Genomic DNA, 72089 nt, shown 5'->3' with positions numbered 1-72089 from the left:
ACCTGTCTGATGTGTTCCTTGGCCTTCATGATGCTGTTTGTTCACTAAGGTTCTCTAACAGACCTCTGAGGGCTTCACAGAACAGCTGTATTTATACTGAGATTAAATTACACACAGGTGGACTCTATTTACTAATTAGGTGACTTCTTAAGGCAATTAGTTCCACTAGATTTTAGTTAGGGGTATCAGAGAAAAGGGGGCTGAATACAAATGCACGCCACATTTTGTAGATATTTATTTGTAAAAAAATTTGAAAACAATTTATCATTTTCCTTCCACTTCACAAATATGTGCCACTTTGTGTTGATCTATCACATGAAAATAAAATAAAAAATGGTCGCAAATTGAGAAACTATGGTTGGCCCCAATTCACCCCAACAGCCTTTTATGGAACATGCAGGTGTCTAGCTCCGGGCTACTGCAATCTAAATGTTCGGTCATGAACTCGTTTCTCTACAATCCCGAGATCCCAGTCAGCCTCACTCACCAGATGTCCTGGCCCTGGGCCTCTAGAAATCTGTTCCACTTTGGCCACTTGGTTCATCCTGTAACCCGCAGGCTACTGCCGTTCCCGGAGCTCCAGACCAAATTTGACCTACCAAGCCGAACCCTCTTTAGTTACCTCCAGATCAGACACTTTGCCCAGACTATAGCCCCTACCCTGCAATTCTCCCCTCCGACTTTGTTTGAACGGATAATACTCAAGGGACGTAACCGTAGGGGTCTCATATCTGACATATACCAACTTCTTAATGCAATCCTAATGGACACGAAGGGCAAACACGCATACATGTTGAGATGGGAGAGAGAGCTGGGGAGGTACTCCCGATGGAGGCGTGGCAGACAGTCTGGAGGCAGGCAGCCAAAAGCTCGATGTGCACTCTCTATAAAGAAAACTCTTATAAGATCCTCTATTTTTGGTATCAGACCCCGGACCTCCTCCATAAAATATACCCCTCCACCTCCGACCGGTGTTGGCGATGCCAGCACGACAGGGGCTCTCTCTTCCATATCTACTGGACGTGCCCCCTAATAGCTTCCTATTGGACTTCGGTCCGACACTTATTGACCCACCTCTTTGACGCACCTATACCCTTTACGCCACAATTTTTCCTGCTTGGCTTATCGCACCCGAAGATGGCCAAGCCGTCCAGGAAGTTACTCCGCAACATACTCACAGCTGCCTGCTGTCTGATAGCGCTAAATTGGAAAAAAAATACACCCCCATCCCAAGAGGACCTGTACGCCAGAATTAAGGATGTTGAACTGATGGAAAAGTTGATGGCTAGGGTGAGGCCCAAGCTGGACGAGCGCGGTGTGGTCTGGGAGTGCTGGCATCTTCGGAAGCCGAGATGCTAATCTACCTACCCTTCTGTTCTCTTCCCCTCCCCCTCTCCTCTTCCCCCTCCCTTTTCTTCTCTATCTTATACTTCCCCATTCTTTTCTTTTTCTTCTGTTTGTTACTAACGCCGTGAGCTACAAGTTGGTACTCGGTGTTCCCTGCCTATTGTTTCGGTAGGGCCTGATGTGCCAGTGATTGCTGATTCTTTCTCTTCAACTTTGCACAGTGGTTTCCACATTTGACAGTTCTATTTTGCGTGCCCACCCTGCCGCTGTGCCCTCGGCATGTAATGTTTCTGATTTTGTTGTTGTATATTCTAATAAAAAACGTTAATTGAAAAAAAAGAAAAAGTATACAAAGTGCCAATATCCCATTGTAAAACAGTGTGACAGAACGTCAATAAGTCTTATAAAATAAAATAAAATACATTTAAGTTTTTGGTTGTAACATGACAAAATGTGGCACATTTCTAAGAGGTATGAATACTTTTTAAGGCACTGTATATTCACTGTCAAATGATTTTACATTTTAGTATTGGTTTAGGTAGTGCTTGAAGCAATAAATCTTGGCTTTGCTGCAGAGGAAAACATCACTGATATACTGGATGCGGAGAGCAGTAATCTTTGATTGCCGCCTATTCACAAAACCCATTCTAGGCATTGCATTAAAATGCCAGCGCGCTGTCAATTTTAAAGTGACGGTGCTAGCGGCCAATTCAATACCTGGAGGTGCATGAATCTCTTAGTGTCTGCACTGAAGAAGGAGCATCCTCAATGGACACACCTTCCTCAGCCACTTTATTAGGTACACCTAGCTAGTACTGGGTTAGACCCCCTTCTGCCTTCAGAACTACCTTAATTCTTTGTGGCATAGATTTAATAAGGTGTTGGAAACATTCCTGGAGATTTTGGTCCATATTGACATGATAGCATCAAGCAGTTGCTGCATATTTGTCGGCTGCACATCCATGATGCAAATCTCCTGTTCCACCACATCCCAAAAGATCTCTATTGGATTGAGATCTGGTGACTGTGGCGGCCATTGGAGTACAGGGAACGCATTGTCATGTTCATGAAACCAGTCTGAGATGATTTGAGCTTTGTGACATGGTGCATTATCCTGCTGGAAGTAGCCATCAGAATGGGTACACTGTAGGCATAAAGGGATGGAAGTGGTCAGCATCAATACTAGGTAGGCCGTGGCATTTAAATGATGCTCAATGGGTACTAAGGGGCCCAAAGTGTGCCAAGAAGATATCCCCCACACCATTACACCACCAGCCTGAACCATTGATACAAGGCAGGATGGATCCATGCCTTTGTGTTGTTTACTCCAAATTCTGACCCTACTATCTGAACGTTGAAGCTGAAATCGAGACCAGGCAACGTTTTTTCCAATCTTCTCTTGTCCAATTTTGGTGAGCCTGTGCAAATTGTAGCCTCAGTTTCCTGTTCTTAGCTGACAGCAGTGCCACCTGGGGTGGTCTTTTGCTGCTGTAGCCCATTTGCTTCAAGGTTCGATGTGTTGTGCATTCAGAGATGGTATTCTGCATACGTTGTTTGCAGTGGCGGTTGGTGCCCAAATTTTTTTTTGGGGGGGGGGGGGACTGTAAGTAAACTGTAAGTAAACAGCCCCCCCGTGGTTGATGGACAGCATTGATCAGTGAAACCCCCCTGCAGGAGACAGACAGTGGCTATCAGTGCCCCCCACTTCCAACAGTAGGAGGGCGGCAATCAGTGGCCATACCTTAGGAGGCCGATGATGCTCCCTGCTCCAGTTTGCGAGGCAAGAGTCGGAGCCATTGCTTCTCCTCCTGACCGAACAGGAAGTGAGTCCTAAGTCTCCCTGGCTAATCGGGTCTCAGGATCTGCTTCCTAATTGGCCAGAAGGAGAAGCAGTAAGACAATAGTGAATATTAATTTGCTATTGTCACACAACTACCTGGGCTCAGCGGGCAGTGCTCTGTGATTAAAAAAACCCTGTTGGAATCCATGTGTTCAGCACCCTGCATGTAGTTTAGGGGGCCAGGAGAATGGATTAGTGGGGCGGTGCCCCTAATTGACAGGTCACCACTGGTTGTAGCGGTTATTTGAGTTACTGCTGCCTTTCTATCCTCTCAAACCTATTCTCCACTGACATCGACAAAGCATTTTTGTCTACACCACTGCCGCACAAATGGTCCTTTTTCAGACCATTCTATGTAACCCTAGAGATGGTTGTGTGTGAAAATCCCAGTAGATCAGCAGTTTTTGAAATACTCAGTTTAGCCCATCTGGCACCAACAACCATGCCACGTTCAAAGTCCCTTAAATCCCCTTTCTTCCCCATTCTGATGCTTGGTTTGAACTTCAGCACGTCTAGATGCCTAAATGCACGGAGTTGCTGCCATGTGATTGGCTGATTAGCAACTTGTGTTACCAAGCAATTGAACAGGTATACCTAATAAAGTGGCTGGCAAGTGTATATATTTAAGATTTTAAATTTGCACCTTTCAATAAAATAATACCTGGTGATCCTGCTGTTATGGTCCCGGCTCAGCCATTTACTAGTATGCGGTGACGATGCTCTATAAAATCCTCCCTATAGTGCTCCTGCTTTTTCACCTTGTCACATAGGCTTCCATCTAAAGACAACAAGTGTTCAGCACTCATAAAAAGGGCATGGTTCACTGTAGTCACCATCAGGAATCCTGCCCTGAGAAGTAACATGCAGCCATTGCTGAAGTGCATACAGATGGGAGTGGCTGAAAAGAGACTGCAGGAGATTAGCAGCCTTAAAATGCGACAAAAATTAGGAGATTGCCAGCATTGAAATGCAACAAAGGTTGAAAAAAAAAGACAATTGTTTATAACAGGGAAAGCTTTAGCAAACAAAATGTCAATCATTTAGGCTAAGTTCAAAGTAAAAATGGGTGGTTCATCCATATTTCGACTGCCTACGTACAATGCGACATGGCAGCTTTGGCATGGCTGCAATGCTTCTCTTTAGGGTTTGACAATCTTAACTGAACATATTGAGTTTGGCAAGTGGTGCTGCTTGTTAAACATGACAATTAAATTTATTTGGACCACACTTCACGCCAAGAATTTAGTGAGCAGGTCGCTTTTCAGAGAGGCGGTAGAGCCTACCATTTGTGTGACACAGGCCTTTGGGATTACATCTTTCTCAACGTGTTTACTAGGGAATTTAGCATGTATGAGTTGTGAAAGTTCTGTCTTTTCAAAATGGCTTGAAATCTGGGTCGATGTGCCCTAATCAAAAGAGAACTGCTAGTCAAAATCTGAGGGATTAGAGGACATCTAGAACAACAGATGTGTGTCCTTTCTTTTAGCAAAGGTAAGCCTGGGCTTCCCCTAGGCATGCAGACTAATGGCATCCCAGTTTTAGGATTATTGAGATTTGGTTTCCACTGCCTGACACTTCCAAGTTACAGCTGCTAGGTTTTCCCCCTCATGGCAGTTGTTGGGGTGATGGGACACCAAATGGAAGTATAGACTCATTGTCAGGAATGGGATATCCCATTAGTGGCACTGTCGGTCTCTTGGATTGCAGTACCAGTGTCCACCAGCAGGTGTCTTCCAACACTCAGGATCTGTAGTGGAGGGATTCACCGGTTGGTGGCACTGTTTGATCCTTGGGCTGTAGTACCGGTGTCCACCAGCGGGTGTTTCCTGGGCAGTGTAGAGCAGACAGCACCTTCTGCATTCAGGTGTCACTTCAAGCTAATCACAGGCATACATATAAATACCCAGCATGCACTCACATGTTTGCCTTGGTTTCGTCCTTGCGCCCTGACCTGCTAGCCTGTGACCTGAACCTTTAACTGATCCTGTATCTGATCCCGGGCCTGTCCTGATCCTGTCCCACCTGTGTTCCAGTTCCCTTCCATCCTTGCCTTGTACCCCGATTCACATTTACCTTTTCTCATCTGCTGATTCACTGTGTATGACCCTGGCTTGGCTTACAGTGCGTTTGTGATTCTGGAACTGCCCTTGTTTATCTGCTGATCCTCTGTGTATGACCCTGGCCTGGCTCACGTTCTTGATTACGGTATTCCCCAGCTACTGTATATATATTATTTGTTGTCTGTATGTCACTGTTGGGTTGTCACTGTTTGGTATTGGAGGTGTGGTGTACTTATATATCACTCATCTTAATAAACGTTTATACTCACTTACATGCGTTATGGTTCTCTCTGTGCAGTCCACACAGTCTGGTCCTACCGATTTATGACACTCATCAATAGGCAAAGTCATAACCCAGCCAAAAGGTCAAAGGAGGTGGCAGAAAACATGAACAACGGGAACCAGAAGAGCAGAGATAAAAGCAGAAAACAGGGCCAGAAGGCAGAAGATACACTCAAGAACAGAAAATCAAAACTCAGGACAGGATTAATAAAATAAAGAACCACGGTCACTGGAAAACAAAACACAAAATGTCCTTATGTATTCTCAGATACTTATCAAATTAAATACTGGTGACGCAGGTGAAAGCACAATGGTTGAGAAGGTACACAGAAAGACACAGGTCATAATCTTAAGTTTGCAGAAATTTCTTACATATGTTTACTTATAGGAGTTTAAACCAGTCAAAAAGTAATTTGCATTGGCAATTATTTTAAAGCCTAAGTTTAGTGAACACATTTTTATTTCAAATCAGCACAAGGGACAGTATTCACTATTGATGAGCTGTGTCCCTTGTGCTACTGGTTGTGGTTTTAGTTGAAATCGTCAGTGATCTGAGCCCCCCTACCCTGCAGCAATAATATTTCAGTGCCGCAGTGGTAATACAAGGAACCTTTTATATGCACTCATCAAGAGTGCTGACTATGCCAGCCCTTCTCACCCCTCCTCCATTTCATAGAAGCAGGGCTTTCATAAATAAAAAGTGGTCTATGAATGGAGGATGGGCAAATGACTAAAACCCATCTCCACCATCAGGAGCTCTGGTGTATACCAGTTAGTACTTCGACCCCATGCCTCAGATGAGCCTGCATCATCTGCTAGCAGGATCTGCTTGTACATTTCCAGCTGACTACCTGTGAACCTCTCCATTGCTACAGCCACTGGTCTCCAAGCCTAACCCCAGATTGTGACATCAGCTCTGCCATTCACCATAAATCACACCGCTTGCAAGCGGTGTGATCTATATACAGCTGCTTGTAAATACACAGCCCTGGCCTATGGATAACATAACCCTTCATAACACAGTGATATTTTACTCTGAACAATTAGCACTGTGGGCTGTGTCATAGGAGAAACCGGCCCCAAAACACTGTTCATTCATTCATAACAGTAAAATGTCAGTGTTGCAGGGCCGTGCAATCCCATGCCTCCCAACTTTTTAATTTTGAAATGACGGACACTTTAGGAAGTAATGTGCAGTGCGCATAGCAAAATATGGGTACGTCCAAACTCTTAACGGTGAGAGGGGCTTAAGGAGTGTGGTGGACAGGAATGGCAGAGGAGAAGGGTCTGCAGGGCAGTGTACAGGGGTCAGCAGGGTAGAGAAGAGGCATCACAAAGGCAGAGGATAGGGGGTCAGTAGAGCAGTGTAAAGGAGTCAGCAGGATGGAAGACAGGGGGTCAGTAGGGCGGGGTACAGGGGTCAGCAGGATGGAAGACAGGGGGTCAGAAGACCAGGGGTGAGCAGGACAGAAGACAGGGACTCAGTAGGATGGAAGACAGGGGGAGTCAGTAGGGCAAGGTACAAGGGTCAGCAGGACAGAAGACGGGTCAGTAGAGCAGGGTACAGGGGTCAGCAGGACAGAAGGCAGGGGGTCAGTAGGGTAGCGTACAGGGGTCCACAAGACAGAAGATAGAGGGTCAGTAGGGTAGCGTACAAGGGGCAGAAGGACAGAACACAGGGGATCAGTAGGGCAGGGTACAGGGGTCAGCAGGACAGAAGACAGGATCAGTAGAGCAGGGTACATGGGTCAGCAGGATGGAGGAAAGGGGGTCAGTAAGGCAGGATACAGGGGTAAACAGAGCAGAGGAAAGGGGGTCAGTAGGGCAGGTTACAGGAGTCAGCAGGACAGAGGACCAGAGGTCAGTAGGGCAGGGTAAAGGGGTCAGCAGGACAGAAGACAGGGGGTCATTAGGGCAGGGTACAGGAGTCAGCAGGACAGAAGATGGGGTCAGTAGAGCAGGGTACAGGGGTCAGCAGGATGGAGGACCGGGGTGTCAATACAGCCGGGTACAGGGGTCAGGACTTAGGACCAGGGGTCAGTGGGGCAGAATACAGGGGTCAGGACGGAGGTCCGGGGGTCAATATAGTAGGGTACAGAGGTGAGCAGGACAGAGATTTCTCATTCAGCCTGTATGTATGGCCAACCTTAGAAGGTACAGCACGTGTAAGCCGATATGTTCATTAGACACATTACACAGATCATAGTCACAATTGCTAAAGCTACAAAAACATTGTCATGCTTTGTAAATGTTTGCTACAATCAGGTACCATGTATGGAAAATCCTGTACCACAAAATCCTGTATAACAAAATGACTGCCATGTCTATTACACATGTTGGTACACGAGTGAAATCATAAACACTCATTAGTGACAGGTCTCCTGTGTGCCTCCTGTGACTCACCTGTAGCTCAGAGAGATTACACACTCCATGTGCTCCACCCAAAGTTCACAGTCTTTTCTGGATTCTATTTTACAGTTTATAGGCAGTCGAAAGAGATTCTTTGCTTCTACGTAATTAGGGGAAGCTGTAGTGGAAAAAACTGAAACAAAATATTGTATTGTGATTTGTAAGTGTAGACCTTGTGACTAGAAGAGGAAGGGGAAGCACTTATTTTCTCACTCTTACTTAAAGCTGTACACCAGGCGAACAATTAATGCATTGTTGAAAAAGATATTTGTACACTTGTATAAAAACATATATATTATTAAAATAATAATAATGAATTATTTTCAACTGATCTTGTGATCCAGGTACAAAGTGAGAGAAAACATCCAGATCCCAGACCTCCAGTGAAGTTAATGGAACAAGGAATAGAAATAGAACCTGCCTCCTTTAGAAAAAAATAAATGGACATTTTTTTTCCCAGCAAAAACATGTGCATTTATTATTTTTTAAAGGTGAATTTTTCTTTAAAACCTAAAACGTTTGTTAACCCCAAAAAAGAAAATGGATCCTGTCTCTTTAAAGCATGTTATACAGCACAGTTCTTGTGTTTTGTTACTTGGCCCCTTGTAACACCTGTAATACCTGGCTGATCCTGCCTAGCTATACCCTCCCCTCTGTAAACTGACCACAGTGTATCATAGCTGCTGAGCCATGACACCGTGGTCAGATTCTAACACTGTTCTAACACTGTTTTATTGGTAAGTTTGCAGCTAATTGTTGTTCCTAAGTGGAACAGCTTTTCAGTATGCAATTACGTGGTGGGTGATAACACATTTATCTCTATTTTCATATTTTACTGTATCCATTGTCTTTTTTGTGGAGGATACCTAAAGTTCCAATAAACATCATTGATTCCTACCTGAATAACATCAAGGTATTTGGTTCTGTTTTTTATTTTATTTTAGTGACTCCTATTGTTAGGCAAGGGGGATTTCTGCCATCTGCTATACTGATCATTCCATGTGTTTCATACTTTCTTTAGGTTCTAATTGGATAAAGTAGCCAAATTAAATGATATTGTGAATTAGCGGTTGATCTATATCCCACTGTAGTTACTCTGGGGGTTTTATGCCCAGTAAGTAATGTATTACTATGGCTATGGTTGGAAGTTAATAAATATTATGCTTATAAAGTGGAGAGAACAAGTATTTGATACACTGCCTTATTTTTCAGGTTTTCCTACTTAAAAATCATGTAGAGGTCTGTAATTTTTATCATCGGTAATCTTCAACTGTGGGAGATGGAATCTAAAACAAAAATCCAGAAAATCACATTGTACAATTTTTAAATAATTAATTTGCATTTTATTGCATGATATAAGTATTTGGTCACCTACCAATCAGTTAGAATTCCGGCTCTCACAGACCTATGTATAAAATATTTGTTCTCCCCACTGTATATTTTTTTAGAGGCTGATTTTCCTCTTGTCCCTTTTAGAATGGGTCTATTGGCTAATTCATTTAGGGATGATATCACTAATCTAACCACTTCTGGATAGCACATGGCATGTTATATATATGAGGACTCTCTATGATTTGTGAGTTGCACTCCTAGTACATGGATCTCCATACTACATATGGGGATTATATTATTAAATGCTATGCTGCATTTCTTATGCAGTTTGGAATAATAGGATTTTTTGTACTCACCGTAAAATCCTTTTCTCTGTAGTTCACCGACTGACACAGCTCCTCTCTTAGACCATTGGGTTGTTACGCCGTCTTCAGGAGAGGACTAGGCATTACATGTCAACATGTAATAATAAAACTTGAACTTTCTAGTTCCGCCCAAGGGGCGGTCCTTTAGGTAACAACCCCACAGCCTGCATTGCAGCTTCAGTGTGTCAACAAGCAGTATAACAAAGAAAAATAGGAGGGTTGGGTGCTGTGTCAGTCGGTGAACTACAGAGAAAAGGATTTTACGGTGAGTACAAAAAAAATCCTATTTTCTCTTATGTTCACAGACTGACACAGCTCCTCTCTTAGACCATTGGGATGTCTCCAAGCAGTACCAAAACGAGGGGTGGGAAAACAGCATAAAACTTCACCCACAATGGCACGTGGGAACTAGTATAAAAACTTTACCCACAAAACAACAGTGTGTGGGAATAACCAAAACTTTTTTACCCACAAAAAAACAGGGTGCTCCTCAACTGAGAGTCACTACCTCCAAACCACACCCGAACTGCGGTAACAAATGCAACAGTGCATTACTTAAAAAGGTACTGTGTTTTTACCAAAAATCAGGAAAAATGTAAGTGCAATTGCAATTATATAGCCGCATGCAAAACTTTGCAGCCAAAACAGGCATCAGCCGATGCACTGACATCTACCTTGTAGAATTTTGTAAAAGTGTGAACAGACGACCAAGTTGCCGCTTTACACACTTGAGCGACAGACGCTTGATGTCGGAAAGCCCAAGACGTTCTGATTGCCCTGGTGGAGTGGGCCGTGACCTGAAAGGGGAGCACCTGCCCCTTCAAGGCATAGGCCTGTACTACAATTTGTCTGATCCACCTGGAAATGGTGGCTGACGAGACCGCCATGCCTTTTTTCGGACCAGCCACCGAAACAAAACAAGGAATCTGACTTCCGAAAGGGAGCCGTAGTAGACAAATACACCCTCAGAGCCCGAACCACGTCCAAGGAATGAAGGGCCACCTCCTTAGGATGTGTCGGCTTCGGACACAGAGATGGTAACACAATGTCTTCATTGATGTGGAACGCCAAAACCATCTTCGGCAGAAAAGAAGGTTGCGGACGCAACACTACCTTATCCTTGTGGATAACAAGATAGGGCGACTTGCAAGACAAGGTTGCCACTTCCAAAACCCTCCTGGCTGAAGTAATGGCCACTAGAAAGACCACTTTCTGGGAAAGGATCAACAGAGGGATCTCTCTGATATTTTCAAATGGCGTTTTTTGAAGCGCCGATAACACCAGGTTCAGATCCCATGGGGGTAACGGTGGATACACAGGAGGAGAACAACATGTCGGACCCCTTGAACAAAAGTGCTCACTAGAGAGTGAGACACCAGAGGTCGCTGAAAAAAGACAGCCAAAGCTGATATTTGTCCTTTAATGGTGCTTAAGGCCAATTTCTAGTCTACTCCTTGCTGAAGAAACAGCAGGATCCTGGAAATAGAAAAGGAGCGTGGATGCCATCCTTTCTCCTCACACATGGAGATGTAGGCCCTCCAGGTACAATAAAATATTTTCTGAGAGGAAGATTTCCGTGCTCTCTGCATAGTTGGAATCACAGAGTCCGAAAGACCCCGGTTCCCCCGCACCTGGCTCTCAATAGCCATGCCGTTAAAACCAGCGATGGTAAAGCAGGATGGAGAATCGGACCTTGAGATAGCAGGTCTTCTCGTAACGGCAGTTGCCAGGGAGCGTCTGTCACCAGGCGCACTAGGTCTACGTACCAGGGACGTTGGGGCCAATCTGGGGCAATCACAGTTACTGGAATCCCCTCGGCCTCCACTCTGCGGAGCAGATGTGGCAGCAGTTTCAGCGGAGGAAAGGCATAGATCAGCTGTTACTGATTCCACGGAGCCACCAGCGAGTCTGACGCATCTGCCCAAGGATCTCTTGTCCTGGACACAAATCTCGGTACCTTCCAATTGAGACAGGAGGCCAGAAGATCCACGTCTGGTGTGCCCCATCGCAGACACAGTAGCCCGAACACCTCCAGATGCAATGCCCATTCTCCTGGGTCCAGCATCTGGTGACTTAGGTAATCCGCCTGCCAGTTCTCCACTCCCGGGATGCAAATGGCCGACAGGGCCGGCGCATGTCTTTCTGCCCACTGAAGGATGTAAGCGGCCTCCCGTGCAGCAGCCAAGCTTCTTGTTCCTCCTTGGTGATTGGCGTACAACACCGCCGTGGCGTTGTCTGACTGGATCCTCATTGGACACCCTCAAAGTCTTATCGACCATGCGGAGAGGCATAGCCTGATCGCTCTCAGTTCGAGCAGATTGATCGGCAACTTGGATTCCTCCACCAACCAGAGGCCCTGGGTCGACTGAACTCCCATTACTCTACCCCAGCCAGGCAGGTTGGCATCCGTTGTGATCACTGTCCATTTCTGAGGTAGGAACAACTTCCCGGACCGAAGTGTCGGGGGCCTCAGCCACCAGAGCAGGGAATCCCTGACTAACTGGCTCACCTGAATCTGCCGATCCAGGGACAACGCAGATTTGTCCCATTTTGTCAAAATCTCCTTCTGCAAGTCTCTGGTGTGAAACTGGGCATACGGTATTGCCTCGAAGGAGGCCACCATGAGACCCATGACTCGCATGCAGAAGCGTAGCGATGACCACCTGCGGTTTATCAGCAGTTTTGCTGCAGCTCTGAGAGTCTGCAGCTTGTCTGAAGGGAGAAAAACTCTCACTTCCATGGAGTCCAGCAGTAAGCCTAGGTACTCCAAATGCTGAGTCAGCACAATCACAGACTTTTTTAGATTCAACAGCCACCCAAATTCCTGCAGGGTCTGCATGGTGATCGCCACATCCTCCTCTAACTCTGAGGTGGAAGATGCTCTCAGGAGGAGATCTTCTAGGTAACCCAGGATCGCAATCCCGCATTGCCTCAGCAATGCCAAAGCAGGAGCCAATACCTTGGTAAAGACTTGGGGGGCCGATGCCAAACCAAAGGGGAGAGCCACAAACTGGTAGTGGGCTTCCCCAACTGCAAATTGCAGAAACCTCTGATGCTGAAGGCATATGGGTATGTGCAGGTACGCATCCTGGATGTCCAAAGAGGCCAGGGAATCTTCTTGATGGAGTGCAGCGACTATCGAGCGAACGGATTCCATTCTGAACCTCTGTACTTTTACAAAGTAATTGAGGACTTTCAGGTCAAAGATTGGACGTACCCCTTCCTTTTTGGGGACTACACACAGGTTTCAGTAGAACCCCTGGAAACGTTCCGATTCCGAAACAGGTACTACCACCCGCGACTCAGCAGGTCCCTTACCGCCCCTAATAGGGCCTCCCGGCGAGCCGGGAGTACAGGTATGCTGGAGGGAAAGAATCTGTTTTTCGGCCAAGAGAGGAACTCTATCTTGTAGCCTGAGGAAATCAGATCGCAGACCCATTGGTCGAACAGCCGAGAGGCCCACCGGGCTGCAAACTCCCGAAGGCGACCCCCCCATTCGTGTTGCGGGCTGGGGCAAACCTTCATGAAGTAGCACTTTTGCTCGCAGGCTTGCGGTTCCAGGGATGCTTTGGTCCTTCAGAGGTCATCCTGACGGGCTGGGTACGCTTCGCCGAAGCCCCTGGCGGACGAGAAAGCAGTTTATGTGCGGAAAACGAGGGCCCTTGCCTATGGCATGGCTTGGAGTAGTGTACTCTTACCACCTATGGCATTTTTTATAATGTCATCCAATGAGGCTCCAAAGAGCCGATCGCCAAGGAAGGGAAGATCCGTCAGGGCTTTCTTAGATGCCTGGTCAGCAGACCAGCATTTTAGCCAAATCAGGCGCCTCAGCACCAAATGCTGACACTGAAGCCCTGGACAACAGAGGGAGAGTGTCCAGGGCCGTGTCACAAATGTACTTAAGGCCTTGCACTAATTGGTCTGCTAGTTCCACGCAGACAGGAGAAGCCTGTTGCTCTCCCAATTCGCGGTGCAAAAGTTTTGCCCACTCAGTGAGTGTCTGCGACACAAGTGCGGATGCCAGTACTGGTCGCATAGTTGACCCCACAACCGTAAACAAGGAACGAGCCACTGCCTCGGCTTTCCTGTCCGTGGAATCCTTAAAGGCAGGAGTCCCCTCTACCGGGATCGTGGTTACTTTGTTTAACCTGGATACTGGGAGGTTCATGACCGGAGGAGCCAACCACTTTTTGAGAAGGCTCTCCTCAAAGGGGTAACGCACTGCCATGTATTTGGGGACCGAAAAGGTCTGTTGCGGTCGACCCCATTCCTTGTAAATTAACTTATTGAAATAAGACATATACGGGAACACCTTAGGTGAACGGGCTGGCTTACGGGACCCAAAAGGGACCGCTACATCAGCAGAGGGATCTGCTGGCTCTTGAATTTTCGGGGTATCACACACAGCTGTGATAAGTGCTCCAACAAGCGCTTTGTCACGCACAGTCCCAGACGGGGACTCATCGTCACTGTCTGAACGGTCCTGGTCAGCATCATCTGAAACTACAGAACAGCGCTCACCAGCCTCAGCAGGGCCCGAGTCTGTGTCAGAGCTCTCCCTGGAGGATGGTGGCGCAGGGGCCGTTTTTTACCACATTTGCGCCCATGCACCACCTCCATCTTAGCGATGAACGAATTGAGGACCGCCGACAAAGCGCCCAGAGGCACTGCACTGTCTGCAGGAAAACCGGTTGCAATTACCCGGATTTTGGGGGAAGAAACACCAGTTTCTGAAGCCATGCTGACCCTACCCTGTCTGCCACCTGTTGGGAACTTAGGACAGCGATGGTCCCACCCTCCTAACTGCTGCTGGCTGAGGGGTTCTTTCCCGCAGGACTCACCACCCTGACTGGTTCTGCGCCATCCAGCTAATAGTGCCTGTGTCAGCTCCCAGGTGCATAGGAGACCACACCACGCTGTGCAGAGCTGCTGTGAATGGTGCTGAAACTGACCAAAAACATGTTCAGGCTTCAAGAAAATGGCCACCGAGTGTCCAGTATAAAAGACATAATCACAGGGAAAATGGCCACAGAGCAAGCTGCTCCTTGGTCACACCAAAAATGGCCGCCGAGCACTGTATACCATGAGGGACAGTGAAAAACAAGCAGAGAAATGTCGGTGAACAGTGCTACAGTGATCAACAGACACAGGCTCCAGACACCTCCAGGGAGAGACCTACACACATCCAGGGCACGGCCAGCCAGCCCAGCCCAGCCCCCCCCCCCCCCCCCCCCAGAGAGAGAGCCCCTGGCTATGGCACACACTGCTCAGCAGCCCATGCAGAATCCCCCACAGGAAAGGGGGGGATGGAAGATAGGGACAGGGAGAGAAGAGAGGGAGGTGAGGGACCCCTGAATTGACCTCCCAGGGAATGCCCAGCTGCTCAGCCCCACCGAGGCAGGGAGAACTGGGAGACATTCCATCACAGACCCAATCTCCAATCAGTACGGGGTGGCTGCTGGCCCGACACACTGTGACACAGACATCAGTAGCCCAGTCATATGTGTGCCCTGGAGCAATTACGCTCACTGTCCACCTCTGGAGCTGAGGCATGTCGTGGCCGACCCCGCACAGAGCTCTGGCCTGCACTCGCTCGCTGGCGAGGCTGGGGAGACTACAAGGATAAGAGTATCCAGCCTGTCACCCAGCTGGCTGTTGATAGCAGATCACAGGATCTTTAATCTTGCCCAAAAAGCAAAGCTTCTGCAGAAAAAAACACGGACCGATGGGCCCGCAGGGTTCCTAGGTCCTTCTCCTTCACTAGGCAGAAAAAAAATGGAAGCTGCAATGCAGGCTGTGGGGTTGTTACCTAAGGGACTGCCCACTGGGCAGAACTAGAAAGTTCTAGTTTTATTATTACATGTTAACATGTTATGCCTGGTCCTCTCCTGAAGGTGGCGTAACAACCCAATGGTCTAAGAGAGGAGCTGTGTCAGTCGGTGAATGTAAGAGAAATGATGTTCCCCCCTCTCTCTTCTATACAGAATCCCCCTGTTTACAGTCAAGAAAATAAGGTCCTGAGGAAGCATAAAGCGAAACGTCAAACTCTTTCACTGCAGTAACAGGGATCCATTATGATATATACATTATGTGGTTATATCAATGAGAGTTTCAATTTTCTTGCTTTTATCCTGTGCTAATATTTTTTAGAATCTATTTTTTGTAAAATATTTGTAATAAAATGAATTTCGTTAAATTATGTAGTGTTCCTTTTCTGGTACTGGTAAAGTCCGCTCAAAATGTCCTTAGCTTTTAAACCGTGGTCAGTTTATGTGCCTCCGTCATCCACAGCCCTCCTGTCCTCCAATGTGCTTCTCTGTCCTCCTCTCCCCCTGCCTGCTCCTGCTGCTTTCATGACTTGATGGCCAGCTCTTTCTCTCCTCCACGTGTCTTGGCTGAAGTCAGCGGGGGGAATCTCGGGCCCACCCGCTGCATCTTTACCGTTGTTTTTGCAGCGCTTTTAACCGCCAAGTGACCAAATAAAGGGTGAAAAACACCCGCAGAGCTCTGCTGCCGAGGCGATGCCCATTGATTTCAATGGGCAGGGACGCTTTAGGCAGGCGCTGGCAGGACTTTTTTTTTACATCCTGCCAGCGCAGCGCCCCAGTGTAAAAGCACTCGGCTTTCACACTGGGATTGCAAAAGAGTTTTTTTTCAGGTGCTATTTTTAGAGCTAAGGCGCCTGAAAAACGCCTCCAGTGTGAAAGGGATCTTTCACGACAAACTCCATGAAAACAAACAGGAAGTGAGGTAAGTGAACTAGTACTACATTAACTTAAAGGAAGCTAGTAAGCAAATAAAAACTCTACCTTTACAACCCCTTTAAGGTTTAAAAAAAAAAAAAAAAAATAACTTGGGGGCACTCTTTACGTCTAGAGGAAAAGAGATTTCATCTTCAAGTACGGAAAGGTTTCTTCACAGTTAGAGCTGTGAAAATGTGGAATAGACTCGCGCCAGAGGTGGTTCTGGCCAGCTCAGTAGATTGCTTTAAGAGAGGCCTGGATACTTTCCTGATGGTACATAATATAACTAGGTACTAACATAGGTAAAGTTGATCCAGGGAAAATCCGATTGCCTCTTGGGGGATCAGAAAGGAATTTTTTTTCCCCTGCTGTAGCAAATTGGAGCATGCTCTGCTGGGGTTTTTTTCGCCTTCCTCTGGATCAATTGTGGGCATAAAATTGGGTATTTGGATTGTACGATTCTTTTTTTATTTTATTTATTTGTTTTTAAGGTTGAACTGGATGGACTTGTGTCTTTTTTTCAACCTGACTAACTATGTAACTATGTGTTTAGAACTACTTTAGGAATATCACGGGAAAAGTAGGGTATTTATGGTGAACCTTTGTATACAGGCGGTCCCCTAGTTACAAACATCTGACTTACAAATGACTCCTACTTACACAAGGAGGGTGACAACAGGAAGGGAGAGGAAATCTACCCCTAGGAAGAGAAATTTACTCCTATAAGGGTCATTATGGGAAAAAGGTGTCTCCATTGATGCTTTATCACCAAGGCTTGTTTGCACAACAAGGTGAGGTGAAATCTTCTGAACAGGGGAACATACAGCAATACAAATGTTACAGGAGTGTTAACCCTTCCCTATGCTATCCAAAAAGCTTATAATTTTTTTTCCGGCTGGAGCTACACTTAAAAAATGTACCAGTTCCGACTTACAAACGGATTCAACTTAACAAACCTACAGTCCATATCTTAGGCCCCATGCACACGAGACGCTGCTGCAAACTCTGCTGAACACGTTTTTAAAAGCTGAAACCAGCGTTTAGAAATGCCTGTTTTGTCGTGATTTTACCGCGATTTAGCGGCGTTTTACCGCGTTTGTGTCTAGAAGCGTTTAGTTAAAGTGGGGTGCCCCTTTTAAAAAAAAATAAAAGTCAGCAGCTACAAATCTTCCACTTGCCACGTCACCTGCCACAAGTTGTTGATTGTCCACTTGCCACAAGTTGGGGATTGTCCACTTGTCACGTCACTTGCCACGTTACCTGACACAAGTTGTGGATTATCCACTTGGCACATCACTTGCCAGGTCACCTGCCATAAGTTGTGGATTGTCCACTTGCCACAAGATGTGGATTGTCCACTTGCCACGTCACCTGCCACAAGTTGTGGATTGTCCACTTACCACATCACTTGCCACGTCACCTGCCACAAGTTGTGGATTGTCCAATTGCCACGTCACCTGCCACAAGTTGTGGATTGCCCACTTGCCATGTCACCTGCCACAAGTTGTGGCTTGTCCACTTGCCACGTCACCTCCCACAAGTTGTGGATTGTCCACTTGTCACGTCACTTGCCACGTGACCGGCCATGTCACCTGCCACAAGTTGTGGATTGTCCACTTGCCACATCACCTACCACAAGTTGTGGACTGTCCACTTGCCACGTCACCTGCCACAAGTTGTGGATTGTCCACTTGCCACAAGTTGTGGATTGTCCACTTGTCACGTCACTTGCCACGTTACCTGCCATAAGTTGTGGAATGTCCACTTGCCACGTCACTTGCTATGTCACCTGCCACAAGATGTGGATTGTCCACTTGCCACGTCACCTGCCACAAGTTGTGGATTGTCCACTTGCCACGTCACCTGCCACAAGTTGTGGATTGCCCACTTGCCACGTCACTTGCCATGTCACCTGCCACAAGTTGTGGATTGTCCACTTGCCACGTCACCTGCCACAAGTTGTGGATTGTTCACGTGCCACGTCACCTGGCAGGTCACTTGCCATGTCACCTGCCACAAGTTGTGGATTGTCCACTTGCCACCTGCCATAAGTTGTGGATTGTAAACTTGCCACAAATTGTGGATTGTCCCGTTGCAATTGTTTAAAATATTTTTGTAATGGTTTTTCATAATTTGCCATAATTTTTTAGATTTTTAATGTAAAAAAAAATAGTTCACCTACCGGGGTTTTGCCGCGTTTGGCATCTGAAACGTGGAAACTTTTGCGTCTGAACCCATTTTTTTGCTTCTGGAAAAACTAGGTTAAACGCAACTGCATAAAAACGGCAAAAAACTAGACTGTGTACATGGACACATAGGATAACATTGAATGAGTTCAGAGGCAGTTGAAAAAAGTGTCCAACTGCATCTGAACATGTGTTTAACAGCATCTCGTGTGCATGGGGCCTAAATTGTAACCCAGGGACTGCCTGTATTGGGTTTACAGAGGCCCAGCACTATCCCAGGATTGCAGGTATAATTTAGAAGGGGAAACTATTAATGTTGGGCAGCACAGTGGTTATCAATTCTGCCATGTAGTACTGAGGTTCTCAGTTCGAATCCTGTCCAGGACACTATGGGGTTTATTTACTAAAGACAAATCCACTTGGAGGTGCAGTCACTATAGATATGAGGGGGACATGCAAGGAAAATAAAAAACAGCTTTTTTTCTTGTACATGATTGGATGATAAAATCAGCAGAGCTTCCACTCATTTCAGATCTTCCCCTTAGGTTTACAGAGACTGCACTTCGAAGTGCACTTTCAGTGCAGAGTGGATTTGCCTTTTGTAAATCAACCCCAATGTGCATGTTAAAGTTTCTCTGTGCTTGTGTGGGTTTCCTCCCACACTACAAAATGGTGGTAGGTTAATTGGCTTCTGCCTAAATTGGTCCAAGAATGTGCATGTGTGTTTGTAGAGAGATGTGTAAGTTGATAGTGCATTATAAATGCCTGTAATACTGTAAATTTCAATTCAGGTAGATGTAGTCAATCTGCTTATGTTATTATTTAACAAGTAATAACTTACACCTTGGCTATGACATTATTTAAATAGGGCTCAGTTTATTTATTCCTCATTCAGTGCAGGGGATCTGCGTACAGTCTATTTTAGGGGTAGCCTAGCCTCATAAGAATTTGGTCTTTTTGATTTAACTTTGGAGTGTCACCTCTCCTTCAACACCATCTTGTTCCTCTGAAGGATGTTGAGCACATCAAGTAAATGTATTTATTTATTTGAGGTCCTTATATAAGCGCCGTCAATATTTAGAGCACTTTACATATCTACTGTTCATTCACATCAGTCCCTGCTCTGGAGGCACTTACAATCTAAGGTCCCTAACTCCCATTTACACATACTGGGGCCAATTTAGACAGGAGCCAATTAGCCTACTAACATGTCTTTGGAGTGTGGAAGGAAACCGGCGTACCCGGAGGAAACCCACACAGGCACAGGGAGAACATGCAAACTCCAAGTAGGTAGCACAGTGGTAGGGATTGGAACTGACAACCCTGGTTGCTCAAACATATTCTTTATTCAAGATCACTCAGTCAAGGACTAGGAAAGCTGTTTCGGGTTTAAAGTGATACCTAATGCTTTCTCAAAGTATAGCATAAATCACATAAGATTTTACATGTTACTGTCTTTTGCTGACATTGATATTAGAGCATTTACTTGGTGTGCAACAATCTTTCCATTTTGGACAAGAGGCACGGTTAATGAAAAGTGTTTGCACCTGACAGTTACCTTGAAGCTAGTGTGAGGATTGGCCTGGAGTAGTGTTTGCTAGAGCTGCACGATTAATTGTTAGAGAATGAAGATCACGATTCTACCCCCTCACAATCTTACTACAGCATTTTCCTAATTCAGTGCAGAGATTTCTCTGATCACTGCTGACAGCTGTTTAAAAAAAATAAAATAAACAGGCAGTCGGCCAAGTTTATCACAACATGCTTCAGAGATAAAGAGAGACATTGTAACATTTCATTCTTTTTGATCTATTCTAAGGGATGAACTTCAGTCTGTAAACAAGGTCAGTTTAATGACTTAAAGCGGAGTTCCACCCATTTAAAAGCCAGCAGCTGCAAAAAGCGTAGCTGCTGACTTTTAATAAAATCAGACACTCACCTGTCCCATGGTCCAGCGATGCAGGAAGCCTCACTCCTCTCCCCCTCCACTTTGCGGCACCGGCATTCCAAGTGTGGGCACCCAGCTTTGAATGGCCGGCAATCTTCTGGGACCTGCGACAAGTCCCAGAAGATTGCAGGGAAGGAGAGGGGGAAGAGGTGATCTGCCTTCCACCGCCAGGGGAGGAAGTGGGAGCCTGTAGAAACAGGGTACCCGCTCCCCCCCTCCAAATGTGGCATGTCAGGGGGTCATATGCACTTAAATAGGAAGTTAAATTCTTGGGTGGAACTCTGCTTTAACCACTGCAATACAGGGCACTTTTTGCCCCCTTCCTTCCCAGCCCGATTTTCAGATTTCAGCGCTTTCGCAATTTCAATGACAATTGCGCAGTCATGCAACGCTGTACCCAAATGAAATTTGTATCATTTTGTTTGCACAAATAGAGCTTTATTTTGGTGGTATTTATTCACGACTATAAGCGAAAAAAGAGCGGAAATTTGGAAAAAAAAAATAATAATATTTTCTTCTTTCTATTTTAAAAGAAATCCAATAAAATCGAATTTTGTCATAAATTTAAGGCAAAATGTATCCTGCTACATGTTTTTGGTAAAAAAAAATTCAGTAAAGTGTATAATAATTAGTTTGTGTGATCACGGACATATGTATGCAAATGATCATGTACAGATGTGTACAGGTGATCACGGGCAGATGTGTGCAAATAATCATTGGGACATGTGATTTTAGTGGGACATATGTTTTTATTATTGGGGACGTGTTTTTTTTATTTGGGGATATGTGTGGGGACATTGTGTTTACACTGTGTGGTGACGTGTGTTTTCACTAGACTGGTGATCAGTGAGTAAAAAGCTGTAAAAAAAAAAAACAGCTCATACTCACTAATCACCAGCCGGCTGCAGCGATCCGCTCTACTCTCCTCAGCGATGACTTTCGTGTGAGGAGAGGAGAGCCGATTGCCTGTGATTGGACACGGCCGTCATGTGATCAGGAGGGCCAATTGCAGAGCCCTCCTGCTGATCCGAGATGCGCCGTGTCCAGGTGACACAAGCGAATCGGGATCACGCCGCAGCGCGGGGATGAGCGCGCGCAATCCCCCAACTTCTGGAACGTCCACCCAGAAGTAGAGAGCTCCCACCCGGCCGTATATGTACATTGGCCAGGAAGAAGTAGTTAAAAGACAAACCATTGCACAGTCTTTCAAACTTGGGATCAGAGGGTTGGAAAGGAGGTTCAGGCACTCTTATGTCAAAGTCCAAAAATGTTAAAGAACTTGCTTACTTTGACTGCATCCAGAGAATAGCCATTCGCAGCTGGATGAACATTCAGGTTGGACAGTCCCTCTCACAAGGCCTAGCATCCAACAAGGTGCTTAGTCAGGTCTTTGTCACAGACATTGTTGTAGAACACGTAGGGAAACTAAGCTGTAGAACACTTGTAGGAATCACTGGATCTTTCAGCCTGCTTGGCGATATCCACAAGACCGGATTCTCTCGGTTGCTTCAGCCCTTCCAGGCTCTTGTTAAGAAAACCAACCCGTACGTGGTCTTTTAAAGAGTTCTCCCCTGGAATGCTTGAAGTACACTGGGTCTCTCCCAAACCGGAGATGGCGCCCAACCATCTCAGAATCCTTTCGTTTCCTTGCCTCGGGCTAGCCAGCCCCGAGACATCAAAGTTGGGTGGATCCGCACCCCAGGCCATAGCCTTCCTGGGGGCTGGTCAGGAGGACCAGGACCATGTACTCACCACTTCATACTGGACCGGAACCCCAAACCATGCGACGTCGGCATCATAAATACCCTCTCCCAGAGGGCACAGCAAGAGGGCCACTCCCACTGACCTGGCTCCAAAAGAAGAGTAATTTAAGCACCTGACCAGACCATAGTTTCACACCTGCCAGAAGAGACGGTGCCCCTTGTGGCCAGGCTGAACATTTCACAGTCCAGTCAGACTGAATCACAAAAAGTGCTCGGGTCAGGAAGGGGATAAATTCTTCCAGGGCAGAAGTGGTTAACAGAGACCCTAGAGAATATAATGGCAGTTGTTACAATATTTTATGCCACACGTATTTGCGCAGTAGTCTTTCAAATACATTTTGTGGCAAAATTACACTAATAAAAAAAACAAAAAAAAAAAAAAAACAGGAAAGTTAGCCCACTTTTTTGTATAATGTGAAAGATGATGTTAAGCCAAGAGAATTGTGATATTTATTCCAAGAAAATAAATTGTGATTCTCATTTTGGGCAGAATCGTGCAGCTCTAGTGTTTGCTCATACTTTTTTTTTTGTTTGTTTTTTAATGTTCCTTGGTAACCCTTGCTCCTTCCCAACCTAGATTTGTCAAGGACAAAATGAGCACATCTAAACACAACCAAAATTTGACTTCTCCCCTCTAAGGCCAGCATGCTATCCTAAGTCACACTTAGGCTGAATTCATACTTGTGCGATTTGTCTTGCAACTTTGGACACTAAAGTCACATCCCATGTTTAACGACAACCGTAAAATTTTTGTGCAAATTATGGTTGCAGCGCCATTAAAAAGGCTACTTTGAACCGACTTTAATGCTTAGAGTGCCCTAGACTGTAATGTAAACCTTCAAAAGCTGCATGAAAGTCACACCTGAATGTTATAAATGTGACAGTTGTGCAACAGTTGTCCATTATCATTGGTCAAAAACCAAAGTAGCACCCATCCAGAATTGGGTCAAAAATACATTGATGTTGCACTCTAAAGTTGTGCAGAGTTGCAAAAAAGTGTGAATGAAGCCTAAAGCTGGGTAAACACAGACTGAAAATGGGTCAGTTCAGCAGGAACCGGACTCATTTTGGTTTGTGTGTACCCGTGTCTGTTCAGGCCGTTTTCTTGAACAATCCTGCTGGAAAACCAACATTCAGATCAGCCCCAATTTGTGTATTAATGAGAGTCTCCACTGTCAGAATAAAATAGCATGGTGGGGGAGATCCCTGCATCCACATTGCTTGCAGGGATATTTTTTTTTTCCCAGTTCAATCCGCTTACTGAACGAGAAAAACAAAAAATAAAAATACACTTGTCCGTGTATATGCTACTTAATTAAGAACTGTACCAAAAGATGGCCACCTATCACTAGTCTCAATTCTACTTGCTGATGCTTTTTGTTCAGCACCTAGGCTAGACTAATTTTTTCCCCAATAACCGAGTGCTTCCCAAATTCTACAATTGACCTATTTCAGGGAAAGGTTTTAGGTACATGTTAAAGAATGAGTACACAAAACATACTTAACAGTTATTTATTGTATTTTTTCACATAGCTTCTACAAACATGCTTTTCAAGTTAAGTGGCATCTTTGGGTGCTGATACAAAATGGTAAAAAGTAACAGAAAGGCCTTTATTTCTCACATACTGATTGACACATCATTTTGCTACTTTCCAATAATGTGTCTTTTTCTAGAAAAGTCATTTTATATTATACAGCGATAAGATGACTACTTTTAAAATGTGCAGTGCTTAATGAAGAGTATGTGGAAGGACAAAGTCTTCACAAAGGGTGCAGTGACTTACTTGCACTTTGATCTTACTTTTCAATAATATGCATCTCTGATCTTGAAATGCCAAGGGGTTCATAATTTTATTATTAAGGAAGCTCACTGCAGTTGAAAGCGATTTCTGCTTTTTGTAGCGCTTATATGCCTCCTCAAAAAAGGATTGTAACGTCAAAATTTTACTGCCTGGTTAATGAAGGTTACATAAATTTAGTGAAAGAAAAAAAAAAAAAAAAAAAAAGCCTATACAAGTCATAGAGGAATATATCCGAGAGCCAAACTATGATGCAAGAAACCTGCCACCCCGCACAGCTTGTTAATGTACAGTGACATTTTATGTCATTATAAACTCCTCAAAATGACTACTGAACCAGCTACATCAATGCCGATGTTCTTTACATTTAGAAACAAAATGCCTTCCATTAAGAAGCATCTGAACTCCTGCATTAATGGATGTTAAAAATTTGATGTTAGCTTCATCCAAGTCATAAACATTTTAGTTCACCCCCATCAAACTTTTTTTTTTTTTTATTGCCATACATTTATTGACCAAATGCTGTTAAAGCTGAACACAATTGAGAGTAAAATTGCACTCTTGCAGTAGGGCTTCCCGCTTGCATTGGACATCAGGACTAACAGGAGCAGTCCACAGGCGTCATCTGACTAACTCCTGGAGTTAGGCTTTAAAGGAGAAGTTCACCTTTTGGAACATGTTCCAGCAGCTGCAGCCTCTCTCCCCTCCCACCTGTGACAGTGGGCAGGCATCTTCTCCAGCCACCCGCTGTCACGGTTTGAAAATAACATCACCGCACGGCCATGTCATTCATTCACAGTCCTCTGAGTTGGAAACTACAGCCTTTGCAGCTGTTGACTTAGTTTTAATGAACTATCATGGCACTGTTGACTAGGTAGTTAATTGTCTTTCCTGTCAACACCTGCCTGCCCGTATGAAGTACGAGCAGACAGATACACACGAGAAGTCTGCAGCAGTCCTGTATGGCACCCATGATCTGCCGATTGCAGGAGCAATGCTCCAAGTAAAATAAATAAACGCACATGTTTTTACCTGCAAAATGTTTTTAACTTTTTTTAAAGGTGAACTTATCCTTTAATGTTTAGGGTTGCAAAGCTGACAAAGATGGTAAACCAAGTAACCTATACACAGTCAGTTCAGGTATGCGTTTGCCTGGCCCTACAGTACATTTTAAGATAGATAGATAGATAGATATCCCTCCCTATCTGCGCTTCTTAAAAGAATACTATAGGAAGAAGCATAATATGGCCCAAATAAGTGATTTTCGAGGACCTCAGAAAAAGAGCTGTTAAACCCCACAGGCCTAAATAAGTTGCAGAAGGATTCCTTCAGACTTTGTTCAGTATCTGTGGATTGTTGGAGACCAAATAAAAGAAATTCTGTATTATTACTATTTCCTGCATGTGTCAATTTGCTTCAAGCTCTACAGCTTTTCCAAGAGGTGACAAAAAACCCTTAGATGGCAGCAAGTGCTGTAGCAAAGTTCAGAAGGATTAGGAAAGATGATTATATTTTATCAATTAGATAAAGATTATATCATATTTTAGGGGCCATTATTGCAGAAGTCCATAACATTCTAAAATGGGTAAATTTCTTACAATGGATTATAAATTAGGCCTGGATAATTCTCAGGAGCAAGTTAGCCAATGTGCTAAAAAATACAACTGGTGCTACATCATATTGGAAAAAATGACAAACACCTGACTCCTAACAATGACTTGGTGGTATCAGACTGTACTTCTCATTTCTAACTTTATATGTTCACCCCTAATATACAGACAATTTTTCTTAACAATTCAACCACTTTAACATCCTATACATGGCCTTCACAGCCATAAATACCGGTACACAACATGCAAATCAAGTATGCTTACCTAATGAGCAAACATAAGTTACCAATGACAATTCAAAAAGTTAAAATAAAAGCTAAAAACAATTTTTATGTGTATTGGCAACCTGGGGCTTGTGTAACCCATTTTCCTTGACCCATCATAGCACTACACAGCCTGTACATGGAAATGGCTAGTTTTCCTGTGCAGGTTAGTATGGACAAACTTAGACCCCTTTCACACCACACCGCCCATAGTGTGGGCGGTAAAACGCTGCTATTTTTAGCTGTGTTTTACCACCAGATTTGCGGCGCATTTCGGCCGCTAGCGGGGCGCTTTTACCCCCTGCTAGAGGCCGAGAAAGGGTTAAAACCACCGGCAATACGCCGCAATAGCAGCGTTTTGCTGGCGGTATTACAGCGCTGCCCCATTGATTTCAATGGGGAGCAGCGGTGGAGGAGCGGTAAACACAGCGCTCCTTCACCGCTCCAAAGAAACTGCTGGCAGGACTTTTCCCTGACGTCCTGCCAGCGCACCGATGTAGTGTGAAAGCCCTCGGGCTTTCACACTACAGACAATGGTGCAGCTTTTTTAGGGCGGATGGCAGGCGCTATTTCTAACGCTATAGCGCCTGCAAAAGGCCCTGGTGTGAAAGGGGTCTTAGTGTTTGGCCTTATCTGAGTGAAATCAGCAGAAACGTTCACTACCTACAGTGACTTTTCTAAAATGTTATATTTAGCCAATTAACTTTATTTTCTATAATTCTCTTACCAAGATTATTCGCATCAGATATGCTCAACAGATAATTTACATTGGACAAAAAAAAAAAAAAAATGTGCGCACAGCTACCATAAAACAGATCCTAATATATTAAACCACATAACGCAGATTTGTATGGACTAAAGCAAAAAAGAATCATACATACAGTTTGACAGAGGTCTACAGTTGTAGAGGTCTGGGAAAAAACCCCCAAAAAGCCATTATTTTAGAAGAGAACAATCACCTTTAAAGGATATGTTTACCTTTATAACATGTTACACCTGTATTCAGGGTGTAACATGTAATGCTGCAGCTGCCCCTGATCCCTGCTGCGACAGCAGATCGGGCATCTTCTCCCTGTGTCTGCTGCCACAATTCAGGAGAGATGCGGCCACGCAGGGCTCTGCCCACCCAGCCATATCACTCATTCACGGTATTCTGTCCATTGAGCGTTGTGGTAGCTAATCGAAAGTTCTTGTCAGTGTGTAACTGAATGCTTGTACAAGGTACAAGCTCACAGCTTACACACAGTCTGCAAGAGCCCTGCATAGAGGTGATTCAGTTCGCATTGTGCGCTATACAAGTATTTCATTCATTCATAGCACCCACAATCTGTTGATCGTGGGTTCAATGCTTTGCAGACTCCAATAATTTTTTTTTTTAATAATAAATGCACATTTTTTTACCTGCAAAAAGATGTTTATTATTATTTTTTGAAAAGGTGAAGTTATCCTTTAAAATGGTGGTTGTAAGAGTTTTCAGTGGTCAAATACCCAATGGTTTTGCTAATGTGTGCAGCTGGTTATCCAATTTGAAGCAATCTATTTTGTTAAATTTATAGCAATGGCTCTAAAAATGTAAAGATCTGCCATGGGGCTGCAAAATACAGTATTTAAATGTACATGCAAACACCTCTAGACATCACCATTTAGGCTGCATATCCCCCGTAGCCTGGTAATACTACTGGAGAAGACATCAATGAATATAACCAACCAACTCTACGTGCATACTGGGCACGGAAAAAAAAAAAAAAAAAAAAAAAGAACACTCAAAACACAAAATTCAGATGCTTCATGACATCGGAGATTCCCCAAAATTAGGAGCAGCCTTCTCAGCTGCCTGTGCTCAGTCATCAAAGATGGCTTGCAAAAGAATGAATTTGTTGCATACTTTGTACACATGACCCAATACTATCTACAAAATAAGTGGAAGCAGAATATTTTATTTTAGGAAAGCATCAAACCCATCACCTTAGGCAAATAAACAAAGACGAACAGCAACAAATGTAATAAAATAAGCTTTTCCTAAAACGGTTTATGTTATAGGAAAAAAATATATTAAAGCATCCTCAGAAAACAGCTGATTATTAGTTGAACCATGTCTTGCAATATTATTTCTCTGGAATATTCTCTTTCACGTTCAGCAGGTGACATTACATAACATTCTTGTTATAACACTAGGGGGAGAGGGCAGGAAAAAACGATGGGTCATTTCAATTCAAAGTAAAAAATCCCAGGTTCACATCTATGCATTTCCCTGCGGCACAGGCAGAGTGAATGACTGAATAGGCTGCTGCACCTGCAGTAAAAGCAGGGAAAATATCCGAGCCTGGGTCCGCTGGGAAGTCGCATGGTGCTTTGGCACCATGTGTTTCCATGCACAGGAAACCACACTGCTCTTTCAAATTCACGAGGGGAACCCCACGTGTCTCAAACAGCAGTGATTTAAACAGCAGTGATTTAAACATCTTCCCGCAAAAGTAAGCACCTATTCTGTATTTTTTTCAGACAAGGCAAAGAAACCAGCTTGCTTGACAGCAGACTACACTTACCTTTCCCAAATTCCCCTCCACTCTGTTGGCTGCTGTACTTTTCAGAGCTAGGAGAAGCTTCCCATAGAACAGTGCTTGGGCCGGGTGACTGGTCACTCAGACAACAAGCACAGCAAGCATGTGGTGTGATGGGGGATTTTGCTTAGTCCACGTTCACTTTAACAGCTATATCAAAGTGGTTGGAAAAATGAGCAAAGCATACACGCCTATAAGGTGTACTAGCCTCAATCCAAAGCACTGAGTGTGATTTATATCTTCTCTCTGGTTTCTCTGCGCCAGTCATTTGTGACAGCCTATGTGGACACCAAGCAATCCCAGGAGAGGGCCCCTCCCCCTTCAAGAACACAGCAAGTGATTTACAGCCACAGCTGTTTATGTTTCCCTATGGGACTGTGTAGAAAGGGGATGTGTCCATTCCCTCCACTAAGGTCTCAAATTACACTTAGCTGTGCAGTGTGTGATATCAGATATCCACCCTCAGCCTGCTGGAGCTGAGAAATGCTGTGTAAACTGTGCACTTTAGGTGGCTGTCTAGAAGAAACACTGCAGATAAACAGGTATAACTTATGCAGGATGATTGGTTTCATCTGTGTATAACCTGAGACTAGTCACTTTACTGGATATATGTAAGGGTTTACTTTAAATAAGTCAAACACATATAACAACATGGATGAATAAGAGACCACAAAGCTGAAACTTTGTTTGCTGTGCATCGATCACTATAATATACTAGACCTTTTGTGTTTGTAGAGTCTATATGGTGCCATGTATACAAAATCCACTGAACACAGCAGTTTAAAATAAAACCAATAAGACAGTTTTACACTGTTTTTAATCATTTTCTTTTTTTATTTCTATCCTGTGAGGGAATTGAGTGTAAAATTCAGGGTTGCTTGGAAATCCCACCCTACACAGGAAATACACCCTCTTTCCCCATTTCTCAAAATTCAAAAACAAAAATAAGAACAAAAAACATTACATAGGCAAAATAATTAGAATAAAATTATTTCTATACTTTTACATTGATACAAACTCATTCATAATGAATGGAATGCTTTTTGACGGTTTTACTGAGCATCAAAAATATATGCCTTATGTGATGTGAAACAGCACTGCAATTCATATATCATATTCTCAAATGAATAGTAATCTTTTATGCACTTGAAAAGCTTTTGAATAAACCCTAGCTGAAAACAAGGATTGGAATGCTCTGAAACTGGCTGGTGGCTCCAAACTACTTGTCAATGTCATCGCTAAATGAAGATTAGTCAACAATCCACTTCCCACCTTTAGTAGCAGCCAGTGGCGCGAGTTCCCATTCTTCAAGTGCTAACATGACGGCCCTTCACCTAAAGCTGCCAAGGTGTGTAGAAAACGTTATACAAAGAAAACACCCAACAATTGAATCACAAGGTTAATGAGTGACTCTACCCAACAGCTATAAATTAGTGCTTTGCCAGTTTCTTAGTGAAAACAGAAAATCCTGGTGTATTGCTTTGAATAGTTTTTTAGCAAAAAAAAAGACAAAACAAATTTAGTCTTGCCCCAAGTACTTCTGGGTCTTATTTTTAACATACCACTGCCTCTATTGGACCTGTGGAAGTCGACTAGACATCCAGGCAGAAAGACCTGCAGGACAACGTACCCCATATTTTAATATGAAAGCATATGGGACTATAGGGCAGGGCATTATACAGCACAGGGGGCTCAACCGCTTCAGCTGAAAGCCATTTAAAAGAATTTTCCTTCAACTGAGATCAGAAAAAAATTAAAGAAATCAGTTTACTAAAAGTGCAAGCTGAATGCCATATTTTTGTAAAGGTAAAATACATGGCAAAAAGTAAAAAATATACAGTTAATACTACTTTTATTTCAGAACACACTTTTTTTTATAGTGCAGCCATTACTGAAGTCCACAGGGACTGTATACTGATACAAAAGTGTGTGTAATCTTTGCTCCCATACCAGGACCAACAAAAATAAACAAAACTTGAAATTGTAACTACGAATGTATGGTTATCCAGGCAGCACTGGCTGGCTTTCTGCATTACACTCCTTCTATAGTTCCAGAGCATCCTGGGTAAAGAGTGCTAGTGGTACTATTGAAAGACTTTTCAAATTAAAGTATAGGGAACACAATCATCTTTAAGGAAATCCGTTACCAGCAAATGGCTGACATCATATCCAAATTATCCCGACAATCCCAAATTGCCCACATTTTCTTTAAAACAAAACCATTTCATCCCCAAAACTCCAGATACATTTATTGTACACTTTTTTTTTTTAACCGGAGTTTAAAAAGTAAAACATAGCTTTACCAATATATACAGTTTTTTTTACCTACAGGTAATAGGGAAAAATAAACAAAATTTGCATTTGGGCAAACAGTGTGTCATGAAAATCATCAAGCATCCTGCGAAACACAGGTTATGATCCAACGCGGGTTGTGGTGGTTCTTTTATCTGAGAAGAAACTTTTGAGCAGGAATACCTGTCCAATGCTTACAACTAGAAGAATGATAGCCTCTCCTATAGACCAATAAGCTACTCTTGTATTAAGATCTTCTGCTCTGCTGCGTCCTTGTGCCTCCCTTAAACGGAAGTGTGTTTGGTAGTCAATGACTGACTTCAGGGCTTCATGGATTGATACGCATGCAGATTCCATCTGTATGAAAGAAGTATAAATATTAAGAATCTTAGAATGGAGTCCAAAATCCAAAATACAAGAAAAAAAAAAAAACAACACACAAAAAATACACAAATAAGCAAGGTTATACAGTAAACCGAAGCCCCAGAGAGTTTAGCATGTGGCCCGTGACTGTCTGGAGGGATGCTGTGCAAGCATAGCAGCTCACACAGACAAGCTTGCCTCATGCATGTCTTAGAGCTGCAAGATTCTGGCCAAAATGATAATTTTCTTACTTAGAAGATCGCGCTTTTCTCAGGCTTCTCGCAGCGTAACATCACCTTTCACAAAAACATTGGGCTTTTTTTTTTTTTTTAATTGTGTATTTTTTTCCCCCAAAAAATTTAACTTGCAAGACTGCTGCGTAAATAGAGTGTGGCATAAAATATTACAACAACCATTTTTATTCTCTAGGGTCTCTGCGGTTTTTCTCTAGGGTCTCTCCGTTTTGTTTTTTTGACAGCTGTTGGCTTCAGCAGAGAATGAGGAAAATACTTTGTCAAGATTGCGGGGGGGGGGGGGATTGCAATAATGATTCTTAACGATTAATCATGCTAGCATGTCTGTAGGGACACCAGGGATGCCATGCAAACATAGCAGCCATGGCAGCCTAGATTTACAAGCCAGGCAAAACGCACGCCTGAAGGGCTGCCGGGGTTGCCATGTTTGCAATAGCACTGGACAGCAGGTAAACAAATGCTACATGGATTTTAATTGCACCCCCTCAAAGACCCACACAGCAAATACATAGGCTACAATCACATCAGCAATTAGAGTCGGTGCAAACTGTAGTGGCCGTTCCTCCTGCGGCACTCGGGTAGGTGCAGATGCTGGCCCTTTCCACTATGACAATTTGCCAGCTGCCGCACCTAATAACAGCTCCCTACACAGCCTGCGATTGCCTGTGGTTAGCACTTCTGGATGCACTTTGTTTGCATCCAGCAGCAATCACCGCAGATAATCGCTGGTTATGTAGAGTGCCACGAATAGGTGTGGTTGCCAGTGACCTGTCATAGTGAATAAGCCCAGTGGCCACTCCTACATGCCGAGAGCCACAGGAGGAACTGCTCATGAGCTATCCTTAGCCCTTGTACACACGATCGGAGAATCCGACGGAATGTGTCCGATCGGAGCGTTTTGGCGGATATTCTGACTGTGTGTGGTCTGCATCGGACTGTTTCCATCAGACCAAATTTTCCAACTTGCCAGAAATATTTTCCGCCAAAATGCTCCAATTGGACATACTCCGATCGTGTGTAGAGAATTCCGATCGGACAAAGTGCCACGCATGCTCAGATCAAATTCCTACATCAAAGCTATTGGCTACTAGCCTGAGCGTAGTCCCATCGTAACGAAATTACATCACCAAGTTCTGAAAGATCGGATTTTCCGACAACTTTGTCCGACCGTGTGTATGCAACAGTTTCGGACAAGATCCGTCGGACAAAATCCGACGGATTTGGTTGTCGGAATCTCCGACCGTGTGTACAAGGGCTTATAGTTAATGTATTTTATGTGCAACCCAAGACAAATTTTTCTTCCAATGTGGCTCAGGAAGGTCAAAACGGTTGGACACCCTTGTTCTACAGCATTCAGAAAATCATTTCATTATCACCTTGCCCCACAGTGGGGACTATACTGACAGCAGTGGTCCCACATTATTGCCAAATACACCAAGGAGCGAGTGTCTTGCTAGATCAATTGAACTAAAGTAGCCACCACATCTAGCGTGGCAAGCTGCATTATACTACATTTTGTTTTTGCGTTTAGATACCCTTTAAAGTTTCCCATCTTTTAACATTACAGGAGTTACATTATGTAAAAGAAAAATATGTTAAGCATACCCACATAAAAGGTTAGTCTGTCAGCACAAAGCAAACATGGTAGCTCATAACTAGCTTATTCACTAGGATCCCAATTCAAAATTATCTCACACAGTGATGCCATGTCTTTTAAATAAGCTGATGATAGGCCACTATCTGGGAGAACATTCAAAGCCTGAGGGCCCTTGCAGACCTATAACTGGCCTAACAATATGGCACATCCCTGCCACTGTCAATTTACAGATCGGGAAAAAAAGACAGGTCTTTGCCATTATGTAGTAACAGACCCTTTACATCTACAGCTAAAAATAAAAAAAATTAAAATAAATACAGCGCAAAAAGCGGAATAGCCCAAATACTAATGTTTGTCTTTCTGCCATGAACAAAAATAATACAATATTGACATTACATATGTACAGATTTTCTGTGCCTACACAACTTATAATAATTTTATCTAAAAAATAAATAAAAATCAGCACAAGGGAAGGGACCAATGCTCCCTGTCACTGTCTTTTTGCCGAAATCTACCTTCTCTGATGCCCTTGCAAACCTTCTGATGCAACAGGGGTTAATAGAACTAAGAAGCCGACTAAGCCTACCTTTCTGTCCAGCTGCTCCAATCATAGAAGCCGCTGTAGTAACAGCTTCTATGAATGGTGCAGCTGGGCAGGCATTGACAGGCACTCTTGTTTTGTGCCCATCACAGCTCCCAGTTCTATTAACCCTTGCTGCAACAGAGAATTACAGCAGCAGGGGTGGGGACATCGGAGGAAGGAGATTTCAGTGAAAGGAGGGCACAGTAGCACAAGGGACTAATCTCACTGAAGATCAGCATTGTCCCTTGTGCTGATGTTTTTATATTTTTAAGTAAGCCAATGCTTTAAAAGTTGACTTTTTTTTTTAAAAGCAGCATATTATTCTTAGAAGCCATTCATTCTCTACCTGAGTCAGTGCAGTAGCTCTGTTCTCACTGGGGAACAGTGGAGGATCTTCTCCAACTTGGAAATCAAAGTAGACGGTCTTGTGGGTGAACGTGGAAAACTCATTGCTGAAACAGAACTTGTATGTTCCATTGCGTGTGGCTGTGAAGGTGAAGCTGTCGTATTGCTTCTTCATCTCCTTGTACAACACTATGCCATCAGGGTCTTCCAGCCGGCAATCCACATCATAATGACCACCTGTAATCACCTGATATAAAATGTAAGAAAAAAAAAAAAAAGTCAGAAAGACACTAAGAGTTCACAACAGGTCCACAACATTAAGGGCCCATGGTAATAGACAAATAGAGCATTTTATGAGGTGTATGACATTTGCAATTGAAATCAGTTTGAAACCCTTCCGGGATAAAAAAAAAAACAGTTTAATGGCAGCAGTTGCACTGAAATACCTGGTCTTAAACACCCCAACCCCCCCCCCCCAAAATGCACTTTTAGTGAAAAGTTCTTTTTTTTAACTTCTATAAGGTTATTTAAAGTGATTTTGAAGGCTTAATGTTTTCTAAGCAATAAACATGTTATACTTACCTGCGATGTTCAATGGTATTGCACAAAGCAGCCACGGACCTCCTTTTGTGGGGTCTCCCCCATTTGCTCCCATAGCAAGTAGCGATTGACCGATTATTGGCGGCTGATATATTTTTGAAGTATCGCGCACAAACGTTACCGATATGCAGCTGCAGGCATCCCCCGGTACTGTTTTTTTTTTTTAGAGTGGACAGCCTTCTTTATCGCAACAACAACCGATGCTCTCGTCCCACCGGGAGGCCCGAGCAACCAGCCAGTACGTCTGCTGACTGGCTGCAGACCCGAACAAAGCCGATGTTTCATTCGGGTCTCAGATCTATCTTAATGGCGCCAGTTTAAATAAAGTATTTAAAAAAGATGATCTTGACATTTTGAATACTTTCAAGTGCAGAGGAGGGGGGTTTGGGGTCTTATAGATCCCTAAAACCTCCATAAAGAGTACCTGCCACTGCCTATTACAGCCACAAGGGATGTTTACTAATATTTTTACTATACTAAACTTTACTATTCCTTGTGACAATAATATATAAAATGTACAGAAAAGCAGCACGCAATATCAGCCAGCAGCCTGAGAGGTGGCCGAAATATCGGTATCGTATCGCCGGGACCGGATGGCTTGCATCTGAGGGTACTTAGGGAACTCAGTCAAGTAATTGCCAGACCATTGTTCCTAATTTTTACTGACAGTCTACTGACTGGAGAAAAGCCAATGTAGCACCAAGATTTAAAAAGGGCTCAAAATACAACCTTGGGAATTACAGACAGTTAGCCTAACATCAAGAGTATGCAAGCTCTTGAAGGGGATAAGGGATTATATAGAAGATTTTAGTAATTAAAACTGTATCATTAGCAGTAATCAGCATGGATTCACTAAGAATCATTCTTGCCAAACCAATCTACTAAACCTTATACAAGGAAGTGAACTGCCATCTAGATAAAGGAAGGCCCATAGACGGGGTGTATCTGGATTTTGCAAAAGCACTTGACGCAGTTCCCCATAAACGTTTACTGTACAAAATAAGGTCCGTTGGCATGGACCATAGGGCGAGTACATGAAAACTGGCTACAAGGGTGAGTACAGAGGGTGGTGATAAATGGGGAGTACTCGGAATGGTCAGGGGTGGGAAGTGGGGTTCCACAGGGTTGTGTGCTAGGACCAATCCTATTTAAATTCATTTATAAACGACCTGGAGGATGGGGTAAACAGTTCAATCTCTGTATTTGCGGACAATACTAAGCTAGCTAAGCAGGGCGATAACTTCTCCACAGGATGTGGAAAGCTTGCAAGAAGAGATGAACAGATTCATGGGATGGGCAACTACATGGCAACTGAGGTTTAATGTAGAAAAGTGTAAAATAATGCATTTGGGTGGCAAAAATATGAAGGCAATCTATACACGGGGGGGGGGGGGGGGACCTCTGGGGGGAATCAAGGATGGAAAAGGACCTGGGGGTCCCAATAGATGATAGGCTCAGCAAATGCATGCAATGCCAAGCTACTGCTAACAAAGCAAACATAATATAATATTGGCGCGCATTTAAAAAAAGGGAACCACAGGGATAAAGCGATAATTCTGCCGCTCTACAAGACTCTGGTCCAGCCGCACCTGGAATATGCTGTCTAGTTCTGGGCACCAGTCCTCAGAAAGGATGTACTGGAAATGGAACGAGTACAAAAAAGGGCAACAAAGCTAATAAAGGGTCTGGAGGATTTAAGTTACGAAGAAAGGTTGCGAGCACTGAACGTATTCTCTCTGGAGAAGAGACGCTTGAGAGGGGATATGATTTAAATTACCATACTGGTGACCACACAATAGGGATAAAACTTTTTTGCGGAAGAGAGTTTAATAAGACATGTGGCCAATCATTAAAATAAGAAAAGATATTTAACCATAAACTAAGTAGAGGGTTCTTTACTGTAAGAGCAGCCAGGAGGTGGTCTCAGCAGGGGGCATCGACAGTTTAAAAAAACTATTAGATAAGCACCTGAATGACCGCAGCATACAGGGATGTACAATGTAATACTGACTAATCACACACATAGGTTGGACTTGCGTCTTTTTTTTTCACCCTCACCTACTATAGAACTATGTATTGGCACCGAAAAAAATGATATTGGTTGATCCCCAATAGAAAGCCACTTGCTATGGGGGCACACCTGCGGGTTACTGCCCCTGGCCCCTCCTCAGAGTTTAATTGACAGCAGCAGGAGCCAACTGCTCCCTCTATGCACTGAGAGGAGAGAGACCAGTACTGCTACAGACGGGCACAGCTCTAGATTGATAAGGTAAGTCCTTAGGAGGGTGAGGGGGCGCTACTAGTACTGCAGGAATACATTAAGGTATAAAACGTTCTTGCTTTTAGAACAGTAAATCAGCAAAGAACAGTACTCATGTAAGTGCCATCCCTTGTGCCCATTATTTTTATTATTGCCCAAGCTTTAATTTACAATCATTTACAGCACTACAATCTGGAAAAAAAATAAAAAAAATAAATAAAAGTTATATTGCTGCGGAACATAGCAAAAAGAAAAAGGGGATGAATCATTTATATTTAGCAGTAGATAAAAAATGTTAAAAAGTGGATTACCAAACAGTGAAAGTACTAAGCGGTTGTTGACAAACTAGGCTGGTCCTGGAATGTATGATAAGATAATCTCACACCTTATAGCTGAAATGCAAACACACTATGGCAGAAATTTTCTATATTCAACTTTATCAGTTTAGTCAAGCTTTTCAGTGACTGAAAGCTGAGCTCTAGGCAAATAGATAATTACACCGAAGGGAGGGGTTTTACCTGACAAAAGATTTGTTTGTTCATCCGGTCCAGAGATTTACACAGCTCTGCCACATAAAGCACTGTCTGGCTTACTCTTTACTTGCTATTCCACAAGAGGTAAGTGGAAATCCCTCCAAAGGGAGAGGAAATACAATTTGGACAGTTATCACCAGAACGAATGCTCCCAATGAAAAATGTCCTCTTTTCCTGTTCCACTGACAACTATTAAATGTTGGATTTCCCAGCACTGTCTACTCCGGTGGCAATACTCACCAGGAAAAATATAAGCGAGTTAATCTCCTCAGTAAAGACACAACCAGCAAAAAAAAAAAAAAAACAACGGACACACTGTATAAAAACAGTTAGGCCCCTTTCACACGGGACGGATCAGTAATGATCCGCTTGCTCAGCAGGGATCGCTCCATTGTCCCCGCTGAGCCGGCGGATAACAGGGCGGTCCCAGCACACTGTGCAGGGACTGCCCTGTCAGCTCTCCGCTCTCCTCTATGGGGGATTGGATGAACACGGACAATGTCAATGTCCGTGTTTATCCGCTCCGCTCTGCAGACGGATAGAAAAATAGGATTTTCCTCCGTCTGCAGAATCGGACAATAGCGGAGGCGGACGATAGCGCGTGTCTGCGGATGTTCATCCGCAGACACCCGCTATTCTATAGGAATGCATGTATGACCATATTTCAACGGATGGATGAAATACAGACACACTGTCCGCATGTGTGAAAGGGGCCTAAATGAAAGATTTTGGCATATTGACCACAGGTGAAATGATAATGGTGATGCCGCCCCCACCTACCTCATTAAAGAAAAAAAAAAAAACAACACGTAGTGCTGTTTGGAAAAGAACCCTGTACTACTTTGTTAAGTGCAGACATTAGCAAACATGAATAGTAAAGAACAGCTTTGTAATAGTCTGCCATAACCAGTTTGACAGGTTGGCTTTAAAACCATTACTGTGCGATGAGAGGGGAACAAAATAAAAAAAACACACCAGCCCATCAAATGAAGCAAATTAGAGTGTGTGTTCAGTAAAACTAAGCTAACATGCAAGCCAGGTGATTGAAAGGCAAATAGATCAGCGGAGCTGTAAAAAATATCCCATAAATCAACATTTGTAGGACCTAATGTACTAATAATTGGTCCATGTATGGACAACAAAATATTCCTACGCAATTCGAATAGCCAAAAAAAAAAAAAAAAAAAAACCCCAAAGAGCTAGGGTCATGCCTACAGGGTCCTCTTTGCTGTGTTAAAACTGAAAAACTGCCAGCTCCCCACTGCAGGTCTGCATTTCATAAATGGACCATAAATACACATCAATGTGTGTGGACTAACCTAGAATGCGGATAGTGATCCACTCAAATCCCCCACTAAGAACTACCAGAAAAAGGTCATAAAACGTCAATAGCCTGGTTTTGTCACAAGATTGCCAACCTAACCGACCATATATTGGGTCTAACAGCCCAATCATATAACAAGCAGCTTTGGGAGGAAAAAATATTACACTCACATCAATAAAAGTATTACTGGTCATAGAAGGGCACCGCTTTCTACACCACGGCCTCTTAAAGAACTAAATGTGCTTTTTAAACTACTGTAATTGTGTGCTTTCCAACACTGGTTATATTTACTCTGTGGTAGTTTTGTTGTGTTTCCTGCCCCTGGATAACACGACATACAAAGAATAATCATGCGTCTTCGATCACGCTGAATGAAACAAACAGCTCGGTGCAAACCAAAGAAAGTCTGGGAGAATATACAATGCCGACAACTTTAGAATGACAGACACAAGCTAACATGCCACATGGTATATTAAAAAAAATATACATACATACATACATATATACATACACAGTGCCTTGCGAAAGTATTCGGCCCCCTTGAACTTTTCAACCTTTTGCCACATTTCAGGCTTCAAACATAAAGATATAAAATTTTCATTTTTTGTGAAGAATCACCAACAAGTGGGACACAATTGTGAAGTGGAATGAAATCTATTGGATTTTTGAAACTTTTTTAACTAATAAAAAAATGAAAAGTGGGGCGTGCAAAATTATTCGGCCCCCTTGCGTTAATACTTTGTAGAGACACCTTTTGCTGCGATTACAGCTGCAAGTCGCTTGGGGTATGTCTCTATCAGTTTTGCACATCGAGAGACTGAAATTCTTGCCCATTCTTCCTTGCAAAACAGCTCGAGCTCAGTGAGGTTGGATGGAGAGCGTTTGTCAACAGCAGTTTTCAGCTCTTTCCACAGATTTTCGATTGGATTCAGGTCTGGACTTTGGCTTGGCCATTCTAACACCTGGATACGTTTATTTGTGAACCATTCCTTTGTAGATTTTGCTGTATGTTTGGGTTTTCATCCAGAATGGTCCTGTATTTGGCTGCATCCATCTTCCCCTCAATTTTAACCATCTTCCCTGTCCCTGCTGAAGAAAAGCAGGCCCAAACCATGATGCTGCCACCACCATGTTTGACAGTGGGGATGGTGTGTTGAGGGTGATGAGCTGTGTTGCTTTTACGCCAAACATATCTTTTTGCATAGTGGGCAAAAAGTTTGATTTTGGTTTCATCTGACCAGAGCACCTTCTTCCACATGTTTGGTGTGTCTCCCAGGTGGCTTGTGGCAAACTTTAGATGAGACTTTTTATGGATATCTTTGAGAAATGGCTTTCTTCTTGCCACTCTTCCATAAAGGCCAGATTTGTGCAGTGTATGACTGATTGTTGTCCTATGGACAGACTCTCCCACCTCAGCTGTAGTTCTCTGCAGTTCATCCAGAGTGATCATGGGCCTCTTGGCTGCATCTCTGATCAGTCTTCTCCTTGTCTGAGCTGAAAGTTTAGAGGGACGGCCAGGTCTTGGTAGATTTGCAGTGGTCTGATACTCCTTCCATTTCAAAATGATCGCTTGCACAGTGCTCCTTGGGATGTTTAAAGCTTGGGAAATCTTTTTGTATCCAAATCCGTCTTTAAACTTCTCCACAACAGTATTACGGACCTGCCTGGTGTGTTCCTTGGTCTTCATGATGCTCTCCGCGCTTTCAACAGAAAGCTTAGACTATCACAGAGCAGGTGCATTTATACAGAGACTTGATTACACACAGGTGGATTCTATTTATCACCATCAGTCATTTAGGACAACATTGGATCATTCAGAGATCCTCGCTGAACTTCTGGAGTGAGTTTGCTGCACTGAAAGTAAAGGGGCCGAATAATTTTGCACGCACCACTTTTCAGTTTTTAATTTGCTAAAAAAAAGTTTAAAATATCCAATAGATTTCGTTCCACTTCACAATTGTGTCCCACTTGTTGGTGATTCTTCACAAAAAAAATATAAAATTTTATATATCTTTATGTTTGAAGCCTGAAATGTTCAAGGGGGCCCGAATACTTTCGCAAGGCACTAAAAACTGGAGTTAGTACTTACCGGTAACTCCTTTTCCGGTGGTCTTCCAGGACAGCCCTTGAGAGATGGAGCTCCTCCCATCGACACAGGAAACACATTGCCACAGTTCAAAAGGCGGTCCCTCAGGTCCCTGGTCAGTCATTCACCAAGAACCGAAGGATGGAACTGAAAAACATATAAACCATAACAGGTAATAACATTAGTACATCACTACAATCAAATAAAGGGTGGGATCGTGCTGTCCTGGAAGACCACCGGAAAAGGAGTTACCGGTAAGTACTAACTCCAGTTTTCCCAAGTGTTCTTCCAGGACAGCCCTTGAGAGGATCCCCAAGTACTTACCAGATTAGGGGGGGACCACGGCCTGGAGGACTTTCCTCCCAAAGGCCTGATCCTGACTAGACATTAAGTCCAGTCGGTAATGCCTTGTAAAGGTGGAAAAGCTTGACCATGTGGCTGCTTTACATACCTGCTCCGGGGTGGCACCAGCTCTTTCTGCCCAGGATGCAGACAACGCTCTTGTTGAGTGAGCTTTAACACCCTCAGGAGGATCTCTATTCAAGGCCTTATACCCCTCTGCTATAGCTAGCCTAATCCATCTAGCTATGGTTACTTTTGAAGCTTTCTGTCCCCTACGCTGTCCGGAAAAAAGGACAAAAAGGGAGTCTGAGATTCTGAATGGATTTGTTATTTTAAGATATTCTAGAATACACCTCCTCACATCCAATAAATGAAAACGTTCCTCTTTCTCATTTGCTGCATTTTGACAAAATGAAGGGAGGACAATATCTTGGGACCTATGGAAGCTAGATGCTACCTTTGGTAAGAACCCAGGGTCTGTCTTTAGAATGACTCTGTCTTCTAGGATCTGTAGGAATGGTTCCCTGATGGAAAGTGCTTGGATTTCACTGACCCTACGGGCTGAAGTGATTGCCACCAGGAGAACTGTCTTAAAGGTAATAAGCCTTAGGGAGGCCTCTGAGATAGGCTCAAAGGGTGACCCCAAGAAAGCTTTTAGCACAACTGCTAAATCCCAGGATGGGACTTTTGTGATTCTGACTGGCTTGCGTCTAGCGACTGCCTTACAGAATCTAGCGACAAAAGGATTTTCCTGTAAGCGTTCATCTAGGTATACACTTAAGGCAGCTATCTGTACTTTAATAGTACTTAGGGTTAAACCCTTGTTTACACCTTCCTGTAAAAACTGTAGAATATTAGCCGTATTTATGTCCCGGCCATTCAGCCAGCTATTGAATTTTTTCCAGACTTTTTTGTAAATAGCTCTCATGACTGGTTTGCGACTCTGTAGTAAGGTCGCAATTACCTCGTCTGACAGGCCCTTACTCCTTAAGATTTCCTCCTCAGTAACCACGCTGACAGCTTCAGTGTGGCGACCTGCGGATGGTAAAGAGGTCCCTGCGACAGGAGGTCCTGTCTGTAGGGAAGTCTTAGAGGCGGACAGTCTGTCAATTGTAGCAACGTTGTGAACCACGGTCTCCTGGGCCAAAAAGGTGCTACTAGAATCAAACAGGTTTTTTCCTTGAGGAATCTTGCTAGGACCCTCGGAATGAGATGAAGAGGGGGAAATGCATACGCCAGACTGAAAGTCCATGGAGTTTGCAAGGCATCTACCGCCAGGGGTTGATCTCCTGGGTTTAGCGAGAAAAAATTGGGAACCTTTGCATTTTTCCTGCTCGCAAAAAGGTCTACCTCTGGTTCTCCCCAGTGAGCTGTTATGAGATTGAATGCCTCTGGGTGTAAGGACCATTCTTGGTTCGAAATCCTCTGTCGACTCAAGAAGTCCGCCTTGTTGTTCAACTCCCCTTTCAGGTGAACTGCAGAAATGGATTCCAGATTGGCTTCTGCCCACTGGAGAATGCGTCTGGCTACCAACATCAAACGAGGACTTCTGGTTCCTCCTTGTTTGTTTATGTATGCTACAGCCGTCGTATTGTCTGAACGGACTTGTAGATGGTGACCCTGTATTGCGGGGTGGAAAGCTAGAACAGCTCTCAGGATTGCTGTTAGTTCTTTCCAATTGGAAGAGAAACATTTCTCCTCCGGGGTCCACTTGTCCTGGACCCAGCTTGAGCCTAGGTGGGCTCCCCAGCCCCAACTGCTCGCATCCGTTGTTAGTGTTGAAGTGATAGGAAGGACCCAATGAACCCCTTTGTTTAGGTTCTCCCTGTCCTTCCACCACCAGAGGGAGCGTTTTACCCTTGAGGGGATCGATACCTCCTCCTCCAGATCTCTGCCTTTTAATTGTTCTAACAGAAAACCCTGAAGTTCTCTTTGATGGAACCTGGCCCATTGTACGGCTGGAATGGCTGCCGTCATAAGACCTAAGACCGACATTACTTCCCTCACCGTACACTTGGGGCTGCATTGAAGAAAAGATATTCTCTGCCACAGATTCAAAATCTTTTCTTCCGGCAGTATAATTTTCTGATCTACAGACTTGATCCAGTACCCCAGATACAGGATCTCCTGTGTTGGGGTTGTCTTGGATTTCTCCTGACTGACAATCCACCCTAATCGACTCAGACTGAGTTGAGTCAATTCTAGGTCCTGAGAAAGACGACTCTCTGAGTGGGCTGTTAGGAGCAGATCGTCTAGGTAGGGGATAATTGAGACTGATTGAAGCCTCAGAGGAACTAAAGCCTCTCCGAGAACCTTGGTAAAGATTCTCGGAGAGGATGATAGACCGAAGGGAAGTGCTCTGCACTGAAAGTGGTAAACCTTTGTGTCTATCTGCACTGCCATCCGAAGGAATTTCTGGCATTCCTCCCTTATTGGAATGTGCAGATAAGCATCCCTTAGGTCCAGGGTTGCCATAAATGTCTCTTTCTGCAGGAGATTCTTTATGGAATAAATGGACTCCATCCGAAATCTCTTGTAACGGATGGAGCGATTCAGTGGACGGAGGTTCATAATTAGTCTGAATCTCCCTGACGGTTTTCTTACCACAAAGATGTGCGAGTAAAAACCGTCCCCTTGTTCCTGAATAGGGACTGGTGTCAATACTTCTTGATCTACCATTTCCCCTATTAGTAAAGGTAAGGCCCTGGCCTTTTCTGAGTGACTTGGAAGCTTTGTCACCAGAAACTTGGAAGGAGGGTTGCTGTGAAATTCCAGCGCATGACCCCTTTTTATTATGTTTAAGACAAACTCGTTCGAGGTTGTCTCTTCCCATTGAGGAAGAAATTTGCTTAATCTTCCTCCCACAGGAACCCTGACGTCACTGGGGTTTGGGATCCTGATTGGGGCGGCTAAACAGTATGCCCCCTTTTCCTTTCCCTTTATGTCCCGACCAATGTTTTTTGGGGGTTGAACTCTTCTCTGATTTAGAGGGTTCCTTAAAGGGACGAAAAATTTTTCTTTGAAAATTTTTCTTTTTTGCAGGAAAGGTTTTCTTTTTGTCCGCCGTCCTTTCTAAGGCGGAGTCTAATTCAGGCCCGAAGACTAAGTCTCCTGTAAAAGGGACGCTGCACAGGCGGGTTTTAGACGCCGTGTCTCCCCCCCAGGTTTTCATCCATACTGACCTCCTTGCTGCCACTGAAAGTGCTGCAGATTTAGCCGTAAATTTAACGGAGTCCGTGGAGGCGTCAGAGATGAAACTGGTGGCCTTAAAAAGCATAGGGAAAGATTTCAAAAGCTCCCCCCTAGGAGTGCCTGCCTTTAAGTGTTCTTGTAGTTGCGATAACCAGAACTCCAGGTTTCTAGCTACACAGGAAGTGGCTAGAGCTGGTTTTAAGCCTGCCATAGAGGCATCCCAGGCCCTCTTTAAGACAATGTCTGTTCTCCTGTCCATGGGATCTTTCAGGTGGCCCATATCCTCAAAGGCCAGATCAGCCTGCTTTGAGATTTTGGACAGAGGGGCGTCTAGTTTTGGATTTTTATTCCAGACCGCCTCTGGGCTCTCATCAAAAGGGAACCTTCTCTTAAGGGATTTAGGAAAGAAAACCTTCTTGTCTGGTTCAGACCACTCCTTAAGGACAAGGTCAGAAAGCACCTTATGTATAGGAAAAACCCTTGCTTTCTTTTTCCCCAGAGCCTCATACATTTGATCATGTCTGGATAACTGAGTTTCTTCCTCCTCAATTTCCAGCGTATCATAGATAGCCCCCATTAGCTCATCTACTTCCTCGAGAGATAATCTATATTTTGAGGCTTTAGATGCTGCTTGATCCTCTTCCTGACCCGAGTCAGTGTCAGAGGATTCGGGGCTAATCAACGTGGGGCTAGGCTCCCTGACCATACGGGGCTCCCCTGAGCTGGGTGTTGTAAGGCATGGTGAGGATGAGATTATAGTTGTTTTACTCGTGGAGGCAGCTGCAGCTGATCCCACGTCAGTGATTAACTCCCGGAGGGACTTAAAGGTCGACGCCATTTCCTCTTTAAAGGAGCCCAAAAACTTTGCTAAAGGGGAATCTGCCTCAGATTTAAGCAAGCTTGCAATGCATTGCTTGCATAGGGCTTTGTTAGAGCCAGAGGACAACCTATTCCCACAATTAGGACACTTTTTGCGGCCTGTCTTGTCTTCCCTTGGCATCTCTTTAGCCTGAAAATAAGAAGACAAAGGATTTCTTAGCGTCAGCACCATGTCCCTCTTAGAATCACCACTAACAAACAACCTCACTGTGAGTAAACCGCCACCGTGGGGTACTACAGGGCCCAGCCTACAAACACCACCACTCCACCAGAGTAATAGCATGCCCAGCAGCCTACCTGGGTTTGGCTGGTGCCTGTCTCCGCCGGAGTATCCTGGGGAATAGCCTCCATGGTCCCCCTCTGACGCTCCGAATCCCGCCGCTAATCCGGTATAGCTGGATGCTGGTCGGGCTTTACAGGCACAGCGCTGGCTCTCCCTCTCCTCCTTGTACCCTTAGAGACCCGGAACCGGAAGTCTCGGCACGCAGTGATGACGCGGTTCCGCCGGAAGTGAACGCTCGGCGTCTCCGACCCCCTGCAACGAGGAGGGAAGATGGAAGGTTCCACTCACCACTCCTGGGGGAAACCGGCGTCATTCTGCCCCTGGCCACCTCGGCACTGGAAGGAGGAGGGTAACGGGTCTGCTCCGGTTCAGCTGGACGGTACCCGAGCCAAAGAAAAAAAGGTATGGACCCAAACTGCAGCCATAAACCAGGACCCGGTCCCTTAGGCTTGCAGGTTCTCAGGCAGCCCCTGAGAGGGGCCTCCAGGTTCCTGGCAACATGTTCCTCCGACGGAGGAAACACAAATGACTGACCAGGGACCTGAGGGACCGCCTTTTGAACTGTGGCAATGTGTTTCCTGTGTCGATGGGAGGAGCTCCATCTCTCAAGGGCTGTCCTGGAAGAACACTTGGGAAATTTTTATATATATATATATATATATATATATATATATATATATATATATATATATATATATATATATATATATATATATATATATATATATATATATATATATATATATATATATATATATTTTAAAGAACTGATGTAAAGAACTAGAACTTACAAATCTCTAGTGCAATGGTTCTCAAAAGGCCATGTTTTCAGGTTTTCCCTCTGATCAAATGGCTGTAGTGATTACTAAGGCAGTAAAACTGATCAAATCATCTGTACAAAATAATGGATTCATATTCAATATTCACCGATCTTGGCCGCGGAGGCAGCAGCATAATGTCAATTCTTCCTATAACCAGCCAACAGGCAGAAGATGGTGCTATTACGGACTGGGCTCACACTAGGTGCTGGGTACTATACAGGTTAATGTGAAACAGACTAATATAATGATATTTACTGCATATACCATTACCAGTGAACTAAATGTCACAGGTTATATGTCATTTGACCAGAACTAAAAGGCACCGCTGTTAGGCTTCATACACACGGGACGTTGTTCAACCTCTCCTGAACATTTTTTACTTGACAGGTAGAAACCGGCATCTAAAAACAGCCATTTAGCCGCGTTTGCGTCTAGAAGCGTTTGAAAAAAAATTATTATTTTTTGGTTAAAATAAAAAACGTCTGTAAATGAAAACGCTGCTTAAATGTGAGTTTCATGCGCGAGTTACTAAAAATCTCCATTGGCGGCGCTTTAAAAAACAAATAACAGTTACCAGGACACAGTTACAGAGGAAGTCTAGAGATAGAATTATTGCTCTCGCTCTGCCAACCGCAGCGATACCTCACATGTGTGATTTGAACACTGTTTAAATATGCGGGCGCAACTTCTTTTTCTTATTTTTTTACATTGTCACTTGAAAAAAATAAAATAAAAGTACATTTGATTACCTGTATTGCTGTCACAAGGAATATAAACAAACAACATCCCTTGTGACAGTAATAGGTGGTGACAGGTACTCTTTATGGAGAGATTGAGAGTCTAAAAAAAAAAAAAAAAAAAAAAAAAAAAAGACTCCAAATCCCTCCTTTGCACTTCAAAGTATTCAGAACGACAAAAACAGCGATTCTGAATACTGGTTTTTATTTTATTTTTTTAAACAACCGCCACTGGCCGCTGAGTAAACAGGAAGGGACGATGTGACGTCACTTCCGTTTTAATACAAAGGAGACTGGAAGGAAGCCGTTTCCAGCTACCTTACAGTCTCGCTTTAGCCAGGGGAAGTGCCAGATCGTTGCTTGGATCTCCCGGTGGGACGGGAGGCCAGGGAATAGCAGCGAAATGGGGGTGGGGAGGCAGCTCTAAAAATCAGTACCGGGAAGATGCCTGCATCATCCCGCTAGAACCCCTTAATGCCAATGCCGCATATGTGTGTACCGTCAGTGGTAAGTGGTTAAACTAACACTTTGTTGAAGCACCTTTTAATTTTTTTACAGCACTCAGTCTTTGTGGGTATGAGTCTATCAGCATGGCACATCGACTTGGCAATATTTGCCCACTCTTCTTGGCAAAAATACTCCAAATCTGTCAGATTGCGAGAGCATCTCCTAGGGACAGCCCTCTTCAGATCACCCCACAGATTTTCAATGGGATTCAGGTCTGGGCCATTTCAAAACTTGAATCTTCTTCTGGTGAAGCCATTCCCTTGTCGATTTGGATGTATACTTTGGGTTGTTGTAATGCTGAAAGATTAAGTTCCTCTTCATGCTCAGCTTTCTAGCAGAAGCCTGAAGGTTTTGTGCCAACATTGACTGGTATTTGGAACTGTTCATAATTCCCTCTACCTCGACTAAGGCCCATGTTGCAGCTGAAGAAAAACAGCCCCAAAGCATGATGATCTTTTGGTGATGCACAGTGTTGTTTTTGCACCAAACATATCTTTTGGAATTCTGGCCAAAATGTTCAACTTTGGTTTCATCAGACAATAACACATTTTCCCCACATGCTTTTGGGAGACTTCAGATGTGTTTTTGCAAAATTTTGCCAAGCTTTGATGTTTTTCTTCATAAGAAAAAAGGCTTCCATCTTCCCACTCTACCCCATAGTCCAGACATATGAAGAATACAGGAGATTGTTGTCACATGTACCACACAGCCAGTACTTGCCAGATATTCCTGCAGCTCCTTTAATGATGCTGTGGGCCTCTTGGCAGCCTCCCCGACCAGTTTTCTTGTCTTTTCATCAGTTTTGGAGGGATGTCCAGTTCTTGGTAATGTCACTGTTGTGCCATATTTTCTCCACTTGATGATGGCTGTCTTCACTGTGTTCCATGGTATATCTAATGCCTTGGAATTTTTTTTTGTACCCTTTAACAATGAGATCCCTCTGATGCTTTGGAAGCCCTTTGAGGACCATGGCTATTTGGGGTTAATCCGAGGCACTTTAAATGATGGCAGGTGTACTGACTGCTATTTAACACGAGTTTGAATGTGATTACTTAGTTCTGACACAGCTACATCCCTAGTTATAAGAGTGTGTGCACACTTCTGCAACCACATTATTTCAACCCCCCCCAAACGATTTCAGTTTGTTTTTCAATTCTGTAGTACAGATTATAGGTCACATTAAAAAGTGAAAAGAGTTCTGAAATGATTTATGTCTAATTTTTTTTACATCACAGAAACCTGACATTTTAACAGGGGCGTGTAGACTTTTTATATCCATTGTACTTCCTCCTACTAAATGGAAAAGAGAGCATGTTTCATTATCCATTAATAATTCAGGTGAAGCATCGATCAGCTATAAAATTCTGACAAAACATAGCAGAAACACTTTCTGGCAGATTACCTTCCTTGCTGAGTTTGAGCTTCCCATGCTTTCCCATTGCAATATTTGCACACTTTAGCTTCCAGAAAAAGCCCTGTGCTAGTACCGGCTGGAGGCTACTCAAGGTAAAAGATCGTCTGCACACCCCCACTTGACAGCATTCAAACCTTACAACTGTCCACTCAGGCACCCAGTGATACATCACAGAAGGAGGGGAAATCACATGCTACCTCATATCTGAACATACTGGGTATTTCAGATGACTTCTGTTTACCAGAGGAGTGCAGGGAAGAGAAGTATCAGCAACATGAAGGTGAGCTATCAAAGCAAACCTGTACTAAGACAATTCAGGGCAAAAGTAATTGGAGCCTCTATGTAGTAGATTACCACTGCCTATAGGACACTTGACCATAACAATTTAAGAATAAGTTCAACTTTCCAGAAAAAAGAAAATATATATAAATACAGCCATTTATGCAAAAAAAAAAAACTGTGCATTTATTATTTTTTTATGCAGGAGCCTAGAAAGCCTTGCACTCATGATCAGTTGGACCAGAAGTGCAGTGTCAGGCTTCTGCAGGCAAACTCTGCAGCTTTTTTCCTATACTTTCAAAAAAGGCCGTCTATTGAAAGCTGCAGGGCGTGTGAATAATAAACTAAACGTCATGAGCACCCTCACAATTTATTCAGAACTACAAGCTGCGTTGACTGGCGGTACTTGTAGTTCACTCATTCACAGAAAACTGTGAATGAATGATGCGGCTGTGTGGGGGAAGATTCCCTGCCCACTGTCACACTGAGGGAGAGATCAGGGGGGACTGGTGGCAGCAGCTGGAACACGTTATGCTAAATACGTGTGGAACATGTAACATGTTCCAAAAGGTGAACTTAGGCTTAAAAGACTGGGAGATGTCTTTTAAATCTGTTTTTTAATCATAACAGGTAAAAAAAAAAAAAAAAAAAAAGAATTTTGAAGTCTTCCTACCTGAAACTCTAGTGTACACTTGGTTCCCTGAGTAATATCTTCATAGAAGCACTGCTTGGCATTATCAGGCAGTTCAAAGGTGATTTCTGATGCAGTGGCACATCCCAGAGCAAGCAGAAGTAATGACAGCAAAGACCTCCAACTGGATTTGTACAAACAACGCAGCATCTTCAGGTTTTACTGGCCACTACCACAACAACAATCTCCTTCTGCAAAAGAAAGAATACAAAACAGTAAGTCGGTTTCTCAATTATTAGCATGATTCATGATAGAAATACTAAAATGTTATGCCTTACCTTAATTTTGTTTGGAAATATTAAAGATTCTAAATACCAGTAAGAATGAGTCCTTACATTTAAAGAGCACCTGTCATTTCAGATACACTCACCGGCTGCCGCCACTTCCCTCACCTTGCTGTGTCACATCACCAGCCGTCCCATTAAAGCGAATGGGACTGTCGGTGAATCAACAGCAGGTTAGAGGAGGAGCTGCTGTGGGACAGAAATGACAGTTGCTTTTTAAAAATTATGACTTAAATCAAGCCTTTTTACTAGTGATTTAAGTCAAATCAACCCCACTTTACAGTATACCATGATCTCAGTGAGATTGTGCTCTACTGAATCATGTACATCCACACAGAGGAATTGATTTACTAAAACTGGAGAGTGTAAAATCTGGTGCCGCTTTGCACAGAAACCAATCAGCTTCCAAGTTTTGGTCAAAGCCTAACTGATCAAGCTGAATTTAGAAGCCGATTGGCTGCAATGCACAGCACAACTCTCCAGTTTTAGTAAATCGACCCCAAAAAGTGCCATTTGTGAGCTCAGGACTCTAGTGACCTAGGGCCATTTGCCATCAGCTCAGGACTCTAGTGGCCCGGGGCAATCACAGAACCTGACCATCAGCAGATGAATGCTACCTTCTTCTCTATGGCCGAATATTAGTTTTAAGGCAGTTTTACCTGATAGGGTAGTTTAACTTGATTTCAACAATGTTTGGAATTAGCTTACAGCCTTGAAGATAATGGATGGCGACAAGCATCTGATGATTCACAAATTATTTTTCTTTGTGACTGATGCTCTTCAATATTGTTCACACAAGTGTGTCTCCATCACAACAGTCACTATCAAGCCAAAGACATCTACTCCAAAGATTTAACAGGAAAACTATGGGCCTGCTGGCAGAAAAACATCACTAATCACAGCATGGTAACTCCTAGGAAGATGTACTGTTATACCATGAGAAACTGCAGTCTTCAGATGGATACACACATTAAATATCTGTATGATCTTCTATTGGATGATCCCAAAACTATAGAGCGCAAGGGTTATAAACTCTTTATTGTATATCTAGTCAGGTAAGCTGTTTAACAGCAGTTTTTAGTAAATCTAAAGCTAACCATAGATCGGTTGAATCTCAATTCAAACAATGTATGGGCAGGTTGAATGTACCCAAGTTGATCAACTTATCAACTTGGGTGCAACCAGCTTTTCGGATTTTACATGCAATTATTGCTAGCGGCTATTATAGCCGCTAGCAGTAATCCCTATGTTCTCTCGACGAGGTCGGCCCCCCTGCTGGCAGAACACAATGGCTCAGCGGGACGATGCTGATGGGGGAATTGATTTTCTTTCCTGCAACCCGTACTGGTATGCGATGTAAAGGCAGCTCTGCTGATGCATTGTAAACAGACCATTGCAAAGTAGCCATTGTCTTTTTTTTTTTTTTTTTTTTGTTAAAACCTTCTTGAAATGTCACAAAGTGACATCCAGTTCTATTGGCTGCACTGGGGAAAAAAAAAAAGGGGAAGAAGGACTGCCTTGCCGTATTTTTTTAGGGCAAGGCACGGCAGTATGAACTGCCTTGTTTATGTGTTGGACAAGGCTGCCCAGCTCAACCCAATGTATCTGGTGTGAATGGCCCTAAAGGAGATTCTACAGACAGATGGTACTGTGTCACCAGCATTACTCCTACAATTTTACTGAATGAAAAGTTATGCCTATTATAACCCTGGTCTAAGAAAAAGATAAAATGTTACACGTGCCAGTTCAGATTAACAAATCCTTCTGTATTAGGGCCTATAAAGCCAACCGCATTCTAGAAAGCATGTACTGTTTGTGTGTGGCATGTTGTGCTAAGATAACCCATTTATTTTTTATTAAGCTGTCCATTTGACTCAGTATACAAAGAAATGCGCCTGCACAATTTTTGTAACGATGGTCACCATACACATTATGATTTGACCATACAATCAACTTTTCATTTACTAAGGTTATATAGTACGACCTTATCTAATTTTTGACCAATGCAGACAGACAACGTGTGTAGGGGGCCACTTAACCGCTGTGTGTCTGTCAAATTAGGATGAGCAACTGTCTGTGCAGCCGCTCCATCCCCATACGGTCAGCCTAGATAGATAGAGATTATATATATATATATATATATATATATATATATATATATATATATATATATATATATATATAATCTGCAGGAGGACGTGTAAATCTCATGCGTTTGCGCACCTTTGCGCAAATGTGCCAGACGAGCAGGGGTGCCTCCCTCACATTTTAGAAAATGCAGTATATTTTCTGGTGCACAAACCACATTGTGTCACAGCATCACGTTGTTTTGTGTGAGTGTGTTTTGGGAGAAGGGTTGGGTACCTTTTCCCCACAGGTACAGCAGCCAATTCAAATGAACGGACTGCTGTGTCTACGCAAACGCACATAACGCAGAGATGTGAACCTCACCCAACATGGACTGTCTGCATGCAGCACCTGGTGGCTTCAGCCATATAAACAAGTTGGCCTCTTCATGGTCTACAGGCTTCAGCGCTTGTGTGAATAAGACCTGAATCCTTACAAATAAGACTCTTTGCACACACAGGGCCATTCAGGCGCAGTGCGGGAGGGACAGGTGCATCGTCCAGCACCGTTGCTGGCAGACTGCGGCTGGACATTGTACCACTATGTCTGTTCAGGGACAAGCATGGCCCACAACACAAGTACCACTCAGCACAGCATTCAACTGCAGTCTGCCATAGACTCTGACAGCTAGACGATGCACCTGTCCCCCCCCCCCCCCCCCGGCCACCGTGCACCTGCCCCCCCTGGCCACAGTGCACCTGTCCCCTCTTGGGCACCATGCACCTGAATGGTCCTGTGTTCTGGGGGCCTAAAAGGTGCAAATTGCAAATTCCCAAACCAATATTATTTGTTTCATGAGCCCCCTACTTCTGGGCATGTTTGTTTATAAAAAAAAATTAATAAAAATACACTTTACTATACAAAAGTCATCAATATAGAGAATCGAGGACAGTATGCTGCAGATGATCTGCTAGAACTAGTCACAGCAACCTGTATCCATGACACCTATAGCCTACACAGGATCAATGAATGGGAGCAGAACAAAGAGGGTGGAGGAGACTAAATAAAATGGCTGATCAGAGCTACAATAGGCTGAGGTGGTGACATGGAGTGACAACGACCCAATACCATCATCAATGCACACCACCCACACCAAACATGGCACTGACCAGCATCTTCCCCCATAGTAATCCTGCACAGCCCTGAATGTACCCCCCTCCCCCCATGTACAGCCCTGTGTCCTATACACTTGCCCTGCACTATGCTAGGAGCCCCCTATACCCCTGTAGTATAATTCGATCACAGCTCACCCCCCGGTGTCACTCACCCGGTACCGTCCCGGATATACTCAGTCTGGGAACGTCCTGTAAGCGTGGCAGAGGAGGAGAGTGACTGGGGCGATGGAGTCTTGGAAGCGGAAACCGGCTCTCTCTGACCCGGAAGCGCTCTCGCTCAGTGCATACGTGTTGGTCAGACAGGAGGAGGAGGAGGAGGAGGAGGGATGAGAGAGATGAGCGTGTCCTCAGTAGTGTGGGGAGGGTGCTCTTCTTGCTCATCACTTTCTTCACTTCCTCATTGATGTGTATGAGAGGCACTGTGTGTTCTGTCAGCTGCTCTTCCAATTACACATCATGTAGATCTCACACAAGACCTTTTGTTTGTTACAAAGCACTCCTTTGTCCCTTAGATGTAGGGATAAATGTACCGTGGAAGTCATTTTAGTCTCCATGCACACTAGACGCTCAAAAAATGCTAGATAAAAAATTGCTAATATTTAGCGTTTTTTTTCCAGTGTTTTTGCAGTGTTTAGGAACGTTAGCATTTTCCTTAACCATTTAAGCCCCGGACCAATTTGCAGCCAAGGGACCAAGCCCCTTTTTGCATAGTTGCCAACATTGTAAAAAAAAAATTCGGGACACTTTTTTGGCAGTCTGGCGGAGTCGTGGTATAATTAGGGGGCGGGGCATGCGTTTATAGGTGTGGCATAGGAAAAGGTAAAAATGTGTCGCAGCGAAAATTGGGCGTGGTTTACGTAAATTGCGGGCGTGGCTTACATGGGGCGTGGCTCAAATGGGTGTGGTTAGAGTGAGATGAATGCGGGATGGAGAGGGAAAGGAGGGGGATGGAGAGAGGGAAAGGAGGGGGATGGAGGGACAGCACCCCCCCGATCCTACACCACAATAGTAATATGTGTTTTCCAGAGTTTGACAATCAGCAGATAAAGATACTCCAAATACCTGGTGTTGGCGCTTCAATCATCCCGGCGCCATGATTGTTATGGTGTCAGGATGATTGAAGCGCATTATCTCAATTTTTACATTGTAATATGAAATGAAATCATTCCACTCACCATAATGCCGAATCAGTGGTAGCCATGCGCGTGTCACTAGCCACGTTGCCTGCCACCAGATGCCAAGCGGAGTCTGTCCTTACATCAGGTGCCCCATCAGAGGTACCTTCCTCTTCTCGGCCTTTTGGCACGATCAAAGTGCTCCCCGCGCGTGTCCGGATTTTCGGGGATCAGCGGGCCAGGCCTCTGAGCCTGGCCAGGTGAGCATTGAACATTTTGGGGGTTCCCCCTGAATGGAGAAGGCTGAGAGCGACTGAGGTTCTCCAGTGTGGGAAGCCTATTTCCATATAATTTGCATATCCTTTGCTTTTGGTAATGGAGGATGCAAGATTTACCTCAGCGGCCCATGAGGTGCGCTTCCGCAATGCGGTTAAAATTGAAATCGATGGCGAATGCCGGGAAGAAGATTGTGCCAAATTGGTAATGGATAAAGTATTGTCAGAATGTGGAATCCAAGGTGAGGATTTGCTGTGCATGGCAGAATACCGAAACCAAGGAGTGGTGGAGGTGATTTTTCAGGAATATTCGATATATAAGGATTTCAAGATGAGGTGGGAGGCGGTGGAAAAGAAACCGGAGATGGAAAGATTTAGTGTAGAATTTTTACATCGGAGTCCTTGGAAGCTTGTGACTGTAATGATGTACAATCCCTATGTGACAACGAGGGAAGTCACCGATTTCTTGAAAATGGAATGTGAGGAGGTGGAATTCGTCAAGTTGATTGACAATAGTGTTGGAGTGTGGTCCGGTAAAAGGCTATACCGGTGCAGGTTCTATGTGAATGATTTTGCAGCCGATCACTTAGACCACATAAAACAGACCTTTCAAATTGGTCGTAATAGGGGGTTCCTCAAATATTCGGGGATGCCCCCCTATTGCTGGAAGTGTGCGGATAGGGGACATACAACTGCACAGTGCGACTTGTTGAAGAGGTGCCGGAATTGTACAGGTTTGGGACATACTGCAGAAAATTGCACTGCCCCTAAGAAGTGCACCCATTGCCAAGGCACAGACCATTTGTATGAAGAATGTCCTAGCAGAGTCAAGACCTTTGCTGAAAAAGTAGCCGGAACGAAAACCACTAAGAAGATGAATTTGCCGGAAGATGAGGATGTTCTGAGGCAGGTGGTGGAGTTGGAGAAGGAGTTGGGGTTGAAGAATCCGGAAGATGGAGGAGGAGGTAATGTGGTAACTGAGGTGGAACCCAACGTGAGGGTGGAGAAGGAGAGTGAAATGGTGGTGGAGGAGAAACCCGAGGAAACAACTGTGGTGGTGGAAGAGGATAAAGAGGAAATGGAATGTCAGACGGGAAAGGAAGTGCGACTACAAGAAGACCCGGAAGAAGATGTGGGGCATAAAAGAAGGAAAGTAGTGGAGAGTGCAGCTGAAGACACGGGTGAGGACTTATTTGGTGGAGTGGGGTCGCCAGATTCTTTCTCCTGGACCATGGATTTGGGAAAGGAGGAAGATGATGGGGGCTCTGGAGTGTCCGAACCTGTGGTAAGAAAGCTACAAGATGGCAGAGAGACGGATCCCGGATAATCTGGATGGAGACCGTAATGGAAGATTTATGTTATTCTGCTCTATCCCTTCTTTTTTGAATGCAGTTGAGGGTAGCTTCTCTTAATGTGCGATCTATCGCAAATGCTAGACGTAGAGTGACAATTTTTGATTTTCTTTCTACTATCCAAGCGGATGTTTTTTTGTTACAGGAGTGTGGGGTTGATTTTAAGTTATGTTATGATGAATTAGAGAAAGATTGGAAGTTCGGATCATCTGTGTGGTCTGGAGAGAATGGTGTGAAGAACTCGGGGGTAGGGATTCTAATTAAAAATAGAAATGTAGAGATTATTTCTGTTAATTATATTGAGCCAGGAAGGGCTATTTTGATTAAAGTTTTATTTATGGGGAAGGAAATGAGGATAATCAATATTTATGGCTCAGTAAGGAAGAATGAGCGGTGTGAGTTGTTGGAGAAAGTTAAGTTTTTCTTAGTAGGTCAGGAACCGATTTTGTTTATGGGGGATTTCAATTGCATTGTACGTCTAGGAGATAGGAGTGGGGATAGCTCGTTAGATAAGTCTTCCAAAATATTGAGTGAGATGTGTGTGGATTTGCGGTTACAGGATGTATGGGTTTGTGTGGGTAACGAAAGTAATAAGTTTACATGGCAGAGTGCAAATATAAAGTCGAGGATTGATCATTGTTTTGTTGCGAATGGAGTGAAAGCGGTGAGTTGGGAATTGTGTGAAAATTTATTTTCGGATCATCGTTTAGTTTTGGTTGAGGTAAGAGTGGAAGGATGTGTGCCTGTGCAGAGTGGTTTATGGAAGTTAAATGTGTTGTTATTAGAGGATTAGGAGATGAGTGAACAGTTTTGTGTGTTGTATGAGAGATGTGTGAGAGCAAAAACAAGGTTTCAGAATGTGTTAAAATGGTGGGATTGGTTTAAGTTACAGTGTAAAATTTTTTTTATTAGATTGGGAATTAGGAGGAGAAATGAACAGAGAAAAAAATATTTTCTTTTGAACACAAGATGGCAGTGTCTGATTAAACTGAAAGATATGGGTGTGAATGTGAGTGATGCTATGGAGAAAGTGTGTGATGAGAGGAAGAAATGGATAAATGAGAGAGGAAGAGAAATTATCTATAGAGCGAAAGTTGAGGAACTAGAGATGGATGAGAAGTGTACGAGATTTTTTTTCAAAAAGTGTGTGCAAAAGAAAAGTGTGATTAATGAGATAGATGGATGTAAGGAAATGGATGGGATTTTGAATAAGGTTTTTGATTTTTATCAGTTACTTTTTTCTGAGAAACAAATTGATTCGTCCTTTTATCTTGATTTTTTGGATAATTTGAATGGTAAAGTGGAAAAGAGTATGTATGGAGGTTTAATTGAGAGAGTGACGTGTGCTGAGTTGGAGATGATTGTGAAAAGTATGGCTAAAGGGAAAACACCTGGGTGTGACGGTTTGAGTGTGGAATTTTATTTAAAGTTTTGGGACTGTGTGAAAGAGGATTTGTGTGAGATGGTGAATTATGTGTTTGAATGTGGAGAGCTAAGTGGATCACAAAAGGATGGGGTTGTAACGTTGATTTTTAAAAAAGGAGATCCAACTGACATAAAAAATTATAGACCTATCACGTTACTTAACGTAGACTATAAAATTATCGCAAAATTATTGGCGTGGAGATTGAAAGCAGTGGTTAAAAGTGTGATTGGTGAGAGTCAAGTGTGTGCTGTGCCTGGTCGGAGTGTGTGGGAGAATTTGATTTTGGTGAGAGATGTTGTGAGTGATGTGTTGGACAGGAAGAGTGGTGTAGCGTTATTGTCGTTTGATTTTGAGAAAGCGTATGATAGGGTGAGTCATGAATTTATGTTTTTGGTGTTGGAACGAATGAATTTTCCGAGAGAATTTGTGTGTATGGTGAGAGTGTTGTATAGGAATGTTTTTTCGCGTGTGTTGGTAAATGGGGCTTTAACAGAGAAGATCAACATTAATTCTGGGGTTCGTCAAGGATGTCCATTGTCACCTTTATTATTCATTTGTTGTATAGAACCGTTAGTGGTGAGTTTGTGTAAGGAAAAAATAATTTGTGGAGTTACTGTACCGGGGAGTGGTGGGAGGGAAGCAAAGGTTTTGAGTTACATGGATGATGTGGTTGTTGTGTGTAAGGATGTGAGATCGGTGAAAAGAGCGGTGTTGGTTGCTGAGTGTTTTTGTTCTGCATCTGGGTTTAAAATTAATTTGGACAAGAGTGTGTGTTGTGGGTTTGGTAGTTGGAGTGTGAGTGAGTGTTTGAAAGTGAATGTGATTAATGAGCAGATTAAAGTGTTGGGGGTTGTTTTTGACCAGAGGAATAATGGTGTTAAAAGTTGGGAGGAGATATTGGAAAAGGTTAGGAGGAAAGTGGCTTTCTGGAAATTCAGAAAATTAACCTTTACAGGGAAAATTTTGATTATTAAAGCTATTATTTTACCTTTGTTGCTTTATACTGCTTTAGTTTATTATCCGGGAGAGTTGATTCTAAAGAGGATCATAAGAGAGCTATTTATGTTTGTATGGGGTGCAAAAATGGAACGTGTGAAAAGAGAGGTTCTATGTAAAGATGTGGGAAAAGGTGGAAGGGGTATGCCTGATGTGAGATTGTTTTTGTGTGTGAGATATGTTGGGATGATAGTGAGGATGAGTGGGAATGAGACTTTAACTGGATGTATGGTAAGGTATAGTGGTGGTAAGATTCTGAGAAGGTATAAGTGGGTGGTTGGTAGTCTGAATGTGCCTTATTCAGATGTTTTAAGTGGTCACTATAAAATTATGTTTAGATTTATTAAACGTTATAATTTACAGGAGTACAGTGGTGAAGAGTTGAAAAATTCAAAAATGGTTATAAAGAGAATTTTGAGTGAGCAATATGTGGAGACGGTTGGAAGATATAGTGAGAGTGTGTCAAAGAGCATTTGGAATATGGTGGTTAATAAAAAATTAACAAATAGCCAAAGTGATCTGGGATGGCAAATAGTGCATGAGTGCTTGCCAGTGAAGTACTTCCAATATAGGAGAGGGTTGCTAAGATCTGGAAGATGTCCTAGATTTCCATGTGGGAATGATGAAAGTGTATTGCACCTCATGTGGAATTGTAATTTTGCACGGGAATTTTGGAAGAGAGTGGGTGGAATTTTGAAAGTGGTGACTGGAATGACACGTTTGGGGTTTGAAAGTGTGATGTATGGTTTAAATTTAGGTGTGATGCATGAGAAGTTATGGGTGGCGTGGAGAATTATTAGTTCTGGTAAAGAGGTATTGTGGGAAAGTAGATGTGTGTTGGTATGTAAGAGAGAGTTGATAAGTATAGAGGATTGTGTGAGAATGTTTTTATCTAAGATGTATGTATATTGTTTGTGGGATGTGAAGTGTATGGGTGAGAGAGCGAATGATGTGTGGAAGATAAGGGAGTGGTATTTGTTTACATAACATAATCTAAAGAACAATAATAATATAAAAAAATAAATAAATAATAAAAAAGAAATAGATATTAATGCCAAACAAATGATGCAAATATGGGCTCAACATAAGGAGTTCTTCGTTGAAGTTTGTCTTAGACGTTGAGTAAAATCATAATTAAGCTGATGTTTGGTAAAAAAAAAAATAAAAATAAAAAAAAAAAAAAAAAAAAAAAAAAAAAATCTGTTCTTATCAGTTGCCAAAGGAGGCGCTGGTCCATCCCTATTTGAGAGGGTTTGGGCGGCGCTCTCCGATGGTGTAATTTGCATCCCGAAGGATGGTTTCGGTAGGGGCCACGTCGTGCCGCCCGACAGTAAACTGGGGGCCGATGTATGGTTGAGTCTGAGCCATCTGGAAGGATGCCCCTGGTGGGGGCGGAGAACCACTGGTCGGCGCCAGGGGAGGGGACCCTGGCAGACCGGCTTGGATTGTGGCAGCTTTAGCCCCAGTCAGTTTTTCGGGAGGGAACGCTTAGCTCTTCTGTTCCAGCAGAGGGGCGGCCGGTACCTTTCGAATATAATTAGGTAGGAGTGACGGGAGTGAGGGTGGGACCTGATGGCAAAGGGTCTCACTAAGCTCGCTGATCTCCATGCCTTTCTGGCTGTGGTGGGGGCTGTCGTGGTCTGGGCTGGGCTGTCGGGGATGCTTTTGTTGGAAAGCCCATGGTGATGTGCCCCTGGAGTGGCAGTCCAGGGGTGCCTTCTTTCACTGTGCGTCAGCACTTTGATTTAGGCACCTAGGTCACGTCACCATTACACGCTTTTTTTACACCTGCCTCTAGGGCCCGGCCTTTTGGCTAGGACCAGAGGAATTTTTGATTCCTGGCCGGAGGGCCGGCCATTGTATTGCACAATGGTCACTTTTCACTCTCCTCTTCACTATCCCTTCCTCACTTTTTATTTATTTTATCTGTGTGTGTTTGTCACTGTGTGTCACTTCACGTTTGATTAGTAGGGTGTCGGTCCTTGGACCAATCCTGAACGTCTTGTGGGAGAGCGGACATAGGCCTTCTGGCTTGGTCCAATCTCCATGAGGGGGGGCCTACCTTCGGGGAAGCCCCCACAGTACCAAGTACCTAGGAGGTTCTGTTTCGGCAGTCCTCCCGGGGAAAGGAGGGCTTCCGGTTTCGTCCGGGGCCCACTTGTTGAGTCTGGTACCTCAGTCCCTGTCTGGAGCCTAACACCCCGGGGGATCAGGGTATGGTCCTTCTTTTGGAGGACATCAGGCACCCGTCTGCACTTTTTAGTGTGTCACTCTTTATGTGTGTGCACTTTTTTTATGCACCGGGTGGAAGTTTTTTGGGTGTGTTTGCACGCCATGGGCTTTTTCAATAGAAAAAATCAGAGGTACCTTCCTCACATCTGTGTCCATCAGCGGAGCCCCTCCTTACATCTGGTGTCCCTCTGACATCCACAGACTGCCCCCCCACATCCTGCACAGACCGCCCCCCCACATCCTGCACAGACCTGCCCCCACATACTCCACAGACCGACCCCCACATCTCCAGACTGGCCCTCGACATACCACTGGCCCCCCAACATCCACAGACTGGCCCCCGACATACAACTGGCCCCCGACATCCACAGACTGGCCCCCCACATCCACAGACTGGCCCCCCACATACCACTGGCCCCCACATTCACAGACTGGACCCCCACATTCACAGACTGGCCACATACCATGACTGTCACTGGCCTCCGACATCCGACTGGCCCCCGACATCCACATCTCCAGACTGACCCCCGACATACCACTGGCCCCCCAACATCCACAGACTGGCCCCCGACATCCACAGACTAGCCCCCACATCCACAGACTGGCCCCCGACATACCACTGGCCCCCACATTCACAGACTGGACCCCACATTCACAGACTGGACCCCCACATTCACAGACTGGCCACGTACCATGACTGTCACTGGCCCCCGACATCCGACTGGCCCCCACCCCAACATCCACATCTCCAGACTGGCCCCGACATACAACTGGCCCCCGACATCCACAGACTGGCCCCCCCCCCGTTGCCGCGCGCACATAACTGTGGCGCCACCCACCGCCCTTCACTGACACAAACAGTACACACACTAGCAGCGGGGGTGGACGGCGACCACAGGTGTAGACCAACTTCTGGTCTTCTTAAAAATGGCGGCCGTCGACCTCTAGCGGCTGGCGGCAAAAAAACGGGAAATTCAATTTCCTGTGACAAACCGAATTTCGCGGGACATTTCCCGGGACAAAATTAATTCGGGACAAATGTCCTAATGGCGGGAATGTCCCGCGAAATTCAGGACAGTTGGCAACTATGTTTTTGCGATTCGGCACTACGTCGCTTTAACTGACAATTGCGCGGTCGTGCGACGTGGCTCCCAAACAAAATTGCTGTCATTTTTTCCCACAAATAGAGCTTTCTTTTGGTGATATTTGATCACCTCTGCGTTTTTTATTTTCTGTGCTATAAACAAAAATAGAGCAACAATTTTGAAAAAAATTCAATATTTTTTACTTTTTGTTATAATAAATATCCCCGATCAGAGATTTTTATTGTGATTGCGACATTATGGCGGACACATCTGACATTTTTGACACATTTTTGGGACCATTGTCATTTATAAAACAATCAGTGCTATTTAAAGCGGAGGTCCACCCTAAAATGGACCTCCGCTCATCGGAATCACCCCCCCCTCCGGCGCCACAATTGGCACCTTTCAGGGGGGAGGGGGGTGCAGTTACCTGGATAATCCAGGTAACTGCACCCACTTCTGGGATAGCTGTCTGCGGAAAGGGGCGTAGATTACGCCCCTTTCCGCAACTGCTTGCCCCTTTGTGCAAGTGCCCCGCTGCCTGCTGGGAAACACACAGTTCCCAGAGGCAGCGGGGACCGTCCGGATTGCGCCGCGCGGCTCGCGCATGCGCAGTAGGGAACCGGGAAATGAAGCCGAAAGGCTCCATTTCCTGATTCCCATACCCAAGATGGCGGCGGCAGGACCTGACAGGCGACCTAGCGATCGGCTTCGGGTGCCGACATCGCGGGCGCGCTGGACAGGTAAGTGTCACTATTTTAAAAGTCAGCAGCTGCAGTATTTGTAGCTGCTGGCTTTAAAAAAAAAAAAAACGCGGAGTCCCGGTGGACTCCCGCTTTAAATGCAGTGATTCCTGTGTAAATTACACTGGCAGTGAAGGAGTTAACCACTAGGGGGCAGTGTAGGTGTTATGTATGACGTTATGTGTTTTTTTTTATTGTAGGGGGCGTGGCCTGGCATGTGACGCCACTGATCGTCTTTCCCTATATCAGGGAACAGACGATCGGTGACAGCCACAGTAGGAAGCATGGGGAGAGGTTTGTTTACACAGACCTCTCCTTGTTCTTCAGCTCTGTAGCTGGTCCCACGGTCACGGAACTCAGGACCGGGAGCATGCCGCCAGTGGCACGCTCCCAAACTGCGGCTGGGCACTTAAAGAGCAACGTACAGGTACGTGCTTGTGCCCAGCCGTGCCATTCTGCCGACGTACATCGGCATGAGGCGGTCCTTAAGTGGTTAAGGAGCTGGCGGCCGCCGTCTTCCTTAACAACCAGTGACTAGCTGCTTGTTAAGGAGAGGGCCGCGTCCTTAACAATCAGCTGTCAGCAATTGCCAGTGTTCTGTCGAGAAGTGCCCCCATCGAATAGTGCCCGGTATGTACTGAGCATGTGCCATACGGAACAGCACAACAGCTGATTTGGCAATCAGCTGGGCTGACGTAACCAGGGTGCATGCGCACATCGTAGGAGGTATCTCTCGATGGGAGATACAATTTCACAAGCGCAATTTAAACCTATACAAACAGCGGGGGAGACCGTACTTCTCAGACTGTACATCGCTGTTGCTGGAGGGCGGCTAGTGGCTGTGTTGAAGAGCTGGTTTTGTCTGTGTTGCAACCCGCCCTTTTCACACAGCAAAACCGGAAGTTCAACACAGCAAACCCACCCTGCAACACAGAAAAAACCGGAACCATCAGCACACTGTAAAGCCGGCCCGCAACAGCGAGGCACAATGTGAGAACTACGGTTTCCCTCCACTGTATAGGTTTCAATTGTGGCCGTGTAATGGTATCTCCCATCAAGAGATGCCTCCTACGATGTGCGCTTGCGCCCTGGTCATGTCACTGAAGTTGATTGGCAAATCAGCTGAAGTGCAGCTCCGTCCTGCTCATGCATGGGCACTATTCGATGGGTGGCACTTCTCGACAGAACGCCGGCAATAAGAAAATTGAGAAAAAACAGCATAGGGGTCTAACCCCCACTTCCAAATCCATCCCAGGCCCTTTCTGGTCTGGAATGGATTTTAAGGGGAACCCCACATCAGAAAAGGGGGGGCAAGGGAGTGACCCCCTCCTCCTGAACTGTACAATGCCCTCAACATGGGGAGGGTGCTTTGGGGTAGCCTCCCCCCCCCCCAAAACACCTTGTCTCAATGTTGAGGGTCTGCAGGCAGGGGGCTTCTGGCTTTTTGACACTTTTTTTTTTTTTGGTGACTGAGTAGGGGTAAATTGTACCCCTACTCATTCACCAAAAAAAAAAAGTGTCAAAAAGAAATAAAAACCCAAACAGTTTTTGACAATTCCTTTATTAACCACTTAAGCCCCGGACCAATTTGCAGCCAAAGGACCAGGCCCCTTTTTGCGATTTGGCACTGCGTCGCTTTAACTGACAATTGCGCGGTCGTGCGACGTGGCTCCCAAACAAAATTGGCGTCCTTTTTTTCCCACAAATAGAGCTTTCTTTTGGTGGTATTTGATCACCTCTGCGGTTTTTATTTTTTGCGCTATAAACAAAAATAGAACGACAATTTTGAAAGAAATTCAATATTTTTTACTTTTTGCTATAATAAATATCCCCAAAAAATATATAAAACTTTTTTTATCCTCAGTTTAGGCTGATACGTATTCTTCTACCTATTTTTGGTAAAAAAATCGCAATTAGTGATTATTGATCGGTTTGCGCAAAAGTTATAGCGTTTACAAAATAGGGGATATTTTTATAGCATTTTTATTTAAAAAAACGCGACATTACAGCGGACACATCGGACATTTTTGACACATTTTTGGGACCATTGTCATTTATACAGCAATCAGTGCTATTTAAATGCACTGATTCCTGTGTAAATTACACTGGCAGTGAAGGAGTTAACCACTAGGGGACGGGGAAGGGTTAAGTGTGTGTGTGTGTGTGTGTGTTTTTTTTTAACTGTAGGGGGGTGTGGCTTGGCTTCTGACGTCACTGATCGTCTTTCCCTATAACAGGGAACAGACGATCAGTGACAGGCTCAGTAGGAAGCACGGGGAGGTTTGTTTACACAGACCTTTCCTTGTTCTTCAGCTCTGTGACCCGATCGCGGGACACCAGCGGTCATGGAGCTCAGGACCGGGTCGGGAGCACGCTGCCTCGCTCCCGACCCATGGCTGGGTACTTAAAAAGCCACGTACAGGTACATGATTATGCCCAGCCGTGCCATTCTGCCGACGTATATGTGCAGGAGGCGGTCCTTAAGCGCTTAAAAAACAAAAACAATGTCCCTCCACCCCCCCGAAAAAGGGTCTGTTCCCGCCGTCCGCCTATTCCGCCATCCGACAGTTCTTAATTAGCCAAGAGGCAGAGCCATCCGGCGATGTCAGCTGGTGGCACTAGCCCCTTGTGACGTTACCGATACAGCATGCACCAGTCGATGACGTCACAAGGGGGCGGTGCCACCAGCGGTCATTTGTTCAGGACGTGGTGGCTGGCTTCCTGGTCCACTCATTAATAACCAGCTATACACTAGTTGTTAAGGACGCTGGCGGTCTGCTGTCTAAGAAAAAAGAACGGTGCTTAGCAGTGTTAACAGTGTTTAGGAAAGCTCAATTGTTTTTTTTTCAGTTGTAAAAATGCTCCAAAAAACTGTACAAAAACAATTTTATTCTGCTCCTAGACACTGAAGCTCAAAAAGTGCTAAAAACTTAAAGTATTGTGCATGGGCACATAAGATAACACTATTTGGACTCTTGCACGCGATACTCCTGTTTGAACATCTATTTTTCGGCCATTTTTTTGTATTTGTGCATATTTTCACGCATATGCGTTCATGCATTTTCACGCATTTTCACACGCAGTGCGCAAACTTATTCTTGTGTTCACGATATGTTAATGGATTGCAAGTGATTGCACGCGTTTGCGCGCGTGAGGCATAAATTACTAAAGAATACACAGCGCTTGTTTACACACCTGTGTGCATGAGCACATTACAATTAATGGGCTGTATTTTAGCTCAGTAAAAAAATAAGCTGCACTGAGATTTTTCAAGTTGCAGTATGCAAGAGGTCTTTAGCAAAGCGGGGTTTAGGGAAGGGTTTCACATCCTGAGTGAGGTGTGGATGGTCCCTCCCAACTTATGCTCAGCCCTTCTTCATCAGGTGGTTGTGACCACCAAGCTGCATAAAGAAGTGGCTTTGGGTCACATGGCGGGCCCGTTTCCTGTCCTGCCCTTACAGGGGCTAGTGGTTTCCCCAATGGGGGTGGTTCCTAAGAAAGAACCAGGGAAGTTCCGGATGATCCACCATCTTTCGCACCCTAAGGGCAGCTCGGTGAATGATGGTATTGACACGCAAGTTTGTGCGGTGGTCTATACTTAATTTGATGCCGCTATATCATGGGTCCAGAAGTATGGACAGGGCTCACTCATGGCCAAATCCGATATTGAATTGGTGTTTCGGCTGCTGCCAGTGCATCCCCAAAGTTTTAACTTGTTAGTGTGTTGTTGGCAAGGGTCTTATTTTGTAGGCCGTTGCCTACCCATGGGTTGTTCGATATAATTTGCCCTGTTCAAAGCATTTAGTTTGTTTTTGTAGTGGGCAGTTAGGGTGGTAGCGGGGCAAACTCAGTCATCCATTATTTGGATGATTTCCTGTGCATTCGGCCACCCGCATCCCGATGTTGGAGGATATTGTTAGGGACGCTACAACATCTGGCTGTGGTGTTTGGAATTCCATTAGCGGCTGAAAAGACTGAAGGCCCCGGCCATGGAACTGGTGTTCCTAGGTATTACGATCGATTCGTTGTCCATGGAATGCAGATTGCCTGCTGACAAATTGGTTGCACTCTGCCAAGAGGTGCGGCAAGCCGGTGGTAGGCGGAAGATTAGTTTGAAGGAATTACAATCGTTTTTAGACAAGCTAAATTTCGCATGCAAAATTATCTCCATTAGTCAGATCTTCTGCAGGCGATTGTCAGCAGCTAGAGGCAAAGGCGTTAAGGTGCCTAGTCACTATGTGAGGCTGGTCCTTTTCATGAATGTGGCTGGGTTAACAGGTTATGGCGCGTATTTTCAGGGTCAGTGGAGTGCGGAGAGGTGGCCAGCCACTTGTCAGGAGGCTTGGTTTCTTAAGAACTTGGTTCTGTTGGATCCTTTTCCTATAGTTCTGTCTGTGGAACTTTGGGGGGAGGAACAAGAAAGTGCGATTCAATTGTGATAACCTGGGGGTGGTGATGGCGATCAACAACATATAGGATTCTTTGCCCCCAGTCATCAGGCTGTTGCGTTATTTGGTATTAAGTTGTTTACGGATGAATGTGTTTCTGTATGCAGTGCATATTCCTGGGTCTACCAACAAATTTGCAGACGCTTTGTCTCATTTCCAGTAACAGGTGCTTCATTCACTAGCGCTGGAAGCGGAACAGGTGGGAGAGCCTTGTCCTCGTGGGTTGTGGGACATTGCCTTGGACTCGCCACTGAACTGATACGGGATTCACTCTGCACTGGAACATGGGTGACCTATTCCAAGGTTTGGCAGGAATGGTTCGCATATCTGGAAGAGGTAGGTGGAGTAGCTGAAGGAGAGGAGATGTCGTCCCTGGTGTTGGTTTTTGTTTGCAGTAATTTTATGAAGGGTGTATCGGGGGCCGGGATTAGCAGAAAATCGGCAGCCCTGGCATTTCTTTTTAAACTGTCGGGAGGGGATGTCTTCACCAAGTCCTTTCTGATTTGGCAGGCACTTAAGGGTTACAGGAAGGGTAGTCGCAGTAAGGATTTCAGGTCCCCGGTTTCTTTTTCTGTGCTAAGTACGGTTCTGGAGATGTTAGAAGGGGTTTGCTCTTCGGGCTTCGAAAGGGTTTTGTTTAGAACGGGCTTTCTGTTGGCCTTCTTTGGGGCCTTTCGGATCAGTGAACTGGTCAGTCTGTCAAAGACAGTTGTAGGGGGTCTCATGTTGGGGGACGTACAGTGCTCTGCTTCGTCTGTCGAGATTTGGATCATTTGATCTAAGCCCTTGTACACACGGTCGGACATTCCGACAACAAAATCCGTCGGATTTTGTCAGACGGATTTTGTCCGAAACTTGTGTTGCATACACACGGTTGGACAAAGTTGTCGGAAAAAACGATCATACGTAACGTGATGACGTACGATCACATGATTGCATAGACATGATTGCATGATTGCATAGACGTGGTGCTTCCCATAAGGGCACAGTGTCCGGCGTCGGACTGTGTCTGGTGTCCGAACACAGTGCACTTAAGGACCCTTTTTTGTATTTTTTTTTTTAAGGGCCAGTATTTTTTTATTTATTTTTTAAAAATTTTTTTGTTGCCGTCAGGAGGGGGGTGGGGGGAGAGGGGCGGCACCCAGGCGCCCCCCATGGAAGGGCCACCACTGAATGAGAGGGGATGGAGTACATCTCAATGCTTTTGGGATTGATTTATGGGCTTTGGGCTTACAGAATGGCATTGGCGGCCGGCACAAGTGTAAGGTGTCATACTTCTGCCACTGTGGTGATTGGGGTCCTTGACGAAGGTACAAAATTTAGGTATTTTGATAAAACGGTGCGACCCGTCTCAGGTATGGAGTTCTCCTGGTTTGTCTAGTTCAGTCTAGACTACCGGGTAATAATTTACAAAATTGTCATTTTATCAGGTTATTTCTCACATACAGCATATGCATACAACAAATTACACCCCAAAATACATTCTGCTACTCTTCCCGAGTACGGTGATACCACATGTGTGAGACTTTTACACAGCCTGGCCACATACAGAGCACCAACATTGATGTAGTACCTTCAGACGTTTTACGAGCAAAAATGACGTATCTCATTTCTCAACCACCTATTACACTTTTGAAGGCCCTGGAGTACCAGGACAATGGAATTTCCCATAAAATGACCCCATTTTGGAAAGCAAACACCCCAACATATAATCTGTGAGGCATAATGAGTCTTTTGAACGGTTCATTTTTTTCCAGAAGTTTTTGGAATATGTGGAAAAAAATTAAAATGCATTTTTTTTTTTACACAAAGTTGTCAATTTATAAGATATTTCTAACACATAGCATGTATATAGCAAAAATTACACCCCAAAACACATTCTGCTACTCCTCCCGAGTATGGCAATACCACATGTGTAGGACTTTTACACAGCCTGGTCACATAGAGTGGCCGAACATTGAAGTAGTACGTTCAGGCGTTCTAGGAGCATAAATGACACATCTCATTTCATTGCTACCCATCACACTTTTGAAGGTCCTGGATCACCAGGACAGTGAAATTACCCACAAAATGACCCCATTTTGGAAAGCAAACACCCCAACGTATATTCTATGAGACATGGGCTGCAAATAGGTACTCGGGTACTCTGATGGGCTGGAAATAGGTACTCGGGTACTCTGATGGCCTGGTGACAGGTACTCGGGTACTCTGATGGCCTGGTGACAGGTACTCTGTTACTCTGATGGCCTGGTGACAGGTATTTGGGTACTCATATAGACTGTGACAGGTACTCGGGTACTAAGATGAACTGTGATAGGTACTCAGGTACTCAGATGAACTGTGACGGGTACTCAGATGGACTGGGACAGGTACTCAGGTACTCAGATGAACTGTGACAGGTACTCGGGTACTCAGATGTACTGGGACAGGTACTCGGGTACTCTGATGGGCTGTGACAGGTACCCGGGTACTCGGATGAACCGTGACAGGTACTCACGTACTTTGATGGGCTGTGACAGCTACTCGGGTACTCGGATGAACCGTGACAGGTACTCGGGTACTTTGATGGGCTGTGACAGGTACTCAGGTACTTTGATGGACCTTGACAGCTACTCGGGTACTCTGATGGACCGTGACAGATACTCGGGTACCACGATGGACTGTGACAGGTACTCGGGTACCCTGATGGACCGTGACAGGTACTCGGGTACCCTGATGGACCGTGACAGGTACTCGGGTACTCTGATGTGCCGTGACAGATACTCGGGTCTTCTGATGGACTGTGACAGATACTCGGGTCTTCTGATGGACTGTGACAGGTACTCTGGTACTCTGATGGCCTGTGATAGGTACTCAAATACTCTGATGGACTGTGACAGGTACTCTGATGGACTGTGATTGACAGGTACTATGAGGGGTGGTGACAGGTCCTCTTTATTGGGGGGGGGGGCAATCAGTATGATTGGTGTACACTGTAGGCGGTAACGAGATGTTACCGCAATCTCCTCCTCACGCGCGATCAGTGTGTGAGGAGGAGAAGCCAGTAACATCTCGTTACCGCAGTTTGCTTACCGTATATACTCGAGTATAGGCCGACCCGAATATAAGCCGAGGCCCCCAATTTACCCCCAAAAAAACTGGCAAACTTATTGACTCGTGTATAAGCCGAGGGTGAGATATGCCTGTCCATCCCTGTGTGTGTGTCCGTCCCTGTGTGTCCGTCCATCCCTGTGTGTGTGTGTGTCCATCCATCCATCCATCCCTGTGTGTGTGTGTGTCCATCCATCCATCCATCCCTGTGTGTGTGTGTGTCCATCCATCCATCCATCCCTGTGTGTGTGTGTCTCCATCCATCCATCCCTGTGTGTGTGTGTCTCCATCCATCCATCCATCCCTGTGTGTGTGTGTCTCCATCCATCCATCCATCCCTGTGTGTGTGTGTCTCCATCCATCCATCCCTGTGTGTGTGTGTCCATGTGTGTGTGTCCGTGTGTGTGTGTGTGTGTGTGTGTGTGTGTGTGTGTGTGTGTGTGTGTCCAGCCTACCTGTGTCCCGAGCCTCCGTCCCGTGCCTTGCCTCCTTGCCTCCGTCCCGTGCCGTGCCTTGCCTCCTTGCCTCCGTCCCGTGCCGTGCCTTGCCTCCTTGCCTCCGTCCCGTGTCGTGTCGTGCCTTGCCTCCGTCCCATCCCGTGCCGTGCCTTGCCTTGCCTCCGTCCCGTGCCTTGCCAGGATCGCCTCGGCGGCCATTCTAAAATTCAAAAGCCCCGCCTCCGCCTCCGCCTGTGATAGGCGGAACACTGAATTTCCCAGCAGCCTGTGTTCCGCCTATCACCGATATCGTCTCATCCTCGTACTACGGACGAGGATGAGACGATGTCCGTGATAGGCGGAACACAGGCTGCTGGGAAATTCAGTGTTCCGCCTATCACAGGCGGAGGCGGAGAAGGAGGCGCGGCTTTCAAATTGTAGTATGTCCGCCGTCTGTCTGCTCGATACGCTGATCGAGCAGTCAGACGGCGATGACTCGAGTATAAGCCGAGGGGGGCACTTTCAGCCTCAAAAAAGAGGCTGAAAATCTCGGCTTATACTCGAGTATATACGGTACATTTTAGTGATCGTCTGTGAAAGGATCACAGCTGATCACATGGGTAAACAGCCGGCCAATGGCTGTTTACCAGCGTCGGTGATGAGCAGTGTTCCCGGGGAACACGCTGCCACCGATGTGCACGCGCTCGCGATCGCGCGCTGCGCCGTGCACAGTGGGGGTGTGACTATCTGTGACTATCTGTGATTGGCCGTGACTTCATTACGGCCGATCACGTGGTGAAAGCCATAACCAATGGCTGTTCACCCCCTTCGGTGGCGAGCGGTGTCTCCGTGACACGCCGCCACCGAAGAAACAGGGATGCGTGCGCACGATCGCGCGCATTCCCTGTTTAAACGGGAGGCCGTCATATGATGGCCTCCCACCACAATAGGTCCGCTGCCTGACCGTCATTTGATTGCCGGCAGTCAGCAAGTAGTTAAATAAATGCTGATCACTGTACACATCCCTGTCAGTGGTAAATGGTTTGTCTCATAACTGGAGAAGTCATAGTGGAGAAGGATCTGAGGGTTTTAGGCTTTGCTCAATAATAGCATGCAGTGCCAAGCTGCGGTTTCCAAAGCGAGCAAAGTCCTTTCTTGTAATAAGAGAGAGGTACGGACTCCAGAGAGAGAGATATCATTTTGCCCCTGTACAAATGATTAGTGTAGCACTGACCCCCGAAGGAGCTGCTGATTTGATTTGGGCTTACCGTTATCCTCTTCACCTCGTGTATTTCTAGGGGTTTCCCGAAGTTGATGGCCCAAGAACTGTAGAGACTGACACCAGATCCGCTTAAGGAATTTTTAAAAAGGAGTGGACAAAACAAAGTCTCTCAATGAGGGTTAGAGGGTTTTAGGTAGAAAGTTCAGGAACTCTTGGAACTTAATCAAATAGGAAGTCTATCACTTTAGAAAT

The 72089-nt window shown here is 44.7% G+C and overlaps 2 protein-coding genes across 2 annotated transcripts in view; both read right to left on the bottom strand.

Annotated features, from left to right (window-relative positions):
- TICAM2 (TIR domain containing adaptor molecule 2) overlaps positions 1-8127 on the bottom strand; it is a 25301-nt gene extending 17174 nt beyond the window's left edge. The window contains exon 1 of the mRNA XM_077462249.1: positions 7933-8127. The gene's annotated coding sequence lies outside the window, so the exon portion shown is untranslated. The remainder of the gene's footprint in view (positions 1-7932) is intronic.
- A 21184-nt stretch (positions 8128-29311) lies between these two features.
- On the bottom strand, positions 29312-53722 carry TMED7 (transmembrane p24 trafficking protein 7). The gene is made up of 4 exons (XM_077462248.1): positions 53569-53722; positions 49873-50081; positions 33944-34189; positions 29312-31157 (listed from the first exon to the last, which is right to left on the bottom strand). The coding sequence occupies exons 2-4, from the start codon at positions 50038-50040 to the stop codon at positions 30921-30923; spliced, it is 651 nt and encodes a 216-aa protein (XP_077318374.1). The 5' UTR covers positions 50041-50081; positions 53569-53722; the 3' UTR covers positions 29312-30920.
- Positions 53723-72089: the final 18367 nt, after the last annotated feature.

The sequence above is a fragment of the Lithobates pipiens genome, unplaced genomic scaffold (genome assembly GCF_037356315.1).
Source record: "Lithobates pipiens isolate NorthernLeopardFrog02 unplaced genomic scaffold, aLitPip1_a1.2 Scaffold_3, whole genome shotgun sequence".
Lineage (NCBI taxonomy): Eukaryota > Metazoa > Chordata > Amphibia > Anura > Ranidae > Lithobates > Lithobates pipiens.
The sequence above is the reverse complement of the archived record's forward strand: the minus strand, read 5'-3'. Positions and strand labels throughout refer to the sequence as shown.

What these genes read in the sequence shown, in the direction of transcription:
- TMED7 (XM_077462248.1), bottom strand. Translation starts at nt 50,040, where the DNA reads ATGCTGCGTTGTTTGTACAAATCCAGTTGGAGGTCTTTGCTGTCATTA. An exon ending in AGTGTACACTAGAGTTTCAG is followed by an intron (nt 34,190 to 49,872) that starts GTAGGAAGACTT and finishes ATTTTATATCAG; the next exon opens with GTGATTACAGGTGGTCATTA. An exon ending in GAGCTACTGCACTGACTCAG is followed by an intron (nt 31,158 to 33,943) that starts GTAGAGAATGAA and finishes TCTTTCATACAG; the next exon opens with ATGGAATCTGCATGCGTATC.